The sequence below is a fragment of the Cupressus sempervirens genome, chromosome 7 (assembly GCF_028749045.1).
Source record: "Cupressus sempervirens isolate cs-2001-9-10 chromosome 7, ASM2874904v1, whole genome shotgun sequence".
Taxonomy (NCBI): domain Eukaryota; kingdom Viridiplantae; phylum Streptophyta; class Pinopsida; order Cupressales; family Cupressaceae; genus Cupressus; species Cupressus sempervirens.
In genome coordinates, this window is record NC_143124.1 from 167,206,530 (window position 1) to 167,278,618 (window position 72,089).

General features: G+C 35.0%; 1 protein-coding gene across 1 annotated transcript; it reads left to right on the top strand.

Moving 5' to 3' along the window:
- Positions 1-26,674: 26,674 nt before the first annotated feature.
- Positions 26,675-27,662, top strand: LOC149546049 (protein DMR6-LIKE OXYGENASE 1-like). The gene is made up of 2 exons (XM_089793884.1): positions 26,675-26,762; positions 27,340-27,662. The coding sequence occupies exons 1-2, from the start codon at positions 26,675-26,677 to the stop codon at positions 27,660-27,662; spliced, it is 411 nt and encodes a 136-aa protein (XP_089650010.1).
- Positions 27,663-72,089: the final 44,427 nt, after the last annotated feature.

Sequence of the window (72,089 nt, forward strand, 5' to 3'; positions counted from 1 at the left end):
TATTTGTTAGTTGTAACCTAGGAGTTTGTTTTAAGTTATTGACAATATGGGAGTTTGTTCTCTCCTAAGTCATACTTATCCTCTCACCTTGTTCAAGGACTTTCCACCTCATGTGGATGTATGCTTAGTTGTCACACTTATCTCCTAGTGTCTTCTAGCTTGTTCTAGGAGATTCTTTGAGGCCTTTATAAGTGATCTCTCCCTTATTGTACTTTTAGAATAAGACTTTTAGTATATTGTAAATACATATTTTCTTGTGTTGCAATATGATGGGGACACAACCCAACAATAGAATACACACAATAGAAAGGGGGAATTATATTAACTGAGCAAATATGCTAGTACAAACAGTGCAGAGGAAATAAACTTCGAAACATGCCCTACGGGCTTACAATAGCATAAATCTGGAGAATATTTCTCCTTTTAGCACCTCCTCTCAAGCTCCAATCCGAACTGCCTTTTACAATGCCAGAAATCTCCTTAAATAGACCCCAGAGGGTTAAGGACTAGGAGTACATTCTAGAAAGTACTAGTAAGCATCCACCGACAAAATGGAAGGTTCCAGAAGCTGCGTTAGAAGTCGGTGCAAATCTAGAAGAATCCAGAAATGGTAGCCGAACTTCCGGGAGGCATAACTTTTGAACCGTAGCTCCGATTGACGAACCGTTTACATTTTCGGAAAGCTCTCAAAGCACTCTATAGCCCTATGGACAAGATTCACTCGTCCCTCATTTTTTGGCCCTTTTTGAGGTCATTTAATGCCCCAAACCTGACTTTGAAGCATTCTTAGGGGGTCTCCAAAACCCGAAAAATTGCAATAACTTTCAAACCGTGGGGCCTTTTAACCTGATTCTTTTTTTGGAATGCTCTAAATCTCAATTACATTCATCTGGCCAAGTCGCACCTTCTAGGTCACCAAAATGATGGTCAAATTGCATGCTCCTATTTTTTCGGGATTTTCAAATGCACTGATAGTTGAACTATGAGAGTTGGAACCTTTATTTGAGCCAAATGGGTATCCAAAAATGTAAAGACATAAAATAGAAACTAAGTCTAAGTACATTTTTTGGGTGACACAGGATTGCCCTTATACCTCTGGATGCTCCTGCATCAGACACCCAGGGTAGATTGAAAAGTGACCCTGTCACTTTATGGATGGTAGAGGAAATTCCAAATGGGAAACCTCAGCTGTTGAAATCCAAGTTGAGTCCTCGATCGGCCGTCCTTTCCATTTTACCAAATACTCTTCATACTGCCTGTTTCTGGTACTCCTACCCACACGTTGATCTAGAATGTCTTCTATCTCCTCCTTCTTAGAAGCAGGAATTGGACACGACTCTAAAACCAGCTCCTCATCTGCACCATCATCATGATACTCTGTCAAATTTGCAATGTTGAAAATGGGAGAAATGTGAATACCATCTGGCAGCTCCACCTCATACGCATTTCCTGAGTTATGTTTCTTCAAAATTTTGCAGGGGCCAAATTTCTTCATTTTCAGCTTGTTGTAGGTACCAACTGGAAATCTTTCTTTTCGTAAGTGCACCATGACAAGATCCCCTACTTGGAATTCCTTATGTCTTCTCCTTGCATCATCCCTAGCTTTATACTCTTGATTCATCTTGATAATGTGTGCTTGAACCTCCTCATGTAGATGCTTGATGTGTTCAGCAAATTCCTCAGCTTCAGCACTTGTTCTCTCCCCTTGTTCTATCTTCCTCAATTCTGGTGCAGTCCTTGGGCTATTTCCATATACAATTTGAAATGGTGATTTTCCAGTACTCCTATTTACAGAGTTATTATAAGCAAACTCTGCCTATGGTAGAATCAAATCCCATCCCTTGGGCTTATCTCCAACTAAACATCTCAGCAAATTGCCCAGACTTCTATTTACCACTTTTGTTTGGCCATCAGTCTATGGGTGATGCGTGGAACTAAATTTCAAATCTGTTCTCAACTTCTTCCACAATGTCCTCTAGAAATACCCCACAAATTTAGTATCTCGGTTAGAAACTATACTCCTTGGAAGACCATGTAGTCTTACCACTTCTTTGAAAAACAAGTCTGCAATATGGAAAGAATCATGAGTTTTGTGGCATGGAATGAAATGTGCCATTTTGGAGAACCTATCAACCACCACGAATACTGAGTCATTACCCCTTTGTGTCCTTGGCAATCCAAGAAAAAAATACATACTTATGTCCTCCCAGGGCCTTGATGGAACAGGCAATGGCTGATATAGACCAGTATTTTGACTAAAACCCTTGGCAACTTGACAAACCTGGCAACTTTGTACAAACTTCTTCACATCCTGTGTAATTTGAGGCCAAAAATAATGTTCTCTAAGAATGGAAATGGTCTTATCCCGACCAAAATGTCCTACCATCCCTCCACTGTGTTTCTCCTTAATTAGATTTTCCCTCATGGAACTCCTTGGAATGCACAATTGACTACCTTTGAGCAACATGCCATCCTGAATCAAATAGTCTAACCACTTGGTTCTATCTACAGCCACAGGTTCTTTACAAGTTTTCCATGCTTCAGCAAAATCAGGATCCTTTGGGTACAAATTCTTGAGTTCATCAAACCCAACTACTTCAACCTGCATTATTGTAAGCAACAACTGTCTCCTACTTAATGCATCTACAACCCTGTTAGATTTTCCACTTCTATGCTTCAACACAAATGTATAAGTCTGCAAGAATTCTACCCACTTCATATGCCTCTGATTCAATTTACCTTGGCTATTTAGGTACTGTAATGCCTGATGATCAGTATACAAAACAAATTCCTTTGGCAATAAATAATGCCTCCATTTCTTTAAGGCCTGAACTATTGCATAGAACTCTTGATCATAAATAGAATACTTCTTCTTTGCATCATTCAATTTTTCACTAAAATATGCAATAGGCTTACCTTCTTGGCTTAATACAGCCCCAAGAGCACTACCACTAGCATCACAATCCACCTGGAATACTTTTCTAAAATCTGGAAGTGCCAACACAGGCTGTTCAGTCACCTTCTTCTTCAGCAATTCAAAACTTCTCGCAGCTGCTGCAGTCCATTTGAACTCTTTTCTATCCCCTCTTATTGTATCAGTTAGAGGTGCACATATGCCACTGAAATTCTTAATAAACTTCCTGTAAAAACTAACCAGACCATGAAATGATCTTACCTCAGTAGCAGACCTTGGAGTAGGCCATTCCAAGATGGCTTTTACCTTTTCTGGATCCATTTTGAGACCTTCAGGTGATATAACAAATCCCAAATAGACTAACTCCCTTTTTGCAAAGACACACTTCTTTAGATTAATTAACAGTTTTTCTTCCCTTAGCCTTTCAAGGACACTACGAATATGCAGTAAATGTTCTTCCAAAGTCTTGCTGAAAATTAAAATATCATCCAAATAGACAATAATACATTTTCCCAAGAACTTCTTAAGTACCTCATTCATGAGCCGCATGAAGGTGCTTGGGGCGTTTGTCAATCCAAAGGGCATGACTAACCACTCATAAAGACCCTCCTTGGTCTTGAAGGCTATTTTCCACTCATCTCCTTCTCGAATCCCTATCTGATGATAGCCACTCTTCAGATCTATCTTTGTGAAGTACTGAGCTCCACTCAAGCAGTCCATAAGATCATCCATCCTTGGTAAAGGAAACCGGTACTTGATGGTTATCCAATTTATAGCTTGAGAATCTGTACACATCCTCCACTCTCCATCCTTCTTTGGTGCAAGTACTGCAGGTACTGCACATGGACTCAGGCTCTCTCGAATCAAGCCCTTCCTCAACAGCTCCTGAACCTGTCTATTTAGCTCCTCTGTTTCAGTAGGAGTCATCCTGTGAGCAGCCTTGTTAGGCAAACTAGCTCCTGGAATCAGATCTATCTGATGACTGATTTGCCTTACTGGTGGCAATCCATCTGGAACATTATCAGAGATAATATCTCCAAATTCCCCTAGTAAATCTGAAACTTCAAATGGTATTTCACTACTACCTTCTTTATCTTTCCTAGGAATCAAAGCATAGCACATACACTGATGTTTCATGCCATCTAAAAACTTCCTTCCATCAACAAGACAAATCCTAGCACTACTACATACCTTTTCACCTTCCTTTTTCATGGGCTTCAATTTGTGGCGAACTCCATCCTTTGTCAGAGAGTATGTGTTTGCATGTCCATCATGTATTGCATGTCTATCAAACTGCCATGGTCTACCCAACAATAGATGGCAAACATCCATCAAAATAACATCATAGAGAACTTCATCATGGTAACTCCCAATTTTGAATTTTACTAAACATTGTTCACTTACCAGGACCTTATGATCATCTTTTACCCAAGAAATCTGATAGGGCTGGGGATGTTTCTCCCTCTTGAGCTTCATCTTAGAGACCATCTCTTCTGATACCAGGTTATGAGTGCTACCACCATCAATGATCACATCACAACATTTATCCTCACACTTGCATCTGGTACGGAACAAACTCCTCCATTGCCCTGGTTCATTCTCACCACTTAGTAGGACTCTTTCATTTACCAAGGTCTCTCCTCTTTCTGCATCCTCTAAATGTGATGATTGTGCATCCTCATCCACATGAGCAACCCTAGCCTGGCCCTCAGCTCTCCTATCTATCCTTCCTTGTCGTTGAGGGCATTCAAAGGCACGATGACCTTCTTCATTGCAATGGAAATAGGTACCACGAAAGCCTCCTCTTCCTTGTCCACGTCCTCTACCTCTTCCTCTTTGATTTCCAAAGTCTTGATCATGGGAGCGGTTGAAACCCTCATTCCTTTGGTTCCTGCTAGTGCCCTCATCTTCATTTTTCTTTTGAGTTTCATTGCGGCCTCCAGATGATCTACCGCTTCCCCTTCCTCCTTGACCGCGCCCCCTTTGTCTTCCTTCAAACCTCTTACTCAACTTCTCTTCAACTCATAGGGCAAACTGGTATGCTTCTTCAACATTGGTCATTCTTACCAGACTTAGCTCCTCCTGGATGCTAGGTCGTAACCCACTGATATAATGAGCAACCTTCTCCTTATTTTCTTCTGCATGCCCTGCTCTAATCAGGAGTCGGTAAAACTCCTCTGTATATTCTTGGACTGACCTTCTTGCTTGCTTTAATCCATGCATCTTTTTAAATAGATCAAGCTCGTAGTCCACAGGAATGAACTGCTTCTTCAATTTTTCCACCATGCGATCCCATCTTGTGATCTTCTCCTTTCCTCTTCTAAGTCTTTCCAGTTGAATCTCTTGCCACCAGATTTTGGCGTGGCCTTTTAGTTTGGCCTTCGCAAACTTAACCCTATCTGGGTCCCTTATATCCTCATACTCAAAGTATTCGTCCAGTTCATTGATCCAATCGATCAACTCATCTGGTTTCAAATTTCTCGAAAATATACCCACTTCAATTGTAGGTCTTTTCCCAAACCTAGAAATGGCCCTAAAAAGCCTTTCCTCTACAGGATTCAGAACTTCCCCGTCAACTTCCATTACTTCCTCTTCATTGTCATCCTCACTATTGTCATCTGCGGCAATATTTGCTCCTCTACAAAGCTCCTCTTGCAATGCTTGTACCTGTCTCTGGAGGGCTCTAACCTCCTTAGGATCAATAGCTCTGGCCCTTCTGCCACGCTCTCTTTGTGGAGGCATCTTCTAACTCAAACCCACAACCACACAGTCCTGGTGCAAACTGCCTCACAGTCGGTGCTCTGTCTGCACACTCAGGAAAACCTGCTCTGATACCACTTGATGGGGACACAACCCAACAACAGAATACACACAATAGAAAGGGGGAATTATATTAACTGAGCAAATATGCTAGTACAAATAGTGCAGAGGAAATAAACTTCGAAACATGCCCTACGGGCTTACAATAGCATAAATCTGGAGAATATTTCTCCTTTTAGCACCTCCTCTCAAGCTCCAATTCGAACTGCCTTTTACAATGCCAGAAATCTCCTTAAATAGACCCCGGAGGGTTAAGGACTAGGAGTACATTCTAGAAAGTGCTAGTAAGAATCCACCGACAAAATGGAAGGTTCCAGAAGCTGCGTTAGAAGTCGGTGCAAATCTAGAAGAATCCAGAAACGGTAGCCGAACTTCCGGGAGGCATAACTTTTGAACCGTAGCTCCGATTGACGAACTGTTTACATTTTTGGAAAGCTCTCGAAGCGCTCTATAGCCCTATGGACCAGCTTCACTCGTCCCCCATTTTTTGGCCCTTTTCGTGGTCATTTAATGCCCCAAACTTGACTTTGAAGCATTCTTAGGGGGTCTCCAAAACTCGAAAAACTGTAATAACTTTCAAACCGTGGTGCCTTTTAACCTGATTCTTTTTCTGGAATGCTCTAAATCTCAATTACATTCATCTGGCCAAGTCGCACCTTCTAGGTCACCAAAATGATGGTCAAATTGCATGCTCCTATTTTTTTGGGATGTTTAAATGCACTGATAGTTGAACTATGAGAGTTGGAACCTTTATTTGAGCCAAATGGGTATCCAAAAATGTAAAGACATAAAATAGAAACTAAGTCTAAGTACATTTTTTGGGTGACACAGGATTGCCCTTATACCTCTGGATGCTCCTGCATCACAATATCTTGTTGTCTCTCATGTTTGTTTAGGGTTTTTTCCCAACTCCTCGCTCTTCCTTCCTTGGCTTTCCTTTGATAGGTTTTCACATGCAGGTGATCTTAGGTGTCTTTGGAGTTGGATTTCATCAACTCCAAAATGGTATTAGAGCCTCCTTGCTATAGCTTTGTTGAAGAATTTTTGAAGCTGTGATTTGAAGTCACAAACCCTAGTTTGTTTGTGCATTTTTTCTTCAAATCTGGGGTAGAGCAATTTTTTAGAGGACTTTGGGCCCAAACAAAACACTGCCATGGGATTCAAAAGGAACTTTTCAACTAGGATCCATATAAAATTTGTCAATTTTGGAGATAGAGCTCCGGGAGACAAAAATTTTTTGCTCGCAGGGCTTTCGCACAATTGTACAGACGATTTCAATGAATTTTTTTTTTTAAATAATAATTTTGGGTACGCAGCCACTGTGCCATTGCAAAGCCATTGCCATGCCACCTGCACTTAGCCCATAGGCGACTGCAGCCAGCTGCATGACCACTGAACCACCATGACAGCATTGCGGCTAGCGCGCTCCTCCCTTAGGTGGTTCCTCCTTCTCTACACCACCCAACACTGGTGGCTCCACCTTGTCCATGCCTCTCCTCTGGTGGAAACCTCCTACATTCTCTGCTTAGCCTTTATGCTCAACCCCATCGTCACTCCTACACAATCACCGCCACTTGTCTGTGCCAGTGCACAATCAACATTTTTTAGTGTAGTCAGCACTGTTCAGAGTGTGAAACATGGTAGGGATGCCACATGGCCTCTACCACATTAGCCTTTCTTCCACGTGGCATCTTTCTTGCTGCCACGATCATTTAGCTATCAATTTTAATGGCCTAAATTTCTGACATCAGCATGATGTCACCTACATCATCCTCTTGCACCTCTCCAAGGTCATTTTGACCTACTTGTAGTTTTTTAGCCATAACTTGAGTATACAGAGGTATTTTTTCAATCTGAAAGAAGTGCTAGAAAGTTGGTTCTAAGATGAAGACATTGTTGTAGGTATGCTCAAGTTTTGATGCATTTTTATTGCCTATTTTTGCAGTCAAAATTTGAAGTTCTATTTTTGACTTTGGCAAGCTTATCTTTTGCATCCCATGTCAGTTTTTTGAGAACTTTATATTTTTGGAAAGCTAGTTTTGTCACCTTTGAAGAAATGTGGTCTTTTTCCTTATTTTTTGGCACATGCTCTTTCTATCATATTTTTGGTATTTTTTCTATATGGTGGATATCTTGGGTGTTTAAGGTTCGAGAATCATTTTCCTAGCATGGTTTCCTTTGTTTTGGGTTGTACTATGTTTTGTATTAGCTTGTTTTTTATTTTGATCATTGTAGCTATCATTTTGAAGCACTTTTGTATATGCATTGAGATAAAGTGCCACTCTTGCATTTTGGGGGTCATGAAAATTGTTTTGAGTCAGTTGTACATTCACTATTTTTATAAAGCACCATGGGGGGACAGTTGTTTTCTATTTTCAAAATTTTTCCTTTGTCAAGTGAGTGTCCCTTCAATGAAATTAGCCCCATGTAGTGTCAGTGTAACCATGTCTTTATAGGTGTTTGTACCTCTTCCTCTCTCATCATTCTTGGTTTGTTTGCAGGAGATTTTTGGCCCACCTTTTCAATTGCTTATCATCTCACCCCATCTACATTAAGGGGGGGTTATGTTGTTTTTGTAATGCATCCTTGGTTTGATGGTTCAATAGTGTGAGCTATGTATTTAGTGATTGATCCTATATACAAGGTGATTATAGTGGCTAGCTACCTATGCATTTCGATGAGATGGATCATCTACCATATAGACACACTCGGTTCAAGCCTTCTTCTTCCACGGATGTTCTTCAGATCAGCAATTTTCTTCTTGATGGAAAAGTTTTTGTGGCTTCTTCATGCTTCAGTGATTCTCTTCATGATCACTCTTTGTTCCTATTTTAGGGGACATTCCCCTAGTTGGAGGCTTCTTCAATATTTCACTAGGTTCTTACCTCTTTTTGGGGGAGGGTTTTTTCCATGTGATTTTCTCTCTTTCCTCATTTTTAGAGGTTGCATTTTTTTGCATTGTATATGGGTACCTAACATGGCCTCATTGTAGGGACCCATTCTACATTTCTTTATTTTGTGAGCTTAAGGAATTTCCTTGAGTTGCACCTAAGGGGGTTTGTTAGAGTAAATAATTAATTTACTAATTATTTATTCTATTTACTTAAGCTTACTTAGGTAAATGCATTTATTTATTAGTTGTAGCCTAGGATTTTGTTATAAGTTATTGACAATACGAGAGTTTTTTCTTTCCTAAGTCATACTTATCCTCTCACCTTTGTTCAAGGACTTTCCACCTCATGTGGATGTATGCTTAGTTGTCACACTTATCTCCTAGCATCTTCTAGCTTGTTCTAAGAGATTATTTTAGGCCTTTATAAGTGCTCTCTCCCTAATTTTATTTTTAGAATAAGACTTTTAGCATATTGTAAATACATATTTTCTTGCGTTTCAATATCTTGTTGTCTCTCATGTCCATTTAGGGCTTTTTCCCAACTCCTCGCTCTTCCTTCCTTTGCTTCCCTTTGATAGGCTTTTGCATGCAGGTGATCTTGGGCATCTTCAAAGATGGATTTCATCAACTCCAATAGAGGGGGGGAGTGGGTCAATCAGAAGTAATGCATTTTATCCTTTAAAACTTTTAACTAAAGATAAGTTGCATGCATGTAAACATATCAGATAAACATAAAGTAAAAATATGCATCACAACACTTAACACTAAATTTGATCACTGAGAAACCCTCCAAAATGAGAAGGTAAAATTGGGGTGGGGATGATACCCAAAATGTATAGCTTTATGGCTTGCTCGACACATATAGCATTCAGACTTGGCATGTATAGTAACTCAACATTTATGGTTCACTCAGTAGCTGAAGTCACTCAACACCTATTGGAATTCTAGCTCGTCACATACTATGGCTTGGCATATATAGTGTACTCGGCTTCAACAAGAAAATTGGTTAAGTGTGTTGATAGTCAATTGTCAAAAGCAATCTGAGACCAACAATCTCCCCCTTTGACATGAGTGTCAAAAACACTTAACTAAGCATTATACTTGATCTTATGAGTACATTATTCATTCTATTTGGCATATGTACAAGACTTCAAAAACTTATTCAAAATTTTATATACCTCAAAATCTTGTAACTCCCTCTGAGTTGATGTGACATTTCCATTCCTATAACAAAATTTTTGTTGATGAGTTTGTCTCATGCTAATGTGTTTGATACTCTTTGCCTTTGTTTTTGTATCTATGTACCCTATTTCTGCTTCCTGTGCTTTGTTTCTATGTTACCATACATTCTTATTTACAACTCCCCAAAACATCAAAGCATTGTATCTCCTCCTTTTTTACATCAAAAAATTGCATCTCCCCCTTTATTAAATCTCCCCCTTTTTCACACAAATGTCAAAGGGTGCTAGGGATTAGGACCATATTTTTCCAAAATGTACTATTTACCTCCATAATAATCCTACCCAATTCTCCAAATAAATTTCCAATGATTTGTGTTGGATTGTTGCCTCTACTACAAGATGAACAATTCCATCCAAAGTAGAAAGACTGGGATCCTTCTTTAGAATAGTTTCTACACAAGCTTTTTCTTTATGGAGTACTTCTAGATGTGGGGTAATGGAAGATTGAATTTGCATCAGTTTGGTCTTGATATAGGTCTCTTCTATTTTCAATGCAACTAACTCTTTTTGTGTGTGAAGCATTTGGGGAAAATGCTTCACACTCTATGCTAGATCTTTTGGTAGCTGAGTACTAGAAATCTTTAGATTTCACTCCAAGCTTAGAATCCTTTGGCTTGTCTCTTGTATGAAATATGATAAATCAAACAACTTTTTGTACAATGAGAATACATTCTCAAGTACAATTTTTGTCTTTTCAATCTTTTTAGCCAATTCAACTTGTGAAACTGCTATTTCATTAGATATTTTCTCATAAACTTGTCCTTGAAATTTCTTCTTAGACCATTCCATGAGTTTCACATTGGTTTCTTGGTTTTCATTTGTCACATGTTCTACAATATCTGATAGTGGTTCTAATATAGGCTTGGTTTCATTATGTGTTTGCAAGCTAAAGGCATCCAAAGGATATCCTTAACTTCATGTAATGCTTGCCTTTATTTATACTCCTTGAGTATTTCTTTCCTCTTGCTCCTATCCAATGCTTCTTGCATTTCAGTGATTTGTTCTATGTTTATTATTTTGGAGTCATAGCTTGTTATGACTATCTCCTCATCCAATTCAGGATCTCCATAGCAAAGTACCCTTGTCACCTTTGTCGAGCCTGAGCTCGGTGCATAAATTTGCAATGGCATTACATCAGTGCTAAGCTATTAAAGGACTTTTGTAAGAGTGTCAGTAGTTGGTACATTAACCAATGTCTATATGGTGGCCTTCTCCTCCTTCTTTGGAGCATCCTTGTCTTCCTTTGATCTCCCTCGATCAATTATAATTATTTGAGGTATAACTTTTGTTTGTAGAGATGTAGCAATCTATCCCATTTTCCTTTTTGATGTATCTTTATCTTCTTCTACAGTTAGCTTTTGTAGCATGGTATCAACTATTTTCAATGTGTCTACTATTGGAATTAGTGATGGAGGCATTAGAAGTTGAACACTAGTAGCTATAGAGATGATAGAAGGTGGTCCTTGTGGATTCACCTTATCTCTTGATGAGTTAGCTATTGCTTTCTACAACTCATCTACACTGACCAATATTGGATTATTACATAACTTTTCTTGTTGAGTGGAGTGGTCAGGGATCTTATTGAGATCCTCTATAGTCAATGGATTGATGTTTTGACAAGATGTATTAGGAACATCCTTCACAATTATAGTAGCTATAGATGTGGAGATGACATGTGGAGAACTAGGAGGTGGCAATTGTGTGTCTTGCACACTCTATTCTTCTTGATGCTATTGTTGATCAATTGTTACCATTTCATATTCTTTTTATATCTCCTCCTCTTCTCCTTTTTCCTTTTCCTCTTCTTCTTTCTTCTCTTCTTCTCCTTTTTCTTTTTTCTTTTCCTCATTTTGTTTCTCTTCCTTCTCTTCTTTACTATCCTCATTGTTATTTGCATCTTCATCCTCTTCAATGTTCTGTCCCTCAAAGGGATCTTGTTCTCCATCCTTTATAGTGGTCAAGTCATATATTGACCTACATAATCTTGTTGATTTGTTGAAAACTTCTTCAATTTTATTCTGCAAGATGCTGAAGGCTCTATATTTTGGAGAAAAATTGCCCCCATGTTTCTTATTTTCTTTAACTATTTGACCTTTAGTCAAGTTTTGCATCACTTGTGCCAAAGTGGATTCACTTCTTTCTTTTTCCATTTTTAAACAATAATGCCGCTTATTTTCAACAATTTCATATAACTCCATGGGCATTGTATTGTCTAATTCAAGAGGCGTGTTCTTGAAATTTTTCCATCATGGAATATATAGATTCTTCAACCTTATTCTGATCTTCTCTACTTAATTTATTAAAATCAATATTTTTCAATTAAAAAGAATATGCATTCTTTCTAACATTATCACAAATTTTATCAATATCTGACTTAACAGCATGGCTTACCACTCTAAATTGGCTGATATCTTTAGATTCTATCCTTTCCTCATCATCAGACTTTGGTTGTGCAACATATTTTCTCCTTGGTTTCTTCTGCATAGGACTAGTTAGCTCAGTAGCCTTCTTCTTCTCTTTTTTTTGCTCCTTGGATTTTTGAGTTGAGGCTCTTATGGTGGCTCTTGTCATTGGTATAGTTGGCTTGGCTTAAGTATACTTTACAACCTTATTTGCTTTAGGTTGGGTTGTGGGTTGAGCTTTGGATTTTCTCTTCTTGGGCACAGCCTGAGTTGGTGCTTTCTCGACTTCTACTTCCTCGACACCTTCTTCCTTTTCTTCATCCTCACCTAAGCCTTTAGTAATTTGCAATGGGCCTTGCTCCTATTCATCTTCTTCATCATCATCATCCTTGGTATCTTCTTCATCTTCATCTCCTATTGCCCCTTCAATTCCTTCTCCAAATTCCTTCTTCAACTTCCTTACCAATTTATTTTTCCTCTTTATCACAAAGGTTGTCTTTAATTCCATTTCAACTTTGGATTTCATAACATTATATGTTCCAAAAGTTTTCGTAGCTTTGTCAATTTCTTCTACAACCAATGCTATGATTGTTGCTAATGCTTCATCAATGTTTAGCTCATATCCTAATGTTCTTAGCCATCTAACCCTTGGAATTGCCACTTGGATATAAGTATAATCAATATTAACTAAGAAGAAAATATCATTGATGTGCTATTCCACTAGGGAAACTGGTATCATTAGTCTTTGCTTCATGGATTTCTTGAAATCCTCAAAGTAACTAGTCATTTGAGCTTTAAAGTTGTCTCCCATTTTCTCAATGTACTCATTGATTTGAGTAATAGCTGACTTATTTGATTTCCAATTTACTTTTCCAAAAGAGGGAAATTCTTCCAGAAGATAGAAAAATATATAGATTAGAATTGATCGAAAATTACACTGAGCACCTTTTGATCTTCTTATTGCTCCCAAATTCTCCATGATCTGACTAACAATAATTCTTCTAGATCATATGTATGATCTTTCTTGACAAGTTTGTAGGCCATATCCACAACAATACACAAAACACTATTCAATCTACTTGATTGATAGAACTTGTGAGATATAACTCTTACTGCAAAGTCCAAAAGAGGATCTATGATTGTATCAATAGTCATTCCCCTTTTGTTCCATTTAGCCCTAGTTTTATTTTCAATAGATTCCTTAGAATCACTTCACAGGGTCTTGTACTGATCTAGGCTTGGAAAACTTGTAACCCTATACATGATTCTCTTTGTTATCTTGATAGGTCCATCTTCTAATCATAAATAACCATCATGTATTCTACTTAGGAAAATTCTTATCCATTTGGTTTTGAAAACTATGGGGAAAGCTAGGGCACAGGTTCAGCTCTTTCTTTCAACTATTTGAAATTCTTCCTTTAACACTCCATTTTCCCACAGTTTATCATATGCTTGATGAATCTCCATGTCTCCTATTGCTTCTACCTTGTAATTTTAACATTTCCTAACATCTTGCACCATCACAATTTTGGGAAAAATAATGGATAATAAATTGATAGGGTCATTCTTATATGCTACTTCTAGAATTTGCCTAAAATGCTTTTGTTTAATCTCATTGCTAACTAACTGAACCTTGACACCTTCCTTTTCCTTAGGGTTTTTAGAACTAGAAGCCATATTGCAAATCTAGGGTTTCAAAAGATATTAAAATCTTTAACTATGCAACTTCACACTTGAGGAATACCTTAGATCAATGAAAATGGTGCTTGATCTTTGTCAAAATCTATGCAAAAGCTTCAATTGTTGTTCATCAATCACTTTTGTGCTCTTCTCATTCTTTCTCTGCATTTGAATGATGAGAAATGATAAAAAATTTGGCCTTATCCTCTTCAAAACATAACATTAAATGCTTAGTGGATATATAGTTGTACACTTAGCCCTTAAAGATTTCCTCTTCATTCAGCTTCTATTGGCAACTCAGCTATGACCAATCACTCAGATCCTACTAGTAGCTCAGCATATACTGACATTCACTCAACATCTTAGGGAAACTTTGTGAAAACTTTAAGTTTTAACTTTGCATCTTTATTCATGTTGTTTTCTCCTTTGTAGTACTTGTTTGTCTTGGGACTCTTTTATGATATAGCTTTGTATATCAGTCCCATACACCTTCCATGCTTAGTTGGATAAAGTGTGACCACATGATCTCTTGGGTGAAGTGATCCCTCCATTTAATGTTCTAATTCCATATCTTCTTTTCCATGTTCTATTCATCTCTCCTCTAATGTACTCCACATCAACCTTCTCTTTTCCTTTGTTGACTTCTGACTTGGGTGCTTTTGACCTTGTTGGACAATTCCTACTGACATGACTAGTCTTCAAGAAACTAAAACATGCGGTGTGACTTAACCATCTATTTTAGTTCCCTCTAAAATGTGTTCATATGCAATTCTTAGGAATGTGTCCATATTCCTAATAGTGATGGTAGCTCTGTTAAGTATTGTAGTCCCACTTGTAGTGATGTCCATGGCTTTTGGTCTTTGTTGGTTGGTTTGATGTCCACATAGGCTTTGACCTACAGTCAAAAGCTTTATAACCATACTTCTTCCAGTTAAAGCAATGACCATCAAATCTTGGTGTCCTCATGATTTTGGTTCTACAGTCTTGTGTCTGGTGTCCCTGCTTATTGCATTTGTGATAGTGACCCTTGCTCTTGGGTTTTTCCTATTGATTGATCTTCCTACTCCTACATACATTAGCAGTGTGTCCCTTTTTACCATATAAATTAAAAGTGGGTTTAGTATTCTTACCTTTGCCACTTCTTTCCTCTGCACTCTTTGATGTCTCTCCTTCTTCGGTGCTGGTGAAGCCTAGTCTTGATGTGTCATTGCTGGATCTTGGTGATTTCAATGGTTTTTCAAAGTGTTTGATGGCTTCACTTGATTTTTTGAAGCTCTCTACTATCTCCTTCTCTCCTCGCAAGTCATTTTTCATTTTTTCATTTTACATTTTTAGAGTGGAGATCTTAATGTCCTTAACATTTAGCTCATGATGAGCATTCATCATTTGGCTAATGGTATCAAGCTACATGTTAAAGATTCTTGTAAGCTCTATTGACTTCTCCTCCAGTCTTTTGGCAAGTTTCTTTTATCATCTTCAATCATAGCCCTATCTTCAATGGCTTTTTTCTTCTATTCAGTTATCTCACATAGCATCATAGCTTGTTACTCTTGCTCAATTTTGAGAGACCTTATCTCTTCTGCTTGAGCTTTGTTTCTTTCCATCAAATCTACTATTGCTACTTCAAACTCTTGAGTATCTCCATTGGAGAACAATTTTGTGGTATCGATCTCCTTGTATTGTGTGTAATTTTTAGCTATGGCTATATCCTTTCTTCTTTTTAAGGATTTTCTCAATTCTTCTCTGGCTTCCTCCAAATTGTGTAGAGTGAGGTGCACATCAATCACCTAATTCTCTATGACCTATCCAAGTTTGTAGACTTCCATCTTTAGATCTTTGCTCTAAGATGTGAGGCTTCTCCTTGTGAGAACTCAAATTTAATAGCAATTGTTGGAATTGACAAATGGGAAGAATACTTCAGAAGTAATGCATTTTATCCTTTAAAACTTTTAACTAAAAATAAGCTACATGCATGTAAACATATTAGATAAACATAAAGTAAACACATGCATCATGACACATAACATCAAATTTGATCAAGTAGAAACCCTCCAAAATGAGAAGGTAAAACTAGGGTGGAGATGATACCCACAAAATATCACTACAACAATAATGTTTGACCACTTTTGATGGTCTTCCCTATTAAAGGCTTTACATTGTGTCAATAGTGACCTATTTAAAGCATTTACAAACATTTTACTTGAAGTATCACCTTGTTAAATGATTTATCACCTTGTTAAATGTTCTACAACCTAGTTGTTAAGCTAACCTATCAACATAGGATTTTTCTTCTAATATAATTGCTAGAAAGTATTAGATAAATAAACCCGATAGCTTACAATCTATGATTTCTGATTTAAGGCACTTGATCTGCTCATTCTAATATGATCCTTTGAGATCTGATATGTCACTTTTTTAAAGTACTAATACTCTGTTATTGATCAACTAAATAGTGCAATGCTACTCTATTCTTCTAAGTCTTTTGACCACATTTGCAAAAAACAAGCCCTATAAATGCCCTTTTGATGAGATTGTACCTGGCTGTCAGTATGAGGCCTAGATGGTGTTTAAGTGGCTTAACACCTTCCATTTGACATGTGCATGTGATCCACAATGTTATTTTTCCATCTTGAATCATTCTGTGAATTTCCATTTTGAGCTAGTGTCAAAATTTGCAATTCTGCCCAAGTGTCAAATAGCGACCAGAGGCCCAGTTTGCATTTGAATATCTTCTACCCAGAAATGTGTCATGCCTAGCCACTTTGGGAGTGTTTAATGTCCATAAAAAAGAATCTATGTTTCAGTTTTCAATTCATTTCAAATTCTTTTGACTAGGTTTCGAACCCCTCAAAGTTGGTCAGTTACTATTTTGTACATTTGTGTAGTTGTTCACAATTTTGGGAAGCCCTGTTCGACCAATGATATCTTTGACCCAGTTGATCCAAATGAGGAAATTATTTTTGCACTATATTATAGGGGTCAGATACTTGATATGTTCAAATTTTGAGGTCATGACGAATCCATTTGATCAATTTGCTAACATGTTTAAAAACCCAGTTTGCATTGTTTTGTTACGGCTAAGGCATCCAGATTGATTCGCATCCTTGTTCGGCACGTTATAACTTTCATCCCATGACTGGTGAGCCTAAATGGATTATATCATTGTGTTGTCTCCTAAAACTCCTTCAAGTATGCCAGTTCCCCAGTCATGAGAAATCCATTTGCATAGTTTCATATGTCCGCACATTTGCCAAAAAATTACTTTTTGACACATTTCTTAGTCAAAATTTCCAAGTGCCTGTTTTCGAAAATTCGCCAAATGTGCCCTGTGATTCCTCGTGAGCCCAAAACATGGACTAATATTATCTTCATGGAAAAGAAGTTATATCCTAGTTTTCAGAACCCCAAGTGATCAATAACCCAATTTATAGTGTCAAACCCGAGCCCAGTTTATGTTTTTTAACACTGTTTGCTTGCAGGATATTTAAAGTATGGATGTTCGGCAATTAAAATATTTTGATTGGGAATTCTTCATGGGCTGAAAATTTGCAGTATGGTAAAGCATGTAGGATTGAACATTCATGCCGATTTTTGTGGCTTGGTTACTTGATTGGATCAATTTTTAATGCCAGCTGGCGGGTCTCCAGACACAAATTCACAATTGATCAACAATGAGTTTTAAATGATGAATTGATATTTGATGTTGAATCTTGTTAGTCTGAGATGTCCAAATTGATCAATTTGATGGATCAGTGGTTAAATGAAAATTTTTTAGCCAAACCCACCTTGGGTCCAACTATTCTCATCAGATTACAAAAACATATTTGGAGAGTAAAAGCATACTGAAGAGTTATAATGATTACAAATTTCAAAATTATTTGTTATACAATATGCAAATAAAGTTATGCTTTAAGATGAGAATGATAAGGGCCTTCACATGTTTGTATAAAAAAAGCTAATATTGAAGACTTCATGGAATGATGTAATATGAAGAAGATGCCTTTTACAAGTTACTCACCAATAAATGGAAAAGAAATTGAAGGAGACGTTTACAACAAAGCATCATGCAACTGATTCTATTAAGTTCCAAAAGCTTGATGATGCTACCAGAAGTGAATCAATTAGAGATGGGCCAATAATCTTATTAGATAATAAAGATTTTCCAATTCAATTTTCTTTTCAGACAAATGGATTCCATGGAGAGCACTATGCAGCTATATAAAAAAAACGTGATATACATGGACTCACAAATTTAGAAGAAGTCTACAGAAGGTTATCCTATAAGATTCAAGTAGGCTTTTTGTGCATATGGTGTTACACACAAGGGGAATCATTGATTGGTTGCCGGCTTTGGTATTTCATAACTTTCTGGATCATTTTGTGGTGCCCAAATTAAACTCCAACAACATATTTTTGTGACTCAAAGACAAAGCCTAGAATAGATTACAAAGGAATGCCCACAGCCTGCAGAATTTCCATGTAGAAAGAAAATTGCATCATTTTGAAGCCCACGGTTTCTAAAGAGCACTCACGCATTAAGAGCCAGCAGTAATGGATGTGAGAGAATGCAACACAATGAATTGAGAAACCGCCAATATCAAAGGAGTCTTCACACCTAAAAATTTGGAACATGCAATTAAAAAGAAAGCATTCTTTTCTTTATTAACAACACCCCACGTATTGAAGCAGGGAGCCGGCCAGAGGTTCAGAAAAGTGTTAAGATGCAACCATATCATCCTCTGGAGGAATACATACATGCGTGGCCAAAAAATAAAATTGAAGCTTACAGAGATTGTGGGAGAGTACGCTAAGGAGGTAAAAGTCCTCAGTTCAAGGCTCTTGGCTACGATTTCTTAAGCTATGGGACAGGATTTTGATTATTTGGATATAGTTTTTAAGAAGCATAGACAGATTATGAACATAAATTACTATCCACCATGCCCAAATCCTAATCTCACACTTGGATTGGCACCTCATTCAGAACTAGGAGGCCATCTAATAAAACTGACATAATCCATATACAAGCCACAAGAGATTGATGGAAGACCAAAATAAAAATGGAGGTGCCTTTCACAAGGGAATGCGTTCATGGGTTTATCCCACATTGCCAGTATCTGGGTAACCTCTATTATTTAAATATAACAACAGTTATAACTTATAATGAGCCAAAGTCAGAGGCCTTTTGTGAAGGCCAACGCATGTGGCAGGTAGGCCCACCAATTCGGCCAAGTTGGCTAGACAGTGCTAAGTTTTGGAAAAGTGTGTGCAAAAGTGTGATGATGTCAGCAGGAATGGAGATCGAAAAACTGAGAAATCCGGCTAGTCGCTACTTCGCTAGCTGAAAAATCTTGGCAACTCCGGCTAGCGAAGTAACGAGGTCGCCAAAAAAACATAAAAATCTGGTGAGTTCCAAAATGTTACATGGGTTCAATAGTAGTGCTGTCAGCGAATCGAATGTTGTCAAGTGGCAACGACAAAGTGGTTGGGTAGTGATGTGGTGGGCAAATGGCAGGCGCGCACCAGATTGCGCCATGTGGAAAATCTGACAATTTGCATTACCTCGCTAACCGAAGTTGCTCACCAGTTAAGCATGGTAAAGTAGCAAGGAGATGACACATGGCGGATGATGCAGATCAGGTGTCCAATTAGAATGCACCATGTGGCATTGGTCAAACCTAGAGTTGACTCGAATTTGGAAGTGCTAGGAAAAATAAAATGATTTTAAAATTTTCATTTTAAAATTATTTTGCCAACAAACTGACATGGGTCTTTTAAATTAAATTTTTTTATTTCCTAAAGTTTAAATTTTAAACTTTTTGAAATTATTTTAAACACAGACCTGAACAATCTTAACCAGAGGAGTGTTTTTCAAATCGAGATTCTGGGCATTTCTAGAAGGCAAAGTATGCCTTATCATATAACGTCGAAATCGTGAAAGTCTAAATTTTTTGATTCTGAGATTAGTTTTTGCACATGTATCAGTTAGTTTGAGGTACACGAGGTTTTCCATCAGGTACCTAAATCACAACTATATTCAGACCAGGAAGTTCAGTTTTGATTTTTTGTCAAGATAATGACCTGGATATGCATAAAAGATGGTAATAATGCAGTTGGGATTGAATTGGTTACATTAAAATTAGTAAAAACTCATAATTTCACCAGAATTGCATAAGGTTTCTGATATTTTAGATGCAAAAGGATTTCATCATTAGGCAGAGATATTTCAAAGCAGTTGCAATGTAATGATGAAACAGAAAATCAGATCAAGATGGAGAAGGAAGGACGAAGTTTTCAGTTGCCAAAAGATTAAATTTCAAGTGGACACTTGTCATTCTAAAATTAGATCTGGGAATTCATCTGGGCTATACCACTCTTTCTTTCTGTCATTGTAAGGGTTCCAGTTTTTGCACTGCGAGACCATTCTTCAGCATTTTCTTCTTGTATTGAACAACATTTTGAGTTTTATGCAAATAGTTCATGTCTGTTAGGTGATTTATGAAGTATTCTGTACATCTCTCATGTATTTGATTTCAAAGAAAGCAAATATAGAGCAGCAATGGTTTCAATTTCAGCCTGAATCTTGTCTCCTTTTTGTGGATTTGTAATCATTTCTAGTTTATGATCAAAGACCATAGATTAGGTTGCATCTCATTTAGTGATGTATGTGATTGAAATACCTTGCTAATGGAACCAAGAGCCATGTAACCGCTTGGTGTTTATCACAGGGTTTACTGATTTCATGATGGGATTTTCTGAGTATGAGATTCATTTTGATGCAGATGTCAATTCACAAGGTGAAAGATAGATCAGGGATCTTAATGTAGAGATATGTTTGAGGTTTCCAGGAGATGTATGGTTATGATTCATTTAATTGCCCAACAAATAAGGCACTAGTCAGAGATAGGATCATTAAGTTTTGTTGCTCATACTTGGGTCTTGCTAATATCAATCTATTAAATCATTTTCATTTTATTGTTGAAAGATTTTCAAAGTATAACCCGCACTTAGCTTTCCAAGTTTCATGAGTCATGTCCTTAGCTATTTCATGCTTGTGATCTCCTGGTTAAGCATAGAAGAATTAGGGGTTTCATTTGCGATTCTAGATCCTAAATATGGTTATTGCACTGGTCACATAGTCAGATCTAAAGAGGTTCACCTGCCTAGGTTTTGTAGAGCTTGAAGTGCAGAAGGAGTACAGCCTTATAGTTGGCCTGGTGTCTGAATGGATGTGTTGATAATGGGATTTAGCTGCCCCTAGATGCATCTTGTTCTCATCAGGGTAATTGGAAATGGGTAATGTTTTCAAACACCAAAAAAATGGCGACTCTGTTGGGGAATGTATTGAATCAGATTTAAGACTAACTTTGAGAAGTTGAAAAGAGCAGATTCAATACAGCAGGAGAAGTGCATTAAAATGTTTCGACAGTAAGTTCTCTGATTTTCTTTCCAGTTTTCTTACTCTAAATCATGCACCCCAGTTAAGTTTTATCCATTACTGCAGTATTTTTCAAAGTTGAATACAGATTGTGTTCAGTCGAGTCAGCTGGTTATTGCTTTCAAAATATAGCTGTAAGATCAGAGTTAGAATTGTTGAATAAAGGTTTCTCTCTTTTAAATGTTTTTTAAAGATTTGCAAATTCTACAAGTTGGAATTTCAATTCAGATCTGCCATGTTATAAATCATATTTAAAATCTTTCTCACAATAGTGAGTGGCGACTCTATCTAAAGGATCTCTGAATCATTGTAGATCAGTGATGTATAAATTGTTTTCAAGAGTTTTCAGTGGAATCAAGCATATTTAAAAGTTAGATGAATTTGCAAGCAAGAAGAGAGATCTATCATAAGTTTTTGACAAATAAGTTTGGAAGTGTTGTTTGATCTGTTGTGTAAGAATTTGTAATGATAAAGATGAATCACAGCTATGATTTCATTTCTCTCTTCAAGGAGATGGCGACTCTAAAGGTTTGATCAGTGGTGTAAAGAATTCAGCTTAGCACCAGGCCAATCAGCAGATCAGTGGTTTCATGCAGCAACACTTGAGGTATTTTATGCTTTCATATGACTTCTTTTCAATGAAAGTGAAGTTCCACATATGTGTTCTTCGTCAAGTGAAGTCTTAGCACTAAGAAGAGGAAAGTGATTTTATAAGTTCTATGCACTTCATTAGAATGAGTTTCGATTGTTGTTTTAAATTTTGTGAAGTGTGTTTGAAGTGTTCATTTGATAGAGGGCTGTGAAAATCTGCTGCAAGTTATGAATTCTGAAAATGTTTAATGGTGAGTGAGTCTTGAATTTGAAGACTGTTAAGATTCATTTCACTTAAAATGTAGTCGGTTAGTGAAGTTCCTAGATCCATCTCTACCAAGCGGTATATGCCATCGAATTTTAATGGTATTCATGGTTTTCCAAATACTATGCCTTGTAACCTCAGACAGTATTTGCCTAAGTTTGGTGGAAACCATGAAAACTCAGCCAGTCATCATGTTCAGTTGTTTAGTGACTTGGTTGGTGATTTTGAAATTGCTCATGAAGACATTTAGATGAAATTGTTTGTTCAGACTTTAGAGGATGATACTAGGGACTAGTTTACATTTTTACCAGCATGTTCAATTTCATCTTGTGATGAATTAATGTTAGCCTTCATGATGCAGTTCAGGGAAAGAGTAAGCATCTTTGAATATTTTGATAAGTTTTTGAAAATTGAAATTAGGAATGGTGAGTTAGTTCCTGAATTTAATATCAGATTTGCAAAGATTTTGAGTGAATTTCCTAAAAGTTGCAAGCCGGATGATCAAATGTGTTTAGTGGTTTATCTCGGTGCATTTGATAGGAAGATGAACTATCTGTTGAGAGATAAAGAACCCAAGATTTTGCATCAGGCATTCATGACAGCTATAGAGATTGAGAATAACATAAAATATGGCTTAACCCGGAGTCACTTCTCTAGAAATATTGGCTGGCAATATGAGGTGCAAAGCACAAGTCAATATCATAAGGAGTGTTTGATTTTAGATCAGCAAATAAGCACTCATGCTGTTGTAAATAGTTTTTTTGAAGCCTCAAAAATAAAAACATCTGAGCATGAAATCTCTCTGTTGCAAAAAAGAAATGATTCCATTCATGCTGAAGTGAATGCACATGTTTATGGTATTTCAACAACCAATGATAGAATTGATTCACTTGATGAGTCATCCATGCAAGATATAAATCCGGCCATTCAGTTTCACATTGATAATTTGCATTATGTTGAAAACATAATGAATTAGGAAGAGGAAAGGTATTCATCTCAGTATGAGGAGGAAGAAACCAGAAGTGATATATCAAGTGATAGAGATGAAATTGCTGACCCGACATGCCATGGAGAGATGACACAATATAAAGAATGTAAACCATATGTATCTCAGTCACAATCAGAAGAACTAAGCTCATATATTGATAATATTTCAGTGGTAGACATGCATTCTCTTGACCAACAGGATATGCAAGAAATGAATTATCTCATTGAGAGATTGCATCATGTTGAGAACGTTATTAAATCTGAAGTTGAAAGACAATCATATGAATGTGAGTATGATAAAGCTGAGAATCATTTTTCAAGTGATAATGAAGTTGCTGATCCGATATATTATCAAGAGGTGTCATATGAAGCTGATGATGAGAGTTATTACTCAAGTCAAGAAGAGCATAGTGCTAGTGCGTGTTCGTCTTCATGTGAATTAGATGTTGATTGGGAAGAAGAGAGCAATGATGGAAGTGAGTGTTCTCTTGCTAGTAAAGGTACGAATACTATTTCTAAATCTGAAAGTGAGTTTCCATTTCAGAATTGTGTAAATAAGTTCGAGATTGAAAGTTATGAAGAAAATGTGTGTACACAATATGAAGACAAAGAGGTTATCCATAGAGACGTATTACCTAATTGTGTAGAAGAGTGTCTTGAGGATGAGTGTTGTGATGATCAGTACATGATTGATTCTGAGATTAATGCATTAGCACCTATTGGTAAGATAAATGATGATTTTCTTGCAAGACATTTGAATCACCTATATGGAGACAATGAAAGCAACTTTGATTTGTATTCTGCATGCTTCGTTGATGGAGTGGATGTTGAGTCTTCATATGATTCTGATTTTTCTTCTTCATATGCTGAAAGTGTCCATGACAATAATGTTATAAATGGTTTTTAAGTTTTCACTAATATGTTATATGGTGGGGAGTTTGATGTTGATCAGCACATCACTTGTCCTAATGTCTACAAAGGCACTTTGCATGGAATTATTAATCTTTTTTTTGAAGAACGCATGGACAATTCAGATTTAGTTGAGAACGAGTTTGATGATGATACCTTGTCTTACTATTGTAAGAGATTAGAATGTTCTTCTCCTGAGTTTGATAGTGAAACTAATGATTATGTAGCATCTGAGGAGGTAAATGACAAGGTGTTTGACAAAGTTGTTTTTGAAAATCAGTATGCACCTTGCAATGAGATTTATGATGACCTCTCAGATGTGAAAACTAATCTATTTGCTGATTGTGAAGAACCATTTAAAGATTATGGATTATTTTCAGATTTTGATGTGGATGAAATATGTGAATATCAGTCAAATTGTTCATTTGATTCCTATCCGGTTATGCAAAGGGATACACATTTTGAAGGTATGAGTGGTCTTTTTCCCCAAGTTGAATATGAAGCCTTCATATTCAAAAATGATAGCATGTATGAGTCATTAAATGAGGAGAGTTTTCAATTTCAGTCTGATATATTTAAATATGCTGATCAGTATCTTCATAATGAGCTAACGGTTGAAGATGAAGTAAGTTTTTATATGCATTATGAAAGTAACAGTGATAATTTTGTTTTGCCGAGTGATTTGTTATATGATGATAATATGATTGGTGAAACTGATAGGAGAAGAAAATTCAGTTTACCGCATGAAAGTTCAGAGAATCATGTTTATGACAGAAGTAAACAATTTTTCTGAAGTTCGGTGGCCTGGGGCCATCGTGTGTACATAGTCTTGGTAGTTGTAGTTGTTTCCTTGCTTTCAATAAGTTGTTCGAGAAGAGTTTTGAAGTTTTTGGGAATGGTCTACTTCCTCCAGAGATCTGAATCCTTGCCATGCCCACAAGGGGCATGCAGCCCCAGACAGAGCCACTATTGGCACTAAAAATTGTGTGGTCAAATTTGACCACGTTTGCAAAAAACAAGCCCTATAAATGCCCTTTTGATGAGATTGTACCCGGCTATCAGTATGAGGCCTAGATGGTGTTTAAGTGGCTTAACACCTTCCATTTGACATGTGCATGTGATCCACAATGTTATTTTGCCATCCTGAATCATTCTCTGAATTTCCATTTTGAGCTAGTGTCAAAATTTGCAATTCTGCCCAAGTGTCAAATAGCGACCAGAGGCCCAGTTTGCATTTGAATATCTTCTACCCAGGAATGTGTCATTACTAGCCACTTTGGGAGTGTTTAATGTCCATAACAAAGAATCTATGTTTCAATTTTCAATTCATTTGAAATTCGTTTGACTAGGTTTCGAACCCCTCCAAGTTGGTCAGTTACTGTTTTGTACATTTGTGTAGTTGTTCACAATTCTGGGAAGCCCTGTTCGACCAATGATATCTTTGACCCAGTTGATCCAAATGAGGAAATTATTTTTGCACTATATTCTAGCGGTCAGATACTTGATATGTTCAAATTTTGAGGTCATGAAGAATCCATTTGATCAATTTGCTAACATGATTAAAAACCCAGTTTGCATTGTTTTGTTACGGCTAAGGCATCCAGATTGATTCGCATCCTTGTTCGGCAGGTTATAACTTTCATCCCATGATTGGTGAGCCTAAATGGATTATATCATTTTGTTGTCTCCTAAAAATCCTTCAAGTATGCCAGTTCCCAAGTCATGACAAATCCATTGCATAGTTTCATATGTCCGCACATTTGCCAAAAAATTACTTTTTGACACATTTCTTAGTCAAAATTTCCAAGTGTCTGTTTTCGAAAATTCGCCAAATGTGCCCTGTGATTCCTCATGAGCCCAAAACATGGACTTATATTCTCTTCATGGAAAAGAACTTATATCCTAGTTTTCAGAACCCCAAGTGATCAATAACCCAATTTATAGTGTCAAACCCCAGCCCAGTTTATGTTTTTTAACACTGTTTGCTTGTAGGATATTTAAAGTATGGATGTTCGGCAATTAAAATCTTTTGATTGGGAATTCTTCATGGGCTGAAAATTTGTAGTATGGTAAAGCATGTAGGATTGAATATTCATGCTGATTTTTGTGGCTTGGTTACTTGATTGGATCAGTTTTTAATGCCAGCTGGCGGGTCTCCAGACACAAATTCACAATTGATCAACACTGAGTTTTAAATGATGAATTGATATTTGAATTTGAATCTTGTTAGTCTGAGATGTCCAAATTGATCAATTTGATGGATCAGTGGTTAAATGAAATTTTTTTAGCTGGACCCACCTTGGGTCCGACTATTCTCATCAGATTAAAAAAACATATTTGGAGAGTAAAAGCATATTGAAGAGTTAAAGTGATTACAAATTTCAAAATTATTTGTTATACAATATGAAAATAAAGTTATGCTTTAAGATGAGAATGATAAGGGCCTTCACATGTTTGTATAAAAAAAGCTAATATTGAAGACTTCATGGAATGATGTAATATGAAGAAGAAGCCTTTTACAAGTTACTCACCAATAAATGGCGAAGAAATTGAAGGAGACATTTACAACAAAGCATCATGCAACTGATTCTATTAAGTTCCAAAAGCTTGATGATGCTCCTAGAAGTGAATCAATTAGAGATGGGCCAATAATCTTATTAGATAATAAAGATTTTCCAATTCAATTTTCTTTTCAGACAAATGGATTTCATGGAGAGCACTATGCAGCTATATAAAAAAAATGTGATATACATGGACTCACAAATTTAGAAGAAGTCTACAGAAGGTTATCCTATAAGATTCAAGTAGGTTTTCTGTGCATATGGTGTTACACACAAGGGGAATCATTGATTGGTTGCCGGCTTTGGTATTTCATAACTTTCTAGATCATTTTGTGGTGCCCAAATTAAACTCCAACAATATATTTTTGTGGCTCAAAGACAAAGCTTAGAACAGATTACAAAGGAATGCCCACAGCCTGTAGAATTTCCATGTAGAAAGAAAATTGCATCATTTTGAAGCCCACGGTTTCTGAAGAGCACTCACCCATTAAGAGCCAGTAGTAATGGAGGTGAGAGAATGCAACACAATGAATTGAGAAACCGCCAATATCAAAGGAGTCTTCATGCCTAAAAATTTGGAACACGCAATTAGAAAGAAAGCATTCTTTTCTTTATTAACAACACCCCACGTATTGAAACAGGGAGCCGGCCAGAGGTTCACAAAAGTGTTAAGATACAGCCATGTCATCCTCTGGACGAATACATACATGCGTGGCCAAAAAAAAAACTGCAGCTTATAGAGATTGCAGGAGAGTATGCTAAGGAGGTAAAAGTCCTTAGTTCAAGGCTCTTGGTTGCGATTTCTGAAGCTATGGGACAGGATTTTGATTATTTGGATAGAGTTTTTAAGAAGCATAGACAGATTATGAACATAAATTACTATCCACCATGCCCAAATCCTGATCTCACACTTGGATTGGCACCTCATTCAGACCTAGGAGGCCATCTAATAAAACTGACATGATCCATATACAAGCCACAGGAGATTGATTGAAGACCAAAATAAAAATGGAGGCGCCTTTCACAAGGGAATGCATTCATGGGTTTATCCCACATAGCCAGTATCTGGGTAACCTCTGTTATTTAAATATAACAATAGTTATAACTTATAATGAGTCAAAGTCAGAGGCCTTTTGTGAAGGCCAACGCATGTGGCAGGTAGGCCCACCAATTTCGCCAAGTTGGCTAGACAGTGCTAAGTTTTGGAAAAGTGTGTGCAAAAGGGTGATGACGTTAGCAGGAATGGAGATCGAAAAACTGAGAAATTTGGCTAGTCGCTACTTCGCTAGCCAAAAAATCTTGGCAACTCCGGCTAGCGAAGTAGCAAGATCGCCAGAAAAACATAAAAATCCAGCGAGTTCCAAAATGTTCTGTGGGTTCAATAGTAGTGCTGTCAGCGAATCGAATGTTGACAAGTGGTAGCGACAAAGTGGTTGGGCAGTGATGTGGCAGGCAAATGGTAGGAGCGCACCAGATTGCGCCACGTGGCAAATCTGACAGTTCGCATTACCTCGCTAACCTAAGTTGCTCACTGGTTAAGCATGGCGAAGTAGTGAGGAGATGACACATGGCGGATGATGCAGATCAGGTGTCCAATCAGAATGCGCCATCTGGCATTGGTCAAACCTAGAGTTGACTAGAATTTGGAAGGGCTAGGAGAAATAAAATGATTTTAAAATTTTCATTTTAAAATTATTTTGCCAACAAACTGACATGGGTCTTTTAAATTAAATTTTTTTATTTCCTAAAGTTTAAATTTTAAACTTTTTGAAATTATTTTAAACACAGACCTGAACAATCTTAACTAGAGGAGTTTTTTCAAATCAAGATTCTGGGCATTTCTGGAAGGAAAAGTATGCCTTATCATATACTGTCGGAATTGTGAAAGTCTAAATTTTTTGATTCTAAGATTAGTTTTTGCACAGGTATCAGCCAATTTGAGCTACACAAGGTTTTCCATCAGGTACCTGAATCACAACTATATTCAGACCAAGAAGTTCAGTTTTGATTTTTGGTCAAGATAATGACTTGGATATGCATAAAAGATGGTAATAATGTAGTTGGGATTGAATTGGTTACATTAAAATTAGTAAAAACTCATAATTTCACCAGAATTGCATAAGGTTTCAGATATTTTAGATGCAAAAGGATTTCATCATTACGCAGAGATATTTCAAAGCAGTTTCAATGTAATGATGAAACAGAAAATCAATTCAAGATGGAGAAGGAAGGACGATGTTTTCAGTTGCCAGAAGATTAAATTTCAAGTGGACACTTGTCATTCTAAAATCAGATCCGGGAATTCATCTGGGCTATACCATTCTTTCTTTCTGTCATTGTGAGGGTTCTAGTTTTTGTACTGCAAGACCATTCTTCAGCATTTTCTTCTTGTATTGAATAGCATTTTGAGTTTTATGCAAATAGTTCATGTCTGTTAGTTGATTTATGAAGTATTCTGTACATCTCTCATGTATTTGATTTCAAACAAAGCAAATAAAGAGCAACAATGGTTTCAATTTCAGCCTGAATCTTGTCTCCTTTTTGTGGATTTGTAATCTTTTCTAGTTTATGATCAAAGACCATAGATTAGGTTGCATCTCATTTAGTGATGTATGTGATTGAAATACCTTGCTTATGGAACCAAGAGCCATGTAACCGCTTGGTGTTTATCACAGGGTTTACTGATTTCATGATGGGATTTTCTGAGTATGAGATTCATTTTGATGCAGATGTCAATTCACAAGGTGAAAGATAGATCAGGGATCTTAATGTAGAGATATGTTTGAGGTTTCCAGGAGATGTATGGTTATGATTCATTTAATTGCCCAACAGATAAGGCACTAGTAAGAGATAGGATCATTAATTTTTGTTGCTCATACTTGGGTCTTGCTGATATCAATCTATTAAATCATTTTCATTTTATTGTTGAAAGATTTTCAAAGTATAACCTGCACTTAGCTTTCCAAGTTTCATGAGTCATGTCCTTAGCTATTTCATGCTTGTGATCTCCTGGTTAAGCATAGAAGAATTAGGGGTTTCATCTGCGATTCTAGATCCTGAATATGGTTATTGCACTGGTCACATAGTCAGATCTAAAGAGGTTCACCTGACTAGGTTTTGCAGAGCTTGAAGTGCAGAAGGAGTACAGCCTTATAGTTGGCCTAGTGTCTGAATGGATGCGTTGATAATGGGAGTTAGCTGCCCCTAGATGCATCTTGTTCTCATCAGGGTAATTTGAAATGGGTAACATTTTCAAACACCAACAGACCCTCATAATATTGACCTCCAAATGCACTCAAAGGATCTTTGAGACTCTTTTGTATGAGGTGGCTGTGAACATTGTAGGCTCCCTATGACAAGAAAAAGGGTTTCATTAGGATATTGCCACCCATCTATACCTAATGATGTTGATGATTCAATTCCCAGTTTAAGTGGTTTAAAAGTAATGCAATGATGTACCAATGAATTGAGGAACACTCCAAGTTTTTGCATAGAGCAAGATCATTCTACCAAATCCAAAAGGAATGTGATATATTTGAAATGAGATAAGTTATTGTAGAACTCAAAATTAATGTTTCATATCATTTCATGTTACATTGGTATCCCTCATGAGAAACAAGTTACGACCCTTAGAATATCGACCTCCAAACACACTTAGAGCATCTTCGAAACTCTGCGGTATGTGGTGGCCTCAAACATTGGAGGCCCTCCATGACTAAAACAAGGGTATCATAGGGTTTAGCCACCCATATAGAGCTAATGAAAGTGATGATTTGATTCCAATATCATGAGTTTCAAAGTTATGCAATGAGGCACCAGTGAACTGAAGCATAGTGTAATTTTTGGCATCAAGTGAGATCATTGTGTCAAATCCAAAAAAAATGTGATCTCCCCAAAATGAAATAGGTTACTGTAGACCTCAACATATCCATCCTATAGCATTTGACATTTTATTGATAGCCTACAGAAGCTCCAAGTTACAACCCTCTGAAGATTGAACTCCAAATGCACTTAGAGCATATTTGAGATTCTTTAGTATAGGGTTGCTAGGAATGTTTGAGGCTCTTCATAGCTGGAAAAAGGGTGTCCCTAGGGTTAGTATTAAGTAAAAACATTATTTTTTAGCTCCCTTAAGCTTTTGGTATTGGGCATAGAGCAATTTTGGTGTTAGTATTAAGCAAAAGAATCATTTTTTAGGTCCCTCCACATTAATTACATTATGTAAAAACATCCTTGTTACTTACATTAAATCAACAAGTTTACATTTACAATATTTTTAGTGTATCATCATTATTACATCAATACACAACTACCAAAAATCATAGTGTGATAAATCATAGTATCAAAAATAGAATAGAGTTTTCTTCATTCTGCTACTTATTTAGTTTTTAATCTTCATGCACAACTACTATTCATGATATAAAAAATATCAGTAAATAATTGTACTAAACAAGAAAATCATTGGTTTACCAAATCATTATAAAGAAAAGAAAATAAGACGTAAATATACCTAGTCAAGTATTCATGTAGGGTCCTCTCTCTACTTTATGGTCTCCAATAGGGCTTCACAATCAACATTAGTAATAGTAAAAAGTTCTTTTATTGTTGGTCTTCCTTGATGCTTCAACAACTTCACATTTTTTGCTATAATAAGATGTGAATACATGAGAATTGTTTTGTGCTTTAGATAGTCTTCAAAAGCATGAGTTCCATTCCTTCTAATCATGTATGTCTGCAACCATGTTCTGCCAACAACAACTGAACCTATATCATATATGAATCCATCATCGTATATAATCAGTTGTGCAAGATTTTTTTACCTCTTACATAATGTGCTAGCCAATAATATTATTTCTTGACATAGTGCAAGATAAGATAATTCCTAAAGGAGATGTCTTAATCCCTAATAAATAACCACACAGTGAAAACACAATACAAGATACAAGAGCTAATACCAAACACAACTCTTTATTCATAAAATAAATAATTACATACAATGTACTCTATTGTAAGGCCTTCTAAGTTAGGACCAAATACAAAATAGATTACAATAAATAGTTCTACAAGATCTCTCAAGATCTAATTCCAACACTAGCTAGTCAAAATCCACACTCTGGTAGAAGTGTTCAATGTAGATATAAACTTGTACTCACAAGGCCACCAAGTAATCTCTTTGTTTCCCAAGCCTTAGCTACTGGCCCTTCAAAGTTTATTCCTTTTCCACATCCTCTTCTCCAAGCTAGATGAATAATAATGATAAGACAAGAACCTCTACTTGTACCAAACCAAGCTAGAAGTCAGCCTAACAAGTTACATTAAATAAACCCTCACATTAGATAAAACCTCAAACCACAAGTTACATTAAATGCCACTTATTATATACCTTTTTCCCTCTTTTCTCTATTTTTATTTATTTTTAATTTTCTTCTATTTTTCATCACTTGCTCTCTCCTCCATAATGTTTTTTTAATAATAATTTACATTCCCCCTTTTTAAAATTTTTTATGTCCCCTTTTATTTTTTGAAACAAGATGCTCCAACATCAGACTCCCCAATGAACATAAAAGAGTGTTTCCCATACTTTGATGCTAAAAGAAATATCTATAACCATATTCACCTTCACAAAAGGCTTCCAATCCATCAAGGATGAGAGAACAAATCTGTACATCAACCATTTTTTCTTAATCCACTCAAACATCATAATCAAATGAACCTCAACAACCTAATTAGCACGCTCACTCCCAAGAACAAACTGAACATAATGCTTCACCAATAATTCTTACAACATGTCAACCATCAAAAAATTAGGAACATATAGATCAACATTATCGTGTAGATCCCCAACAACATCAAAGAAATTCAAGTCCACATCTATGGCAACATGATTATCCACAACCAAGTGCTCTACAATTTCAATCTCATACTTAACCAATTAATCATGAAAACATATCTCCATCCTCACATCAACAAGGATAGGAATATCCTTAGCACCAACTACAAGTTGCTCTATGGGTTTCACATCAAACTCCACAAACTTATCAACAAAACCAACCTTGCTATGCCCTCTTCTCTCTCCAATAAGTCTTCTAACTAGCCATACAACTCTCTTTCAGATTGGTAGACTCAAACTCCAAGAGGATATAATTTTATTTTTTGGTTCCTCAATTCTTTTAGAAACAGAAGCATCTATAAAAACATCAACCCAAGAAATTTTCTCATTAATCCTCTTCTCTGCTATATTATTGATATTCACAATCAACCCAAGGTCCAATCTTATTGAAAGCGTCTTCCAAGATCTTTGCAAACCCAAGTCCTAGTTCCTCAACTTTGGTGTTTACTCTACACACTCAAGAACAATTACACTATCATGCCATTTGATGTAGTGCAAGGTAGGAGAATCGCCAAAGGATATGTCCTAGCCCCAAGTAAATAACTAGACAATGAAAAAATAATAGAAGATACAAGATCTCATGCACAATAGAACTCTTTATTTATAAAATAAATTATTACATGCAATTTACTTGGCTGTAAGGCCTTTTGAGTTAGGGCCAAATACAAAAGCAATTATAATAAACAATTTTACAAGGTCACTCAAGATTTAATTTCAATACTAGCTAGCCTAGATCTAGAGTCTAGTAGAAACCTCCAAGGAAGATCTAAATTGTTAGTTTGTGGTAACTGAGCAAGCTCCACACTAGACAAAAATCTCCCACTTGGAGACTGATCCTATAGCAATATCACTACCACATGGAGCTCCCATTGGATCAAAACACCCTAGACTTATTTGTTCTTTTATTTTCTTTAGTCTAGAAGACCAACCAAAGATGAAGAGAAGACTTTCATCTTCTCCCTTGTCACAACCTTTGTAAACATAATTGCTAGATTTTCATCTATATGTATCTTTTCCATCTTTAATTGCCCATCATCTAAAACTGACCGAATGAAATGGTACTATAACTTTATGTATTTTCTCTTTGAATATAGAGAAAACTTATTCACAAGATGAATGACACTCTAACTATCTATAAATAAATAATTATCCTTTTGAGGGTGTTCTAATTCTTCCAAGAATAATCAAATCCATATCAACTCCTTAGTTTCCTTTGTAGTAGTAACATACTCTGTCTCTATAGTGGATAAAGTATTAACCTTGTTTAACCTAGAAACCTAGCTCATTGCTATTCTACCAACAATAAATACATAACCTATAGTACTCTATCTTGTATCAATATTCCCTACCAAATCTAAGTCAACATATTCTTGTAAATTAGTAGTAGAGCCCCCAAAATGTAGACACTTATTGGATGTTCCTCTCAAATATATGAGAATACATTTAACTTAAATCTAATGCTCAAGCCCTAGATGACTCATATACCTGCTAATGACTCTCACTATATGTGCAATATCTTGCTTTGTACATACCATATCATACACCAGGATTGCTACAACTAAAGCATAAAGTACCTTAGACATCATATGCTCCTCTTTGTGTGCCTTTAGACACATCTCCTTAGTCAAGTTGAAATGACCAGGTAAAGATGTGTTGATAGATTTAGTGTCCTCCATAGAGAAATGATGCAATGCCTTCACAATAAAATCAGCTTGAGATAATGTTAGTTTCCTATTCTTCCTATATATACAAATCTTCATACCAAGGATTTCCTCTACTACCCCCAAATCCTTCATGTTAATTGAATGTGCTAACTAACATTTCAACTCATTAATGTGATCCATGTTAGACCTAGCTACAACCACATCATCAACATATAAACATAAATTAATGTATTTTTTGTTATCCAACCTCTTAAAATAAACACAATGATATGAATGAGACCTATTGTATCCATGCTCATGCATAAAACTATCAAATTTTAGATACCATTGCCACAATGCTTACTTCAAGACATATAAGCTTTTCTTCAATCTACACACTGAGTTCTCCTTACCTTTGAACTCAAAACTTTGTGGGTGTCCCATATATATCTCTTCATCCACATCACCATGAAGAAAGTTTTTTTAACATCAAGCTACTCCAAATGAAAATCTTCAGTAGCCACAATACTTAAAACAATGCGAATAGAAGTCATTTTTACAATAGGATAGAATATATCATCAAAATCAATGCCTTTTTTTGTGCAAATCCTTTTACAACTAACCTAGCTTTAAATATTTGTTTACATCGATCCTCTTTTTTTAAATTATAACCCCATTTATTCAATAAACCTCATTTACCTAGAGGCAACTTGCATAAATGTCAAGACTTCTTTTTCAGCAAGAAGTTAATTTCATCTTCCATAGCAATCTCCCACTAAATCTTAGTATCCATCTACACAATTTCATCATCATATTCAAGTTCATCAACATATGTTAGTAAAATAGAGTATAAAGAAAAAAAGAAAAATTTGGAGGTCTACTTAGCCTTGTTGACTATCTAACATTCATTGGGGTGTGTGGTAATTATTTTTGTAGTTGTAGATCATGATGAATTATTGGAACATCATATTTTAGAGTATTATCCAACACTACATAATCATCTTCTTTCTTCTCATGTTGTCACAATAGATCTTTGTAATACACTTTCTCATTGAATATGACATCACTGCTTCTTACAATCTCTATACATATGTAGGAGTAGAAAGACCTCTATTAATCGAATATACAATAGTATTGATATCCTCTACTCACATGTTTAAGGGTAACCCTTCATACTACCTCATGTTCCTTGCACACTCCACTAAAGTCTTGTTCATGTGTTCAAGCACTACATTTTCCTGTGGAGTACTTGGAATAGTTTTGTGTCTATGAATACCATTAGTGGAACAATAATCTTCAAATTCATGACTACAACACTCAACACCATTATTAGATCTAAGAAATTTTAATTTCTTACCAGTCACATTTTCAACCAAGCATTTATGTTTCTTAAAAGTTTGAAATTCATCAAATTTCTATCTAAGGAAATAAACCTATACTTTTCTAGGTGTGCATCAATAAATATAACATAATAATGAGAGCCACCAAAGGAAGATACCTAAGTTGGTCCTCATACATCTATATGCACAAGCCCTAATCTCTCACTTTTCTATTATTTCCCACTCTTCACAAAGCTAGCTCTCTTTTGTTTTCCATACACACAACTTTCATAGAAATTCACATTGATACATTTTAGACTTGATAAAACTTTATTTTAATGAAGTAATTTCATACCTTTCTCACTATATGTCCAATTTCATTGTACCATAGTACTGTATGAAAATTTACATCAACTATTTGTTCTCCCTACTCAACCGGATCAACTATTCCTGAAAATTCATTTTCTCTGAAACAATCAAAGTAGAAAGAAAAATATGAACTATACAAATATATAAGGTGCCTACTTTCACACTTTTTTCTAGTATAAGGGAACCTTTTCAAACCTTCCAATTTTTAACATTAAAAGTAACTACACAACCCTCATCACTGAGTTTTCCTACTAAAATTAAATTCCTACTCAGCCTTGGAACATGTCTTACCTCATGTAGTAGCCAATGATTCCCATTTTGTAACTTAATCTTAAATTTTCCCTTTCCAAAAATATGACATGGTTTCTTATCCCCCAAATGAGTAAGCCCAAAATCCCCTTGGACATAATAAATAAAATAACCTCTATGGGGTGTAGTATGAAATGAAGCTCCATAATCTAAAACCCAAGAATCATCAAAACTTTATAAAGAAACAAACAAAGCATCCTCTTTGTATTTGTAACTTACCACATTTATGTCTTTTTTCTCTTCTAGTTTATGTCCATCATTATTCTTTTGAGTCCAACAATCTTCTTCTTATACCCTAGTTTTCTACAATACCAACAATCTCTTGGTCCTCTAGATTGAGACTTCTTTCCCTTTGACTTTCCTCTTTATTTTCCATGATTCCTAGAATTATTTCCCCAAATTACTTGTTATGCCTCTACTTTTTTCATTCAAAGCACTTCTTGATGTAGATCCACCTGAGGTTTACCTATGAGTTTCCTCACTCAGAATAACACCAATCACATTAGCATATTTAAGGGTATTAGATCCTAAAATAGAATTAATCACAAAAAATACCAAGTCATTCCACCTTTTAGACAAAGAACAAAAAATCAAGAGAGCCCTAATTTCTTCATCAAAATTAATACACACAAAAGATAACTAACTAGTAACAATATTAAATTCATTTAAATAATCTACAATAGATCCACATTCTGCCACCTTCATATTAAATAAATGATTAATAAGAAATACCTTATTTGAAGCAAAGGGCTTTGAATACAATTTCTCTAGGGTTTGCATCAACTCTTTTGTAGTCTTCACTTTTTTAATGTTAAATGTCACCAATGGTACTAGGTGTAACCAAATACTTCCAAGTGCCTTTCTATCTGAAATCTCCCAGTCCTCATCTATCATAGTTCCTTATTTCTTTTATTTTCTATCTAATGGCTTCCATAAATCCTTCTTATATTGACAGTCTCCCATTTGCATCTTCCATAACTGAAAGTTCTTCCCATTAAAATTGTCAACCTTCATCTTGCCCTCATCTACCATTTCTCCCACTCAACCATGACACTTTTCTATAAAGAATAACTTAAAAAACAAAATTTCTCTAATACCACTTGTTACAACTTACTATAGATAGAAATAACAATTACATGCATATATAAACAATATTAGAAAATAATAGATCACATAGAAGAGAACACAAGACACCAAGATTTAACATGGTTCACCCAATCCCTAGGCTATGTTCACCAAATAGAAAGTCCAATATTATTACAATCCACTGACTACAACCTGAATACAATATGTAATCCATTACAACTCAATGCCACTGCAAGAAGCAATTTTTGTATTACACATTATAAAATGTACCTAACCCTAAGCCCTTTCGTACAAGTCTTTTATGTCATTTTAGGGTTACAACATGTTTTCCATATGTCAGTCATACATCATCCATAGCTCAACAAAAAATTTGAACCCTAAAGAATTATGAAGTATGTATAGTACTTCCCTAGCTAGTCACCACAAACTAACAATCTCCCAATTGGGGACTAATTAGGCTCCACACTAAACAACATAAACTTGTGCTTGCAAGCCCAAAAAGTAATCTACTTATTTTCCAAGTCTTAGCTACTTTCCATTCAAAGTTTTCTCCTTAAACCAAACTAAGCCAAAAGTCATCCTAGAAAGTTACATTAAATAAACACTCAAGTTAAATAAACCATCAAACCACAAGTTACATTAAATGTCACCTATTAAATACCCTTTTCCCTCTTTTCTTCATTTATATATATATATATATATTTATTTTTCTTCTATTTTTTTATTACTTTCTCTCTCCTCCACAATATTTTTTTAATAATAACTTTTTTCCTTTTGTTTTTTTCTAAAGATTGTATATCCCTTTTTTTTTTTGAAGCAAGATACTCCTGCATCATTTCTCATCATTTTCTTGTAGTGAAACTAATGGAAAGATATGTTCTGGCTGAAGAAGATCCAATCAATTGTTATGCTCAACTAAAATTTCCATGTCATCATTTTTTTATAGAGGATATGATAAACAATGGAATAAGATAATGTAGAGTCCATGTGTCCATCCACTCACCCAACTTGTAGCAATCCCAATGAGACTGAAAATAACTAGCAAAAAATCAATCTAGCTATTGTGTCCAAATGGTCCATATATAATAGTCAAATCTCCAGAATGACTATGTTTTTAATGAATCTCTAACAGTAGCACAATTTGATCTATCATCTATCAAACCTTCCCCAACTAGCTAAAATAACATTTGTACCACTGGATCAAGACTCCCCCCTATGATAATGTTGAAATACACCAATCAACAATGCTACGAGCATCACAAATCTCTACTCCTGAAATCTTCAATTTCTCCTTAACTAGATCTCTTTCACGCATGACTCTACTCCATCATGTTACCCTTTCCAATGGCTGGACCTAAAAAATCTCCAAATATAAGGCACCCTCCTCCCTATGTGTGTCCTATACAACCAATAAAACATGTGAATATTCTTGAATTGACCTATGCAATTATCTCACCAAATGATATGTCTATCCATAGCAATGTCATTATCCTATAAGAAATCAAAATAATTCTTGAATTTTTTTTCAAAAACTCATGAGAGTGAGATCTATAATCACTCATGTAAAATTGGTTCTCTCTAATAATCTTCCTATTATGTTCTACACTATTTACGGCATGTCTATATATGTTATGTACACAAAAATAGCAATCTAAATGGAGTTGTAATACTGAGATTGTGTCTCATTTTGGGGCTGCAATGTGTAGTTTTGTATAAAGTCAAAAACTGATATAATAGTGCCAATGAGAAAAGTCTCCTTACACATTATAATTTTTTTATCCAACCAGTAAGACCTATGACTTTGCCTTACATACTTGTAGAAAATATTTGTCTTGAAATCTAAAATAAAACTAGCCACACTAATTTCTTTTGGACCCAACTCACATCTAAAGCCCTCACCTACAGTCTTCAATGTGTATTTTCTATTTCATATACCATACTTTTACTATTTTCCTCCCAAGATCTTATTCACACCCCTCATGGAAACATGTTTCAAACTTGGATAAGCCACCACATAAAGAACAATTCTCATTAAAAAAGAATTTTTATAAAAGAAGTAATCATCAACTTTAGGCCATTAAAATTATTCTAGAAAGTCTCTTGGTGATTTTGGAATCTCACTAGCACCACAATTCTCCAATATTTCATTACTATGAAAAGTAGAATGGACGGAGCATAATAATTTGTGGTGCATAGGAAACTCCACATGATATTTGTAGTAACATGCATTTCGAATCTTCAGTGGCACACAATAGAATGGCTTCAAGAATTCAAAATCTTTTTGTGATATATGCAATCTTGGAAGACTCTCTCTAAATTCTTTGAACAGCATAGTTTGACTTACCTCCAAATAATATTTAGGATGTGACATGTGGTCTCTAATGCCAATTCTCAACTTCATCAAATCTTTAGCATTCGGTGAGACTCTTGAGCTAGAGAGCCAAAATGGTGTAATTTCTTTCTTCACATTGTCACTTAGCTTCTTATCAAAATGTGGAAGTCTCCCATCAAAAGCCCATGTATCATTTTGAAGTGGATCATCAATTCTATCTCATCTAATAAGTGCTCTTCTCAAAGTAGTACAATTTAGGTTCATGTCAATACAAGTTCCCATCATATATCTACCCTTTCTTAAATGATGAATCACCGAAGAGGTTGTAATAACCCTTCGAGCAACTATTTTCCCAATCCATATTCCTATTATTTCCCCTAATGAAATTGAGAGCACTGAAAAGATTCTTCAAAATAATGGCATTTCTTTCCATTTTCTATTGACGTGAACCTTCAATTTGGAAAGCATAGCTCTCATCTTTTGCATCTTTAAAAAGTGCATAAACAGTTCAAATTGCTCCAACATTGTCTTGTTGCCTAAAAACATTTTATATAGTCATGAAGCCCATCACTAAATGGTTATTGGAAATGTTTTTCCTTCCAAATTACTAACCATCATTTCATCAATTTCAATTATCTATTTTGGTGTCCTAGGACCTTCATTTTGGTTATAATTAGGAGGTATGTAATGTTCTTGTGCATTTTCATTTTTGACATGATTAATCATGGAATTTACATTATGAACTTGTAAATTTTAATTCTCCAAATTTTCAATCCCAATATTATCACTATCAATTGGTACATTTTCATTCCCAAACTAAAAATATTCATTTTCTAATTTTTGATTTCACCTTTGATCAATACATCATCAATTTGATTCACATTTAACATACTTTGTCTCTTCCTTTGATGATTTTCCCTATCCCTTTACCTATATGTTTCAATGTCTTCATTTGATACCCTCCTTTTGCATTTAGCCTTTTGAAGACTATGGCTCCCCATTTAGGCAAAAATATTAGATGCCTAATCAAACAAAAAAATTTCTCCACACTTGTGAAAAAAAAAAAAAAATTGTGATTGTAAAGTCTGCATTGCCAAAGAATATTTCAATAAAAGTCTTCCAGTAAACAAATTCAAGTCCCCAATTCCATAACTGGTATCTGATTCTGTATTGAGTATATAATATTATCAGATACCTAATTTAAGAGTAGATGCCTGATATGGAATCAAGTACCCAAAATTAATGTGCAAAATTTGGAGGGAAATCAATTGGAAAAGTATGGTAAAATAATTAGTATTATATATTATTAAATATTATTATGTAATAATATAGTATTATTATTATATAATATAGTATTCCATTATTATTATTATTATATAATATAGTATTTATAATCATATATAATTTATAATGTTATTATTTGGTAATCAATCATATGGGTAGAATGGGGTCATAGGCCCACCTACCATCCATTTCATTGTTGCATCTATCTCTAGGGGTCCTAGGACCCCTAGGGACATATAGTAATCCATCATATGGGTCAAATGGGGTCATAGGCTAACCTAAAACCCCCTTTGACACATCTTAAGGGTTGAAGGAGGTTGTAGGCTAACCTACATCCCTCTTTGACCTATTTCATCATGATGTGTCCCTAAGGACATATGGTAATCGATCATATGCATTCAATGAGCTCATAGGCTAACTTATGACACTCTTGAACTCATTTCATCACAAAATGTTTCCCTAGGGGTCCTATGACTCCTAAGGGCATATGGTAATCCATCTAAAGGGATGAAGGTGGTCATAGGATAACCTACAACACCATTTGACCCATTTGATTTTGATATGTGTCTCTAGGTCATAGGATGCCTAAGACCCTATGGTAATTTCTTATATGGGTAAAATGAGCTCATAGGTTAACTACAACACCATTTGACCCAATTCATTGTGACATGCATCCATGGGGGTCTAGGGATGTATTGTAATTAATTATATGAGTTGAATGTGATTATAGGCTATCCTATTACCCCCTTCGATCCATTTTACCATGACGTGTGTCCCTAGTAGTCCTAGGACACCTAAGGAAATATAGTAATACATCTTAAGGGTTGAATGGGTTCATAGGATAACCTACGATGACCTACCCATTTCATCTTGACATGTGTCACTAGGTGTCATGGGGACATATAATAATCAATCATATGGATCAAATGGGGTAATAGGTTATCCTATGACCCCCCTGCGACCCATTTCATCATGACATGTGTCTCTAAGGGTTCTAGGACCCCTAAGGACATATAGATATCCATCTTAAGGGTCGAATGGGGTCGTAGGGTAAACTATCAACTCCTTCAACCAATTTCATCATGACATGTGTCCCTGGGGATCCAAAGACCTCTAGGGACATATGGTAATTGATCATATAGGTTGAATGGTGTCGTACATTAGCCTATAACCCTCTTCAACTCATTTCATCATTATACGCATCCCTAGGTGTCCTAGGACCCCTAGGAACATATGATAATCCATCTTAAGGGTTGAAGGGGATCATAGGCTAGCCTATGACCCCCTTCAACCAATTTATTTTTGACATGTGTCCCAAGCAGTCCTTGGTCCCCTAGGGACATATGGTAATTGATCATATGGAGTAAAGGGGGTCATAGGTTGGCCTACAACCCCTATAAACTATTGCATCTCAAAATGTGTTGTTAGGAGTCCTAGGACCCCTAGGGACATATGGTAATTAAGCACATTGGTCGAATGGGGTTGTAGGCTATCCTACAACCACCTTTAACTCAATTCATCTCAACATGTGTTCCTAGGGGTTGTAGGACTGCTAGGGACTTTTGATAATCCATCTTAAGGGTTGAATGTGGTCATAGCCTTGATCCATTTCATTGCAACATGTATCCTTTGGGCTACTATGACCCCTAGAGAAATATCATAATCGATCATATTTGTCAAAGGGGGTCATAGGTTTGACCCATTTTATCACAATGTGTCCCTATGGGTCCTAGGGCCCCTAGGGACCTATAGCAATATATATAAAGGGTTGAAGTGGGTCATCAGCTAACCTGTGACCCCCTTTGTCCTATTTTATCATGACATGTGTCCCTAAAGGTCATAGGAACCCTAGGGAAATATGATAATTGATCATATGGGTTGAATAGGGTGATAGGATAGCCTACAACCCCTTTTGACACATTACATTATGAGATGTGTCCTTCAGGATCCCAAGACCCCTAAGGACATATGGTAATCCATCTTAAGTGTTGAAGGGTGTTGTAGGCTAACCTAGGACCCCCTTTGACCCATTTCAATGTGAAATGTGTCCCTTGTAGTCCTAGGACATCTAGGGACACAGGGGAATTAATCATATCAACCTCTAGACCCCCTTTGACCCATTGCATCACTACATGTGTCCCTAGGGATCCTAGGACTACTAATGACATATGCTAATCAATCATATGGTTGAATGTGGTCATAAGCTACTGTACGACCCCCTCAATCAAGAAGAGCAACTCCTATTCTATCAAGATAACACACAATCTCACCCAGAAGCATACATAGAATACTCCTATTCTCATTGGTTACCTACTAATCTTTTCGAAGGCTTAACTCACAAATGTGTTGTTTTCATGGTTTATGTCCATTAGGAATTTCCCTTTCATGCTACTTACTTTCATCTCTCATTACCTTATCTTTGTTATTTTCTTTGCTAACCCTTGCTTAAATTAGGAATTCATATAGTTTCATTATTAGATTGCATTCATTTAAAAATATAAAATAGCAAAAAGCATATCTCTTTGGTGGTTAATTTTGAAATAGCAATCAATTGTTCATCTTATCCAAATTGGTTTGAACTGGCAAAGGCTTCTTCATGAACACTCACATTTATCTTCAATTGAGCAGATTCTAGTAGGTCACAAGATCACTCAGAACCTTGGAGTGGATCCTCGGATTAACTTTTCAAGAGAAGAGCCTGAAAGGATTCCTATTATTAAGCATCATGCAAAATGACAACTCAACATGAGCAATGAACATATCCATTTCACCAAAGGTTTCCACTCCAATAAGGATAGGAAAATGCACATCATCCAAATCTACATCCATCTATCAAATACTAGAATCTTAACCACCTAATCAATGTGCTCACTCATAGGAACAAACTAAACATAATGCTTCATTAGAAAATCTACATCCATAGTAGCAACTAGCGAATCAACACTAGCAACAAAATCCTTGTCAGAAGTAATATGTAGATCTCCATCAACACATTCCAAACTCACAACACCAACAATCTCATTTCTCACAACAAGATGCTCTGTAACACACAACTCACCACTAATAGTAACCAAATCATCCACAACCAAGTGCTCTATAATTTCCATCTCAGTCTCAACTGACTTATCATGAATACCAATCTTCAACCCATCATCAACATGGTTAGGAATATCCTCAAAAAAAACCTCAAGTCTCTCTATAGGTTCTATATTAGACTCTACAAACTTATCAACAAAATCACCCTCTTCAACCTTGACCTTGTTATGTCATCTCCTCTCTCAAACAAGTCTCTTAACCAACCAGACAACTCTCTTTTGGATTGGTAGACTCCAGCTCTAAAAACATTTGCAAAATGCCTTCCTCACCCTATCCTTAACTCGATCAGCCAAGCTAGCTTCAAATTGAGCATACATCTTAGAGAACCTCCTATCCACCACATCATGAAGATTCACAATCATCTTAGGGTCCAATCCTCTCAAAGCCATCTTCCAAGATTTTTGCAAATCCTTTGCTACAAATATTCCCCATGCTCCTTGTGACAAATCAAATTATTTGCAAGTCAGATCATAACCTGCCACCTTGCACAAACAATCAACAATAAAACCACAATTCCAGGAACATAGATCTGTAATACACAAATTCTCTATGATCATGCCTCAACAAGATCAATCTTCCATCTTCACATCCATTGATCCATTTGTAAGTCCTTTGCAATTTCCAATCAAAACCACAATCATCCACCTCACAACCAATAAGTCTAGGGATCCAAAAAGAACAATCCACCATGAGATCATGCTCTTCTTCCATCAACTTCTCCAACCCAAGATCCTCGTGCAAACTAACTCAACTTTGGTGATCTGTCAATACACACAGGAATAACCTTTGCTTTGATACTACCCAAAATAGTCTAAGGTAGGAGAATCCCCAAAGGAGATGTACTAGCCTCCATCAAATAACCACACAGTGGAAACACAACAACAAAGAAAAAATAATGTAAGATTTAATACCAAATCACAACTTTGTAGCCATAAAATAAATGATTACAAGCAATATGCCTAGCTATAAGGCCTTCTAGGTTAGGGACAAATACAAACAACAATTACAATCTTAGTTCTACAAGATCACACAAAATCCAACTCACAAATCCAATTCCAGCTAGTCAAAATCCACAACTAGAAAAGAACACCAAGAAGAATCCACACTCATACCCTTATGTCCACTAAACAATCCTCTGGTTCTCAAATCACATCTACTAGCTCTTCAAAGTTCACATCCTCTTCTCCAAAGATAGATCTGTGATGTCCCCATCGATAAGATGCATATAATAAATAATAATATAATATTAATAATGGTATAGTATATTAATATGGCAATTAAATATCATATTAAGTGATAAAATATAATATTCAGATTAATAATGTAAATACATAAAGTAGATACATTATGTACTGTATGTATTAGTATTAATATTAATAAAAGAAATATAATTTATATTAATAATATAATATAATTAATATAATTATATTATTAATAAAATATAATTAATATTCATTATGAGAAGACATGACCCTAAAAATTTATATATATAGAATATTAAATATTGAGAGAGGGCATCATCAAAAAGTTATGAAGAAATGTAGAAGGAAAAAGGAGATATTTGGCTCGTAAAACCAATCATCAACAAATATATATTAAATAGTTTAATATCCTAGTAGGGGAAATTACAATTGGTATCAGAGCGGGTTTTCCTACCACCCTATGAAGTTTTAACAAATTTATAGTCTATAAGATTCAAAAGGGCCAATTAGAAAGATAGATTTTCAAAATTAAAAAGCCAAAACTACAAATGTAGAAAGGGGTGAAAATTGGAGATATTGTAAAAGATGGTAGAATAGAAGTTTCAGAATCCATTCATGCAAAGACAACATTCATTCATTGTAATGTAAGAAAGGAGAATGATTTAACCATAGATTTAGCCATGGAAAAATATGTCCAGGTGGATATAATCAAATGTAATGAATAACATTGTGTATGAAGAAAATGCAAGAGTAATTTATCTCATGCATGGTTGTGTAGGCAGAGTGTTATAGTGTTTGAATAAAAGAAGAAATTGGTATGTCTTCTATTTGCAATAGAGCAGGAAAAGCTTCTGAACCAGCATAGATATTTAATTTAATTTCAATCCAGTTCTAAAAAGTTTCATAGTGACCATATTGCCATAGGAAAGTAGTGATATCTTTGGAATTCTAGGTATTTTTGAAAATGAATTTAGAGTGAGAAACAACTTATTTTTCATGCAAACTATTGTGTTCCTCTCTTAAAATTTTGGAGGCTATTTGACATGGAGAAATAGTAGCGTTGGAAAGTTATGTCTCTGAAATTATATTTCGTTACCTTGTTATTCAAGCTATATAATCTATATAATTATTTAGCATCTTTGGTGAAAACTTAATTATCTTGAAAGAATTGTGGATAGAGTTGCAAATATTATATTGGAGAAGATAGAAAAGATTCTATTGTTGTTCAACTAGTGTTAAAACTTAAGATCATTTGCCTTTGAGGTAAATTTCTAAGACATTATGCAATTTAAGAAGCCATAGATGTTGATAACATTATGTTAATGATTTACATGGCATTTTTATGGTGATTGAGATAAGAATGGGCGGTGAAGATTCGTTCAAAAGAGAAGTTATTTTACATGAATCCTTAACTAATCTAAATGATCATATGTTTGTAGTGAAAAGTGACTTGATAAGGAAGAGAATGGCCTTTCACTTATAACTTAAATCATAGTTTTGTTAGGAGATCTTCTGAAATATCTAGTTGATACTAAATGTGTGAAAGCATTGTAAGCGAGAAAGTTTAGGTCTATATCAATGAAATTATGATTCTTCAGGAAGTTTTCGATTGTTGGAAAGGAAGAACCAATCCTAAGCTAAAGATGGATGTTGGAATGAATAAAAGTTATTAATAATGTCTTGGGACTGTGAAAGTGCAAAGTACCATTCTACTGGGCAGAATGTTAAGAGTCTTAAACAAGTTGTAACCTTTATTTGAATCTATGTCCCAACTATAGATTTTGATCTTGCAATACTTTTTAACTATTATTCTTTAGATATTTGGACATTTCTATAATTTTGACATGTATGAGAAGTATGAAAGAAATATAGTGGCACTTCTAAATAATGCGATAGAGACTATATTGTGATCAATTTAACAAGGGACAATTCACAAAAAAAAAAGAGAGTGAAGAGTAACAACAAAGAAGAATAAGACTTGTGCACCTCCAAGGTATTTAAGAGGGGTGTTTAATATAATTTTATTGATAATTTGTGAATAACTTGATATGACCCCTTATATTAGTGGATAGGGAGTGTGTACAGGGTGAGGAGTAAATTAGTCGTGTTGGGGCATAAGAATCTCAATATGGATTTTAAGATCTGAGGGAGCCCCAACCTGAGCATGTCCAAACTTGAGCAGAAGTAAACCTTTCATCCATAATGAAATTAAACATGTTCCTAATCGGTAGGAAGTGTGAATAGGGGGAGGAGTAAATTGGTAATGTTGGCGTGAGAGAATCCCAATATGGATTAAAGATCTAAGGGAGCCCCAAGCTAAACATGTCCAACCTCAAGAAGTAGTAAATCTACCATCCACATCAAAATTAAGCATGTTCCTAGTGGGTAGGGAGTTTTCATGGGGGAGTAAATCGATCACGTTGGGGCATGAGAATCCCAATATGGATTAAAAAATATGAAGAAGCCCCAAGTTGAGGTTGTCCAAACTCGAGTAGCAGTAAATCTACCATCCACTATGGAATTATACACCCTATTATAGAACCAACTATGGAAAATTTGTTAAAAATATGCATCTTCAAGAAATTTTGACTTTGAGATAGGGGAAAGGAGTGCTACATTCTGGATCAAAGTGATAAAACATATCCTTACCTTTTCTTGTTTCAAATTGTAAGCAGGATTATAACATGTATACTATGTGTCTACATCGTGTCTTCATGCGTTAATAAGTTTGATTTGTGTCTTCTTCATGTCTTCATGCATTCATGTGTCTACCTCATGTTTGCATCACATCTTCATGCATTAATGTGTTTACTCAAATGTGTCTTCATTTATATGTTCTTTCATTGGTTACTAACATATGAAAATTGCACATGCTTAACACATATGCAGGGAAAATAATGAATTTGAGTTATAAATTCCCTGAGGACAAACAAATTTGAGAGGGGAGGACTCTGATGGCCCCAACAATAAAATCTATATAATAAATAATAATATAATATTAGTAATGGTATAGTATATTAATATGGCAATTCAATATCATATTAAGTGATAAAACATAATATTTAAATTAATAATATAAATACATAAAGTAGATACATTATGTATTATATGTATTAGTATTAATATTAATATAAGGAATATAATTTATATTAATAATATAATTATATTATTAATATAATATAATTGATATTCATTATGAGAGGACATGACCCTCAGAATATACATATATAGAATATTAAATATTGAGAAAGGGCATCATTGAAAATTTATGAAGAAATGTAGAAGGAAAAATGAGATATTTGGCCAGTAAAATGAATTGTCAAAAAAAAAATATTAAATAGTTTAATGTCTGAGCAAGGGACATTACAGGATATTCCTCGATGATTCACTCCTCTGAATGAATGTAAGACTCCAACACAAATTAACTACCCATACACAAATTAAATACCATAGTCGGCTCACACTTGAGATCAAACATAGATAACTCAGCAAAGTTAGAACTAAGACCTAACCAAGTGCCAAAAACCACCACACCAAGAAACAACAACCTCCAAGAATAATTGAGCTCCTTGATTGACTGAGTCATTCAAACAAGATAGAAACTGAACCAACCAAGCTCACTTGTATTTATCAAGTCCTTCTTCATAGACTGAGTCCCTTCAATGACTGAGTAACTCAAGAAATGATGCTACTAAGCTACACCAATCTCCTAGTGTGTTCCAAGTTCCTCCAAGCATTGTTGAGCTTCTTCAATGACCTAGTACCCCCAAGCCATGCCAATATCCTTCAATAATTGAGTACCTCTAGGATTTCCAAGCCCATTCATCCCCTGAGTTCTCAACCAAGATCTATCAAGAGATGACTGAGTGACCTCTACTAAGCACCTTTAAATCAATCAAGCACCAGTCTAATCATTCTCCAAAGAAACTCTCGATCCTTCTCCCATGAACTCCAAAGTAGCCACTAAGAAAACCCAAGATGCTCTTGCATTAGCTTATGTCATAGTTAACTACCCCTATTTGTCAAGTTGACCATGTGATAACAAGGTTTGTTTTTAGTTCAATTGTTGGGATGGTGATGTTGATCAAATAAATAGTATTGAAAAATGAGTGTCAATACACTTAACCATTTTCACTATGAGTGTCAATTACACAATGTATGCTGAGTTAGAATTCTAGTTAGTGTTGAGTCATAGTTAGTGCTAAGCAGATCACAACATAGTATGTTTCGAGCAACTCAAAATGTTCATGTATCAAGTCAACTAGAATTGTTTGTGTGTGAAGCAACAGAATCATTCAAATGTTGAGCAATTCTGAAGTAACATATGCCAAGCTATATAGGATATAACAGGTGCCAAGCAAACTAGGAAACATAGTTGATGCCAACCAATACATAAATAGTATGTGCTGAGCATCAGAAACACTTCATGTGTCGAGCAACACATGATCAACATAAGAGTTTGTGATATCACAAACCAAGATGTAAAATGGTTATGCATGACTCATGAGAGGATAAAGAGATGTGATTGAATTCTTCCATTTTCCTATAAAATCAACATGTAGCCAATCAAAAAATTGGAGACAACATGCAACCAATAGGTGAATACAAAGGATTTGAGTGGGAACATTTTAATCGAGGATGCATAAAAAACCACAAGTCTTTATAAGGAGATCACAACACCATTACAAGAGTTGTTCAAGGAAGAAGAAGAATTCAAGGTTATTACTAAGGTTGTTGTAGAACAGAGGTGTCAAAGACTAAGTGGAAAGTACAACATGTACACATCCAATTGATTACAATAGAATAGGGGATACATTCAGGGATCAAATCTAGCAAAGATCAGTAAAGGAAGAGTAGATCAAGTGCATGAGACAAGTAATTAGAGATTGCATTCAATTAGGTGTAATGTTCTAATACTCTCTCAAAATTGTATTAGAAGTTAAAATCCTGATAGGTTAGCCTAACAGCTAGGTAGAAGAGCCTTTGGAGAAGGCCATGAAAGTCCTATTAAGTTAGGTGGGTTTACTAGCCTATATGTAAATCCTTTAATAGGGTGACACTTCATGTAAAGTTTTTTTAAATCCTTTCAAGAGGTCACATTTGATTGTGTGTAAAGCCTTTAATAGGGCATTCAATTAACAGGGCAAACCATCTGAAGTGGTTAAACTCATTACTAAAGTAAATATTTGTGGGTGTCATCCCCACCCTAGTTTTATCTTCTTATTCCTCGAGGGTTTTTGGGTCACCAAAATCTCTTGTGTTATATGGTGTTGCATGCTTACTTTTCATGGTTGTTTAAATATTTATATGCATGCATGTTAATTTAAGTTATATGTTATTAGGGATTTGAAAAGGATAATAAGCTAGTACTTCTGATTCATCCTCCCCCCCCCCCCCCCTCAGAAGCTCTCTTCCCATTAGGACATTCCAACAATTGGTATCAGAGCTAAGTTCTCTCAAGGAGAAGCCTAACAACTTGGAGAAAAGATCAAAAGATGGAAGTCTTCAAACTTGGGAATATTATTGATAATCAAGTGATTGATGTGCACTTTGTCCTACACAAGGTAGAGGAAGCTAGAGAGGAGCTGAGAAAATCCTTAAAAGGAAGCGAGGACATAGCTATAGCTGAGAATGATATACATTACAAGGAGACTGACACCACACAAGTATTTACTAATGGAGATTCCAAGGAGTTTGATGCAACAATAGCAGAACTAATGGAGAAAAATAGAACATAAGCAGAAGACATAAGATCTCTTAAGATGGAACAAGAATCACAAGCCATGATGCTTTGTGAAATCACTGAACAAAAGAATAGAGCAGTTGAGGATAGAGCTATTCTTGAAGATCATAAGAGAAATCTTGTAAACAGACTTGAGGAGAAGTCCACTGAACTAATAAAGATTTCAAACATGCAATTGGACACACTTAGCCAAATGATGAATGCTCATCATGAACTCAACATGAAAGAAATTGAGATCTCTATACTGAGAATGCATAATGAGTTGAAAAGAGAGAAAGAAAATTAGAAAACTTCAACTAGTCAAGTGAAGCTATCAGGCACTTTGAGTAGTTTCTAAAATTACCAAGATCAAACAATGATACATTAGGATTTGGATTCACTAGTACTGAAGAAGGTGAAACATCAAAGAGTGCTGAGCAAAGGAGTGACAAAGGTAAGAACTCAAAATGCACTTGTCATTACTATACTAAGAAGGGCCATACTACTAATGTTTGTAGGAGTAGAAAGATCAATTAGCAGAACACACCTAAAAGCAAAGGGTATTATCACAAGTGCAAGAAGCAAGAACATCAAACACAAGATTGCAGGACTAAATTTACAAGGACACAAAGATTTGATGGTTATTGCTACAATTGCAAGAACTATGGACATAAAGCCTTTGAATACAAATCAAAGCCTATGTGGACACCAAATCAACATACAAGGAGAAACAACTATCCACACCATTACAATTGGGACTACAATACAAGGAAAAGGTGTCACTATTGTCAAGAATATGGTCATATACCTTAGAACTACATAAGAACACACTTCAAGGGGAACTACAATAGATGGTTGAATCAAACCACATGTTTTAGTTTCTTAAAGACTGGCCATGTCAATAGGAACTCTCCAACAAAAGCCAAGGCACCCAGGACTGAAGTTAATAAGGGAAAAGAAAAAGTTGATGAGAATACATCACGGAAAATATGAAGAAAACATGGCAAAAAAGAGATTGACCAAGCACATCAAATGGAGGGGTCACTTCACCCAAGAGTTCAAGTGACCACACCTCATTCAATTAAGCAAAAGATAAGCACATAAGGCTGATACATATAATGATGTATCATACATCAGCCCAAAAGAACATAGAAGCATAGTAAAGAGGAAATTTGCATGAGTTAAGATGCCATAATGAAAGTTGAAAGATGATATCAAGTTACCTTTGGTTGCTGAGTAAGACTCTAGTGCATGCCAAGTTGAATAGTCTAGTTCTTGCTGAGTAAGACTTGATAATGGTTGCTACGTGATTGACAAGATCAGTGGATGTTGTGTTGGAAAAATTCTTTGAAAGCTGAGTGATAACTGTAAGCACAAACTACATTAAATGTTAGGTTTTGAGCCTAATAAAACTAAAAATTATTCATTTTTTTATCATTCAAACAAAGAGAAAATATGAGTAGAGTGACCAAGTGATTCTACAATGATCAATAGGCAATTTGCAACAATCTAATAGCTACCCAACTCAATTTCCTCGATTTGCTAGGTATTCCATTCAAGTGTCGAACTATGTAGTTTGTAAAGTTTGTTAAAATAGTAAACCCTAGTTTGGTTAGCAATAGCATCTAGCTCTAAGTTAGCTAAGGGAAAGGATGGTTTAGAGATTCAATTAGTTAGCAATGAAGTTAAACAACTAGAATTCAAGCCTATCCCAGAGGTCACATACAAAAATGATGCTGCTGGTGCCCTATCTGAGATTCCTAACAAAGTTGTAATGGTTCAAGATGTACGCAAGTGCTACAACTGTAAGATAGGGGAAAAAGGAGATTTAGAAATAGCAAATGCAAATGAAAAGCTATGTGACAATGGAAAATTGAAAGATGAGTTTGCTATAGTTGAGAAGAAGGGATTGACAAAAGCCCTAACTTTCCCTATAGAATTTAAAATTGAATGGATAAGAATTGTTCTTAGTAGAGTCCATGATGGAAATTTTTGGCTAGAAATTGGCCCAGTAAAATTCACCAAGAAAATAGTGCATAGAGAAACTAGATTTCAAACCCTAGATTGGCCTAAGACCCTAAGGAGTGATAAGAGGGAGGCTATTGAGAAGAACACTACTGCCAAGTGGAATAACAAGGGTATGAAAATAGATACAATCAAAGACCCCCTGATTGACTTTGTTGTGAGGGTTATACCCACAAATTTTACCAATCTAGCAGGTTAAATAGTGTACCTTGCATAGCAGTGGATGTATCATATAAACTAGTGAAAAAGGATCATACTTATGATCTTGCTGAGCTGATGATGTAGCAAATCAATGAAAACCTGGGAGTCAGAAGGAAATCTAAAGGGGCTCAGTATAAATTCATTGTAGTATTGGTTTGTATGTTCTTTTATGTGATGAAAGAATTCCCCTCAATTGGGAAGGTGAATTAGGATCAAGACAAGACAATAATTGAGTAGATAAATGGGTTCATTGCATAAATGGCTAAAAACTTTGATGCCCAAATGACCGGCTACTTTGAGGAGTTCAAATAGTCCATGAAACAAAGAATGAGAATCCCAGTCTTGTTGTTGGAGGAACAAGTGAAATTTTTTTTTTTTTCTAGTGGACATTGATTACACATATATTCAAGCAGTTATCCCTAGAGTTAGATGGATAAGACCATTAGGATATGAGCTTGATGTGGACCAAGCTTCAACAGCTATAACAACATTACTTGCAAAGGAAACTGACAAAACTACAAAGCTATTTGGTACCTGTGATGTCAAATCAAGAGTGGTCATAGACCTCAAGATAACTAGTGCAGTCAAGAGGAAAGACAAGCTTGTGAAGAAGCTTAAAAAGAAATTTGGAGTAGACATTGGTGAGACAGGTACTGCAAAGGAAGCAGAAGAAGTAAGTGATGATGAAAAAGAAGATGACAATGAAAAGGATGAAAATGATCCAGGGCAAGGGCCACTTTAGTTGACCCAAGGCCTAGGAGAAGATAAGGATTAGAGTGTCGAGGAAGAACAAGCCAAGGAAGCACCCATTAAGGCCAAAGTCATCAAAAGAAAGGCAACGAAATCACCTACTCCTTAGCCTAAGCCAAAGAAATTTGCATAGCCTACACTTAAGAAGCCAACCACTAGAGCTACCATAATAGCAACCACATAAAAGGAAAAATAAGAGGCTACCAAAAGGAAGAAATCCACTAAGAAGATTGAAGAAGAGCCTAGAAAGAGAAGAAAATATGTGGCTCAACCAAACTTTCATGAAGAGAAGATAGAATCAAATGACAACAATCACTGAGAAAAAAATACAAATATAGGCAAGCAATGAATGAAATCAAAGATATATTCATGGATGCCTTCAACCTAAAACCTCCATATGAAACAAGGCCAATCAATGAGAAACTATCAAATATAGTTGATCTTGTGAATAATAAGGACCATGATACAAACACCAAACTAATGGAATGGTCAGAAAACAAATTCCAAGCTAAGGTCAATCAGAAGATATCTAATGACATTATTTTGGGACAAGTTGACTTGGCTAAGAAATTATATAGAGTCAAGGTTGTACTTGGGAACATCTTCTCCCTTTCCACACAACTATGTGACTTTTCCAATTTCACACAAGAAACAAATCATAAGATATTGAGCTTGGAGAGAAATCTTAAGATTTCTATCATGCAACTACCCACAAATCTAGCTCAAAGTGAGAAGAATTTTGCATAGGTGCTTCACACTTAGAAGGAATTAGCTATATTAATAGTAGAGGAGGCAAATATTAAAGCTAAGTTGATGCAAATCTAGTCCTCCATCAACCCTCACTTAGAAATACTTCACAAGGAGCAAATGTATGTAAAGACAGTCCTGAAGAAAGACCCAAATCTTTCTACCCATGAAAGCCTTGTAGATTTAGTAGAAGAGCTTGCAATCCAACACAAGTCATTAGATGTTGCACTAAACAACTGGGATGCAACTCTGAAGATACTCCTTGAAGTAAATAGTGCATTTTTGGCCAAGTACAATATTACTCTATAGAACCCTTTGACATTAGTGTCAAAAATGGGGAGAAATATTCTAAAGGGGGAGATATATTATTGGGGGAGTAATAAGCATCAGAAGAGATATGCAGATAAGAAGAGTAATTTATCAAATTTTGACAAATTTTGATCTCTTTGATTACATTATTTCACTCCATTCCTTCATTCATTTTGAGAATAAAGTGGAATGATTGTGAATAATCATAAAAGGGGAGACAAGTAATAAAGGAGTGAAGGGGAGATGCAAAATTTTGGTAATCACATGAAAAACAAGGACATCACATAGATCAAAAATAACATATAGGCTCAAAATGTAGATATAGGTCAGAAACATGACAAAGGACAGAGAGGATTAGGAATATTGGCATAGAATTTCAATTTCAAGAGTGGACAAGGAATAACCAACTTAGGGAGAGTCATAAGGTATATTTATACTCACAAAATTTTGACATTTTTGCATATAAACCAAGCAAGTAAAGAATGTACTCAATACTATTGTATCATAAATGATCAACTAAGTGTTTTTGACACTCATGTCAAAGGGGGAGATTTTTGATCAAATAAATAGTATTGAAAAATGAGTGTCAACCCACTTAACCATTTTCACTATGAGTGTTGAGTACACAATGTATGCCAACTCAGAATTCTAGTTAGTGTTGAGTCACAGTTAGTGCCAAGTAGATCACAATGTAGTATGTGCCAAGCAACTCAAAATGTTCATGTGTCGAGTGATCCAAAATTGTTTGTGTGCTAAGCAAAAAAATCATTTAGATGTTGAGCAATTTAGAAATAACATGTGTTAAGCTACACAAGATATAACATGTGCCAAGCAAACTAGGAAACATAGTTGATGCCGAGCAATCCATAAATAGTATGTGTCGAGCATTAGAAACACTTCATGTGCCAAGAAACACAAGATCAACATAAGAGTTGGTAACATCACAAACCAAGATGTAAAATGGTTATGCATGACTCATGAGAGGATAAAGAGATAAGATATAATCCTTCCATTTACCTATAAAATCAACATGCAGGTAATCAGAAAATTGGAGACAACATGCATCCAATAGGTGAATGCAAAGGATTTGAATGGGAAAATCCTAATCAAGGATGCATAAAAAACAAAAAATCTTTATAAGGAGATAAAAACACCATTACAAGAGTTGTTGAAGGAAGAAGAATAAATTGAGGTTATTACAAAGGTTGTTGCAAAACAAAGGTATCAAAGACTAAGTGGAAAGTACAGCATCTAGACATCCAATTGATTAGAATAGAACAGGGGATACATTCAGAGATCATATCTAGTAGAGATTAGTAAAGGAAGAGTAGATCAAGTTCCTTAGAGAACCAATTAGATATTACATTTAATTAGGTGTAATGTTCTAATACTCTCTCACAATTGTATTAGAAGTTGAAAACCTATGCTGATAGGTTAGGTTAACAGTTGGTAGAAGAGCCTTTAGAGAAGGCCATGAAAGTCCTATTAAGTTAGGTGGGTTTAATTGGCTATATGTAAATCCTTTAATAGGGTGATAATTGATGTAAAGTGTTTGTAAATCCTTTCAACAGGTCATATTTGACAGTGCATAAAACCTTTAATAGGGTAGGCCATTAATAGGGAAAACCATCAGAAGTGGTTAAACTCATTGCTGTATTACATTTTTGTGGTTGTCATCCCCACCCTAGCTTTACCTTCTTATTCTTTGAGGGTTTCTAGGTCACCAAAATCTCTTGTGTTATGTGGTGTTGCATGCTTACTTTTCACAATTTTTTAATTGTTTATATGCATGCATGTTAATTTTAGTTATATGTTATAAAGGATTTTAAAAGGATAAAAAGCTAGTACTCTTGATTCAACCCCCCCCACACCTTAGAAGCACTCTTCCCATTAGGACATTCCAATAGGCGATCGTTTTGTGTGTCATAATCTCTTTGTCAAACACATTTTATAAAATCTATTTCTTTGATAGACCTTTTTCTCTTATATATTTTGGTATATTTTCTTTGCTCTTTAGTTTCATCATAATAGGGTGGATTCTCATCTATTGGAGATGATTTTCCAGACAACTTCATTTTTATTCTCATAGACAAACTTGGAAGAGGTGTCTTTCAATGGAGGATTTCTAGACAAGGAGAATAGTTAAGTTGATTCACATGTACCACTTAAAAAGAGAATGACAACAATTCTTCAATATAAAGACATCAAATTCAATGATGTTGAGCAAGATGCAAATATTTCCAACAAGAATATTTACCAAAGTCAAGTTTCACAAGGTTGTACACCTTGGGTTGATACTTCAGCGGAGTGTGGTCTTCTTCAATTAGTTGTGTGCTCTTTTTTTCAAAGGTTATTATAGGTAATTTTTCTTATTTCATTTGAAAGCACATGAGGAATGGACATTCAATTCAATTGCATAAAGTTAAGAAAGAGTATTAGAACTTATATGCATGCTAGGAGAATATCCTATTGATTTGTGGGATGCCTATGAAATTTTTAATCTAGCAAAGGATTTACTATAGAAAGGTTGTAAGAAAGGAAATTCAAATGAGTAAATCAACTTAAATTTTAGCTTGCATTCTCAAGGATGGGTAGATAATGGGAAACAACTTCTAAATGAGCATCAAAAATTACCATTACCATTAGTTTTGAAGCATTTCCAAAGCATGGAGAAACAAAGTGTGAGGATTACAACAATATCACTCCTCAAAATCTTCATTGTATTATGGATGCCCAAGTTAGATCTATTGAAGAAATCCATGAAGTGAGATCCAGTGAGGAAAATTATGAAAGATTTTGACAAAGAATGGGACTTGTTGAGATTTGCACACGAGCGTGATATAGATCTCTAGGCCAATGAAATAATCCTCTTGGATGATCTTCAAAAAGATAAGGACCAAGTTGGCATGGCCATAGAAATATAGTTCTACAAGTTTCAAATGGAGTATGAAAAACCTATCAGTTGTGAAGATTGTGTTGTAGATGTCAAAGGAGAACATAGAATTCTGGAGGCTCTATTAATGGAATGTGAGGAGTTCCTTAGAAATAAAAATCTATAGGATGAATAAGTGGTGTAAACTTAAGAAATTTTTAGAATTGGATGGAAATAGCACCAAGGTACAACCTCTAAAAATTATGCAAAATAATGTTGGGTGATAATAAAATTGAAGATTTTGTTGCATTAACAGATATGTCATTAACAAAAGTTATTTCTTGTTGTATGTCAAGGCTAATGATATTCTTGTAAAAAAATGTTGGAAATGGGCACAAAAGTTTTAAAGATGATAAATTATGGGAAGAAATTGACTTAGTAGGAAAATGTAGAGGAAGGATGGAGGTATCGGCCTTATGCTAGAATTTAAAGCAAATGCCATAAAGAAAAAGCTAATCCAAGAGATGTAATCAGTTTCATTCCATCATGATCTTAAATTTTCCTTTTATACTAGTTAGCTATGTTTTGAATTTTAGTGCATTTCTTTTTAGAATATTGTATTGTATTGAAGTGGATATCAGAAGTAGCAAATTTTATTGAAAAGAATAGTTCTTTAGGATTTGAATAATATTTTCTTAAGATACAAATAAAGCATGTATAGGTAATTGTGAGAATATACAATGTGTAAAGTTTCAAATTGTTTCCATATAGATCATGAGAAATATATGTCCATGTTTTCATTGTTAAAACATTTAGATACAAGTTTAAAAATATATGTTGGCCATTAATTTTAAATTTATATGGTTTTCAATAAATATATATTAGAGTGATAAGTACGAGATAATTTCCATAGCAAGTCAAATAGTGTGATTTTTGAGTCAAACTCGTTGACCCATGTTTCATGAGCATTGATTCAGCATGAATCCATCTCTCATGAGAATAAACAAAAAACTTAGCATTCATTGGGTCTAGGTTGATGCTCACAGGGGTGAAGAATCAAGACTTCCCGAGAGGTCACCATTCTAGTACTACTCTAGCCTGAGCACGCTTAACTATAGAGTTTCCACCATGGTTAAACCCAAAACTTGAAACAAAATTTGAAAAAAATTCACAAAGTGTTGTGCCTTATGAACCATTCATTAGAAAGCCCCTTAATCTCATTAATTGATAAGTAGGAGATAATTTCCACAAGTAGAATTGTGATATTGTTGTCAAAATTTAACTGTGTGATTTTTGAGTCAAACTCATTGACCCATGTTTCATGAGTAGTTATTCAAAATAAATCCATATCTCATGAGAATAAATGGAACACTTAGCACTCATTAGATCTAGGTGATGCTCATAGGGGTGAAGCACGAGGACTTTCCAGGAGGTCACCCATCCTAGTAGTACTCCAGCCTAAGTGTGCTTAACTATAGAGTTTCCTCCATGGTTAAACCCAAAGATTGAAACCACATTTGAAAAACCTTCACCATGTGTTGTGCCTTATGAAACATTCATTAGAAAGAACTCAGGCTGGAGTAGTACTGGGATGAGTGATGTCCTAGGAAGTCTTGGTGCTTCACCCCTATGAGCTTCACCTAGATCCAATGAGTGCTAAGTATTCCATTTATTTTCATGAAAGATAGATCATGTTGAATCACTACTCATGAAACATGGTTCAATGAGTTTGACTCAAAAATCACACAGTTAAATCCTGATAGCAATATCACAATTTGACTTGCTATGGAAATTATCTCGTATTTATCAATTGATCAGCTTAAGGGGCTTTCTAATAAATAGTTCATAAGGCACAACACTTGGTGACAATTTTGTAAATGGGGTTGCAAGCTTTGTGTTTAACCATGGAGGAAACTTTGTAGTTAAGTGCGCTCAAGCTAGAGTAGTACTAGGATGGGTAGAGCTCTCGAGAAGTCTCAATGCTTCATCCTTGTGAGCATCACCTAGATCCAATGAGTGCTAAGTGTTAAATTTATTCTCATGAGAGATGGATTCATGTTGAATAACTACTCATGAAACATGGGTGAATGAGTTTGACTCAAAAATCACAAAGTTAAATCTTGATAGCAATATCACAATTTTACTTGCTATGGAAATTATCTCATACTTATCAATTGATGAGCTTAAGGTGTTTTCTAATGAATGGCTCATAAGGAACAACACTTGGTGAATGGTTTGCAAATGGGCTTGCAAGCTTTAGGTTTAACCATGGAGGAAACTTTGTAGTTAAGCGCACTTAGGATGGAGTAGTACTGGGATGGGTGACCTCCTAGGAAGTCCCAATGCTTCACCCCTATGAGCATCACCTAGATCCAATGAGTTCTAAGTGTTCCATTTATTCTCATGAGAAATGGATTCATGTTGAATCGCTACTCATGAAGCATGGGTCAATGAGTTTGACTCAAAAATCACATAGTAAATTCTGATAGCAATATCACTATATATTAGAGTGTTCCTTAATTAACAATATATAATTGGAATGTTTATATTTATTTTATTTCTACATAGGATATTGAAAAATTAAATATTTTTAAAATTAATATTGTGAAAAGTTAAGTCAAGATATTGGATGTGGTGGACAATTTAATCTAATAAAGGAATTTGAAAATCTAATGTAAAATGTATTTTTGCTAGATATAACTATTAATTTAACTTTTCAACATAACTAATCCCTATTATAACAAGCTTATCCCTTTCATCAATTTCCATGAAAAGAAGGCTTCATTGATGCAAGATGATTCTTTTCCAATATTAATGTGAATTGATTCCCTCTTTACTTTTAGGAAAGAGACATCAAGTATAAGAATGTAAGAGATTCAAGGAGTGGAATTTTTGAAAGATATCCTCTATTCTTCTACTTAATTCAATATCCAACCATCACATTCAAGACTACTTCATCTATTTGTATAGATATCATGACACCAAGTCTACTTATGAAGGTACACATATTAAATTTTTAGATCTAGCTTATGTTGTATGCTAACACACTTTCTATGTTGGAATTACAATTAGGAAAGCAAAATTCAAAGGTGGGGGAGGGGTGCGTGAATATGAAGTGTTAATCTTTGAACCAATAAAAATTTTAACCTTAAAAACAATACATGCATAAATTGATTTAAATAACGTGTAAAGTAAATGCATTCATATAGACACTTAACACAAGATATGATTACCCAAAAACCCTCGAATGAGAAGGTAAAACTAGGGTGGGGATGGCAACCACAAATCTTCACTACTACAACAATAAAGTTCACCTTTTAACATTACATGATTTGACCATTGTCATGATCTACCCTATGAAATTTCTACCCTATTAAAGGCTTACAAAGACATTAAGTCCTACCATGTTAAAGGATTTCAACACCCTGTTAGAAGTGTGCCTGCTGAAAGGACTTCTAATCATTCACCTAGAATGTCACCTTAATAAAGGATTTTCTAAAGTCTATTAGAACTACTCTATTAAGAGATTTTACCAAAATCACTGGTTAGGATGTAAAGGCATAGATCTTATGATTGGCTCTAGTCACCTGATGAAAGATCAAATCTGCACATTAATCTCCTTAATCCTTCTAATCTAATGTGTCAATTGTTGTATCCTTCATTTTTTTCTCTCCTCTCACTGATTATGTAATTCATTCCTGTATGCTATCCTCTAAGTCTCCATGAATGCTAAGTCTATGCATGCAAACTTCTTTACAATCCTTTCTTGCACTCATAAGAACTTTTAGGGGTTTGTCTTCCTTAATAAGACTTCAAGACTTAGGGTTAGGTATGAATCTATGGCTTATATTCATCCATTTTCCCTCTTCACCATTCCTATTTTCCTGATTGGTTGCATGTAATTGCCTAGGAATAACACAAATAAATTTGTCCTTATCTCCAAAAGACTACAATCTATCCATATGTCGGCTCAAAAATGGTTTACATATTTTTTTGTGCCATCACAAACAACTATGTCCAATATGTGTTACTCGACACTTGATAGTTCTGATACTGAGGATGTGAGAACACTCATACTTGACACTTACTATAATTCTATCTTGCTCAACACTTGAACTACTCGACATCAATTGTTCACTTGGCACATATACTTTCTTGGCACTATCTAGTTGCTTAGCACTTAAGTGACTCGACACTTACTGTATTTTTGGCTCAACACATATTGCAACTCAACACTTGTATATAATATACTTAGCATATGTACTAGCTCAGCATTATATTTAGTAAATAGCTTAAGTGTGTTGACACTCAATATTCAAAACCAATCTAAGATCAACATTTCTATTTATTTATATTTTATTTCAATTTTAAGGTTCATTCCTAAATTGGGGTTTAAATAAGAGAAATACTTCTCTATGTCTAGACTATAATCTACAATCAAAGTCATTAGAAAATTAAGGGAAAATATTTACTAAGATAACTTAGTACTTGAAAAAGTTAACAAAATCACTATAGCTCCTCCAATAGCATCAAACTAAAGATGCAAATTATTCATAGATTCTAGGCTCTCTTCCTAGTAATATGATTTATCCATAAATTCTCTAAGTGAATATTCTTAAACTTGATGAATAATTACATCTTTCTTGTAAATCTAATACTCATTTTATGGTAATTTAGATGTGTTTTCATTAATATCAACATATATTTTGGATATTTTGGTTAGCAATATAATATACTTAGAGATAACATTAAATTATTAAAGAAAATTGACCATGAACACTATAAGATGTTGTAGATAGTGTTGGTATTTTGAAACATCCTAGTTTCAAATTACCCTGATGAGAACAAGATACATATAGGGGAAACTACTTCCCATCTTCAACATACCTTTTTAGATGCCAGGCCAACTATAAGGCTATACCCTTCTTCTACTTCAAGCTTTGCAAAACCTAGGTGGGTGGATGTCAGATTCACTTATATGGTACTAGTGCTAAAACATACACCCAAATTTAACAAAGTAGATAAAACCCCTAATCTTCTAACACCTATGCAGATGTCTTAAACATGGAATAACTAATAACATGGCCTAAGAAATTGATAAGCTAAGTGAACACATCACATTTTAGTTATTCAACATTAAAGGGAAAGATATTCGATTAAATTTGATTTCAGAAAAACCCCAAATATGCAATAGTAAGAACAAGTTGATCCTATAGCCGATCAATGCATTATCTATTGGGCAATTCTAAAAATCACACACATACATCTATGATACCAGATCTATCTTATCACTTTGTGAATCAAACATTGACGTTCATAAAGACCTCATTCTCATGAAATATCCTTCTCAAAATAACCAACAACCCCATCAAATACATCAAGCATTTACTTGGCCATTTGTTATAACAACAAAACATATTAGACATATAACCATAAGGGGATGTAAATGGGTCTAAGTTCTTTGTCCCTAAACAACATAACATTGCAGATTAGAGAGATAGGGGATGAGAATCATAATAAAACTAAGAAAATTCTTGCTCATTGTTCTCATTTCTTTGAAACTATACATTCAGATGCATGTAAAACAATTCATAAAAACACTAAAACATATCAAAACTAGCTATATTATCTTAACTACTATTGTTCATACAAGAGAGATATACTAAAGAATGTGGTGGAATCATAGCTCTAGATCAAACAATGTGGTCTCATGGACAAACTTGAACTGACATGGTATCACGGCAATGAGAAATTTTCCCAAAAATTGGAACCCATACAATGAATTAGAAAGAGAAATATATAGAAGAAGAATGAAATCCTAGATCTGATTTGGAAGTGACATTTGTCCACTTGAATCTTCATTTTTTGTGGTAGTAAAACCTCTCTAATCTTTCCACCCATGAAATCTGATATGATTTTCATCATTGTTTTGTAACAAACCTAAAATATCTCTTCCTCAATGATGAAAACCCTTGTGCAACCAAAATATCTGAAATACACATGAAATGTCGATAACATCTTGATTCAACTAACTTTGAGGTAACAAATTTTTCCCATAACTGCATTTTTATTACCTTTTACACACATTCAGTTCATCACCCTTCTAGAAAAAAAATTTGAACCTCAATACATGAATGTAGTTTTAAACAGAGAATTTGTGACAAAACATCATTTAACTTGAGAAGATGGCTTCCTATGAAAAAAAAAACTCTAGCTATGGAAAGTTCATTCTCTCCCAATTTCGATGATATATAATATCACTATGTTTGCTTACCAAAATCACCCAGAAATCATAGTCCTATAACTAAATTTCATTCAAATTTTACACAAAATGTTAAATATTTCCTAAAGTCAATACTTTAGGTTATATTTTCAAAAAAAATTCAAACCTACACATAATTTCAAAGGAAAAGGAATAAAATATTAATCTTTTCAAATTGATTTTTTCATCCAAGTCAAACTAACTTTGATGGGGCTAAAATGTGTAACCATCTCATTGACTAAACCTCTAGAATGTCACCTACCACTAGGTGCCATTTGGCCCCCTCTGACTAGTCACCGAAGCCACTTCCAAATGTCAACATCTTACTGGCTCGCCTGATCTCCTGACTATGTTGTCATGTCACTACCATGCGTCACTCGAGAATTTGTTAGATTGTTGTACTACCATGTCACAAGAACCAAGGCCCACTACCACATGGTAACCAGGCACTACCCCACATTTAGCTGACTATGAATGCAAGAATATAGACTATGGCAGCTAAGCACTTCCCCACATTCAAGTGACTATGAATGTGAGAATGCAGCCTTGTGACACATGTCTACCTCGTGCCATGTGTCACTTTGAAATCCATGTCAGCTTGAAACATCCTTACCATGTGGCATTTGCTAGCTTGAAGCATCCTTTCCATGTTTCATTGTTTGATTGGTTTATACAAGTCCAGCTAGCATCACAGGTCAATTTTTGATTCATTTGGATTTCATGTCATCACCACATTTGATGCATTGGGTCCTTTTGCATGAGGCTAAGACTTTCAAAAAGACCTTGTCTTGGAAACAATAGTAGATATTAGTGCTTGGGCTTATAAATATTTTTGAATCACTTAGCATGGTGAATATGGGACCAAACATCTCTACTAAATTTTTGCTCTTCAAAATTGGACAACCTCTATCTTTGATGTGCAATGGTCTCCTCTCTGCCAAGAATGGTCTTTGTTCTACAATAGATAATAGTATAGCCCTTCTCCTCTTTTTTCTTTCCCATGCCAATGAACTCTAACCTTGCCCTCACCATAGAGCTCCCCATGTGTGGACATGAATGCTTCTATCTCTACAAAACTCTTATTTCTTTATCTCAGCTTTCTAGTATTGTCACCCAAAACAAGGATAATAGTAATGAAAATCCATTATACAATTTAATTTGGTCAAATCAAGTAATGCATTCTATTATTGAAGAATCTTCTCAGCCACAATATAGAATGTGGAGTGTGATGCAGTTGAAGACATTGACACTAATGATTGGCAATTTTCAGGAAAACAAGTGCCTCCATGAGATATGCTACATGGGCCTCTTTTTCTTTCCTCCCACATGATTCCCCAACCATGAGACACCCTATTTTCTTTAGTCATACCAGCAAAACATAAGTTGCTTCCTTATGAAAATAATTTTCTTTACAGTCTTTAGACAAACAATGTGGAGATAAAAAATGGCATATCACCTTGTTTTGTGATATCCTTCCAATCTCTTCACATGACACTAACCAATTCATGACATGTATTCACTCAAAAAATAGGGATGCATATAGATATGCATGTTTTGATTTTAGAACTTATAAGGTGAGGAGCATCTAAAACTTGGCATAACACATCAATCACCTCACCCAACTGATCACAAGACTCATCTACAATGCATATTTGGTTTTTGCTTTAACATGGTTTGCCAAATCACTTACTTAATTGGTTTTATTCCTTAAATTTACTTGCAAGCTTCTTTTCACTACTTCACATCTATATTTCCATGGTGGCATATGGCTAATGGCATCTTCAAACACTAAATGCAGTGTTATAAGAGTTTAAGTGGTGACTTCACTCATTCATCAACTTGCTTCCTAGCAATCATTAGAAAAACTTGGTAAAAAATCTCAAGGACACAATCCATGGTATTAATATGTTCCTTGGTGATAGTATCAACATTTGAAAATCTTTGTTGATGTCCACCTCCCTTCATTCCAAAACCATTCTGTCCATCCTTATCCATAGAACTTACCATGGTTAAGAGGAAAGATGGGGCATTTGGGAAACATAACTATGATGGAGGGCATTGCTATGTGAGGGCTCCTTCTCACAAATAAGAATGCTTCCCAACTTGTATACATCATATAAAGAAAATATGAATGTGAGAACTCAATCATAATTTGATGCAGGAGCATCAAGAGGTATAAGGGCAATCTTGTGTCACCCAAAAAAATGTACTTAGACTTAGTTTCTATTTCACGTGTTTTCATTTTTGGATACCCATTTGGGTCAAATAAAGGTTCAAACTCTCACAGTTCCACTATTAGCGTTTTGGGTTAGATTTTTAAATCACCTTGGGATACATGTAAATGCTAGAAAAATAGGAGTATGTAATTGAGCCATCATTTTTATGAGCTAGAAGGTGTAAATTGGTCGGATGATTGTCATTGTAATTTAGAGCATTCCAGAAAAAGAATCAGGTCAAAAGGCCCCACAATTAAAAAATTTATTGTAGTTTTTCAGTTAATGGAGACATCCTAAGAATGCTTCAAAGTCAAGTTAGGGGCATTAAATGACCTCTAACAAGGCAAAAAAAAAAAAGGGGGACGAGCAAAGCTGGTCCATAGGGCTATAGAGCACTTTGAGAGCTTTTCAAAAATGTAAACAGTTCATCAATCGGAGCTACGGTTCAAAAGTTATGTCTCCCAGAAGTTTGGTTACCATTTTTGGATTCTTTTAATTTTGTGCCAACTTCTAATGCGACTTCTAGAGCCTTCTATTTGGATGGTGGATGCCAACTAGCACTTTCTAGAATGTATTCCTAATCCTTAACCCTTTGGGGTCTATTTAAGAACATTTCTGGCATTGTAAAAGGCAGTTCGGAGTGGAGTTTGAGAGAATGTACTGGAAGAAGAATTTATCTCTAGATTTATGCTATTGTAAGCCCATAGGGTATGTTTTGGAGTTTGTTTCTCTGCACTAAGTGTACTAGCATATTTTTACAATTAATAAAAATTTCCTTTTCTTGTTGTGTCCATGTTGTGCTTGGGTTGTGTTCCCATCATAATTGTCCTCAAAAAAGTTATATTTGGGTAAATTGTTCAAAGGTTTAACCTCGTGTATTTTGCTACTTAACTATGGGTTCATGTGCACTTCAAGTATTTTGACACTTTAGCCGAACCACTAATAAGCTAGATTATGCCTCATTATTAATGTATATCTCTATGGGAACTTGCATAAATCTCTTGAATATGTGTTAAAATTTCTTACTCAAAGAGGCAAAGGATATGCTTACTTATTATGAAGGGTCATCTCAATAATTTCTCTTGGATTTCTTTCTCCATAGAAATCCAACACCTTCAAATCTATGGAATAGGAGATAAACCTCTCAAATTCATGGCATATAGATTCTTTGTATGCCCACTTGACCTCAAACAATAGAATATGTACATTGAAAAGTTATAATGATAGCAACCATCATAATCTCCATTTAAAACATTTTGGAACTCAATGTCTCACTAGTTTGATGGAGTTAGTTGGGCCCTAGAGTGGGTTCAACCAAAAAAAAAATTGTTTTCAAACAACTAATATCTCAAACTGATTTGATGAACTCAACTTACTAACTGGAGTCAATTTGCATCACTAATTCAATCATTAAAACTCACTTTTAACTTTTCATGCAAAATCTTGACTTTGTACCAAGAGGTCCTTTGACTGGCTTTGAAAATTGACAAAAACACCTGACTGGGCTTTGAAATCAAACACACTAATTCTCTATTCCTCATTCTTGCACCATGTTGAATCTTGTCTTATAATGAATTGTCAATAAAAATATATTGATTGTTAAAATTTTCTTCTCAGAATTACCTACAAGGAAACATGTTAGAATACCATAAATCACATTTAGATTTGGAAAATTGACACTTAGGGGAACAAAAATTGGGGCCTTGCTTTACTATCATTAGGAGAGTATAAATCTGTAATTAGGGCTCATGATGAATAACATGGTGAAAATTATGAGCGGTCAAAGTGGGACACTCAAATTTTTAGGAGCGAAAACACTAGCAAAAAAATTATTTTTGCAAACAAAATGGACGTGGGAAAGTGCGTAGATGGATTAGTCAAGACTTGTAAACTGGCACAATTAAAGAATTTTTAGAGTAGAACAAAATGGTACAATCCATTTAATATCACCTATCACAAATTTAGAGTTATGACATCTCGAACAGGGGTACCAATCAATCTACACTTTATGACACCAGTAAAACTTTACAAATTGCATTTGGAATCATGTTTGACAACTGATCAAATGGATTCATCATAAGCTCAAAATTGAAAGATAACAAGTCTCTAACCTCTAAAAATAAATGCAAAAGTAATTTTCTCATTTTAGTCAATTCGGTCAAAGTTATAACAAGTCAAATAGGACCTCCTAAAATTCTAAACAATTTGCATCAGCATGACAATAATAAATGACCAACTTTAAGGGATTCAAAACCTAGTCAAAGCATATCAAAATGACTCAAAATATAAAACTTGAGTTCTTTAATATGGATAATAAAAACTTTCAAAAAGGTGAGTAATGAAACATAACTGAGTGTGATATATTCAATTGCAAACAAGGCCTCCTGTCATTTTTTGACATAGGCAAAAATGCAAATTTGGACATTGCTCAAAATGAAACTTCATAGAATGACTCAGAATGGAAATTTATTGTCATGGGACTAGTGGATATACTAAATGTAAGGTGTAAGAAACATTAAACACCTCTTAGGCCTTTAATGGGCAACTGGGTACACATGCATTAAAAAGTGCTTATAGGGCCTAATTTTTAGGATGCTACTCAAAATTAGGGCTTCAATTTTGAGTCCCAAAATATAGTTTATACTTTTATCGTATCAAGATACAATGATGCACATGATTATTTTAATATGATATGATATTAGGAATGATGAATGGTTCTTAGACTACCTCTCAATATTGATACTAGAATTTGTTTGGTGTGTACTTCAAGGTTGATATTGTAATCTTTGCTTTTGGCAATATGTTTGGGAAATTTTGACCTATCCTAAATTTAAATAGTTAGTGGTGTTGAGATCTCCAAAGGATCTTTTAGTTTTATTAGTAGATATTGATAGCATTCTTAAGGTTGGAGATGAGAGATTTTGGTGAATCTAATGATTTGTTCTTCCTTATATGTTTGTTGTTTATTCATGATATCTATGGATATTGTTGGGCTATGTACCTAATAATTTTGTAGTGCACATCAATCATGGTGATCAAATTTGGATGATTTTTTTAGTTGGTGGTGACTTTTCATGTGTTCTTGACTAACTTGATCTATAAAACATGTACATATTTGACTCTTTATTTGGGGATACCTTATTAGCTTAAGGTTTTTGATATGGCTTTGTTTTAATTTTCAACAACATAATTTGAATGGTATACATAGTGGAATCACATATTCATGAGACCTTAGAGTAGAGCGCAAATAGAATGACAAAGAACTAATCTAGACCCAAGAAATAATTGTCAAATAAAGACTCTATGAATGTCCCATATTTCCCTAAATACAACTACTAAGGTTTCTCTTACACTAGCATCTTAGTGATAGTTCTAGAATGAGAATATTCTATAAATGCAGATCTACAAATGCCTATCCAAGATCTATGTGAGAATGCAAATTATATGAGTATAGTAACCTTAGAATGCAATGATATATGTATGCAATATGACTAAATAAGTGCTAAATAATATTAGATAAACAACATAACAATGCTAGAATGACTCTAGAATGAAATGAAATCACTATAATAACAATGATAACATGATAACATGATAACTCTAAATATGCCTATAGTATAGATGCATCAAACTTGGGTCCTTTTGCTCTTGAATTTCCCTCCTATTTATAGGATTTTAGAAGTGGTTGGGGTAAAGATCAAGATTTCACTTTTAATTGGAGGGTAATGGTAAAATTGTATAAGTCTCATAAGGCACCAAGAGGAAAAGTCCAATAGACTTAGTTTGTGAAGATAAAAGAGGATTTTTTTCAATTCTTTTAAATGTGGAAAGGAGCATTTTCACTTTTGTGATGATAAATGGCTTTTATTGATTTAATAAGTGTTCCATTTATTTTCAACTTTTATCTTTTCCCTTTTCTCTTTTTATTTTATTTTATGATTTTTTGAATTATTTTTCCTCTTTTTATAGTTGATTTAGGTCCTTTTTGATTTGATAGGTGATTTGATTGATCAATGACCTGATGTTACCATTGATTTAAAGTTTGTTGTTTTCCTTCAATTTTATCCTTAATTTTGTGTCATTTGATTGAAATTGCATTGTTTTAGGTATTTGTGAATTTTTAGGTGTCTACAAATGCCCCTCTTTGAGCTAATATGTGAAGCATATTAGTTCAAAGACTATCTAATTTTTTTAATTTTAAGTCAAATTGTGATAACTAAATGTCTAATCCATGATGTTTGATTGATTTAAGGTTGATATGATGCCTACTTGTTGATAATTTTTTATTTGATTGCCAATGATTTGATGTCTGATTGCTGACAATTTGATGTTTTAAAATTCTTCTTTTAGGATATCTTGATTGGATGCCCCAGTTTGATTTAATGGTAAGATGTTGGCTAGGGTAGAATGTCTTTGATATTTGACAATTTTTGATGCCTTGGTACATTGCCCCCTCAGAAATGAAATTGGAAAAATTGACGTGCAAAAATATGGATATTCCAATTTTATTTTTCAAAAATGTGGATAAAAATAATTGATAGTAAAAATGTGTGGTCACAAAGTAATGTGTAGAATAAATCCAATGATATTAGATATATAGAAGAAGTGCCCCCCTTAGCATATAGAGTAGGGAAAAATAAAATGTTTGTCTCTAGATTTAGAGTGGAACAAATAATAGGTTCAACATTGTGTCTTAACAAAGCAATGCGTAGAATTGATCAGGCAATGTTGGATAGATAGAAAATAGTGCCCCCTTGGGATATAGAGTAGGGAAAAATAACATGTCCATCTCAAGATACAAAGTAGGAAAAAGAATTGGTTCAATATAGAACCATTAGTTGAAGAGCTAGATGTTGATATTTGATTGATTGAGGATGATCACTTGTAATGAAAAAATAATGTTGTTGTTCAACTGTTTGATGAAACAGGTGCATGGGTGTCAGCTTGTGGAATAAGCTAATGTCATTGTTCAATTTTATGAATTGTACCCATGGCCATTGGAGAGTATTGATAGATTATCAGTGGTCAATCAACATGTGATTGACAGATGTGGATTTACCTATATGTTGCTAATGGGATGAGTGACCCCAATGAGCAGGGAACTCTGGATCAGACACATTCAAATGATGTAGGTGGTGAGGCACAGTGGTGATCTATGAATAATTTTGTATTGAACTTTTATTGGCTTATCATGTGTATCAAGGATGATGATGACCTTTTGATCTTGATGTTGATGACCTTTTGACCTTTGGATGTTGATGATTTGATCTTTTTGATATACGAGTATGTGATCTTTTTCATGTTAAGACTTGTGCACTTGTTATATCACAGACTTAGATATCTAATGTTATTAATGGATGCATTTGTGTGATGATTTAATTTATATGATAGTTGCAGATGTTGAGGTAATGAGGATGATTAATGTAGCATATAAATTCTTAAAAGAATAACATGATATTGTTGGATACAATTGTCTAATTATGTGTTTTCTTTGATGTTATGCAAATGTCATATAAGTTGTTAGTCTATGATTACCGAGCTCACTTGGTTAGCAAGATAGGTTCTCTTATCTACCGAGCATTTCTAGAGATTACTCTACAAAGATAGTGTCTACTGAGCTCACTTGAGCATCGAAGGGAATTTTGGTAGGAAGTAGTGTTAACAGAGTTCTCATGGTTAACAAAGGAAAGTTGGTCAAAGTTAGTTTTCACTGACTTAACTCGGTTGCCAAAAGATTTTGCAAGTTCACAATGTTAA

Coding starts and splice junctions, on each gene's coding strand:
- LOC149546049 (XM_089793884.1), top strand. CDS start 26,675: ATGGCGAAGAAATTGAAGGAGACATTTACAACAAAGCATCATGCAACT. Junction 26,763..27,339: donor GCTTGATGATGCTCCTAGAA/GTGAATCAATTA, acceptor GTATTGAAACAG/GGAGCCGGCCAGAGGTTCAC.